This window comes from Lygodium microphyllum, chromosome 22 (assembly GCF_053477565.2).
Source record: "Lygodium microphyllum isolate KBCC chromosome 22, Lygodium_microphyllum_v1.1.10, whole genome shotgun sequence".
Taxonomy (NCBI): domain Eukaryota; kingdom Viridiplantae; phylum Streptophyta; class Polypodiopsida; order Schizaeales; family Lygodiaceae; genus Lygodium; species Lygodium microphyllum.
This window is the reverse complement of record NC_141156.1, coordinates 105743214-105815302: the sequence shown is the minus strand read 5'-3', so window position 1 is coordinate 105815302 and position 72089 is coordinate 105743214. Positions and strand designations below refer to the sequence as shown.

Sequence of the window (72089 nt, the reverse complement as noted above, 5' to 3'; positions counted from 1 at the left end):
TAGCATTAGTACAATCAGAAGTAATAAGGTTTAATCTTATTAAGATTAACCTTATTTTTAAATTCTATCCCCTCAAGGTCAGCTAACAACACTGTAGATTTATTCTTTCCTATCCTAACGATCTTATAGGGCCCATCCCATTTGGGTTCTAGCTTGCCTGGGAATAATTCACGTCGTGCGTCATAATACAGAACAAGCTGTCCTTTCTTGAAGGTGTACTTCTTGGCTTTAAGGTCATGTAGCTTCTTCATTCGGCGCTTCGCCACTTCTTGGTGCAATAAGCTCTGCAACTTAAGCTCATCTAAATGTGCCAGTGTCGTCAAGCGCTCAAAAAGAGCGTCTTCATCGCTCAAAGAATGATTGATGGCAAACTGAATAGTCGGCAGCTCAATTTCTAAAGGCAAGACACACTCCTCCCCATATACTAACTTGAACGGGGTATGGCCAGTGGCTCGTTTGAAGGTCGTATTATAGGCCCACACGGCCACGTATAACTTTTTATCCCAATCCCGTTTCTTTTCCGACACAATTTTGGACAGGATGCCCACAAGCTGCTTGTTGGTGCTTTCGACTTGCCCATTGGCTTGCGGATTATATGGGGTTGTCTTGTTATGCTTGATGTTCCACAACTCTGTCAAACCTTTGATCACCTTATTCAGGAAATGAGTTCCGCGGTCCGACACTAATTCTTTCGGTGGACCAAACCGGCATATTATCTGCTCTAAAAGGAAACTAGCAGTTTCTTTAGCATCATCTTTCCTTGTTGCACGTGCTTCTGACCACTTTGTGAAGTAGTCAGTTGCTACAATGATGTATCGCTTTTGCGTAGTCGACGACGGAGTAATAGGACCCACAAAATCTATTCCCCACTTCTCAAATGGAAGTATCGCCATAATAGGGTTGAGTGGTCGTTTCCTATTCTCTCGACTATCATGTCGTTGGCAAATATCGCATCGCTTAACATACGCAAACGCATCCTGGAAGATGGCAGGCCACCAATAACCTACTCTTAAAGCCTTTTGTGCTGTAAGCCGTCCAGCAAAATGGCCACCGCAAGCAGAATCATGGCACTCTTCCAAAATGAATGGCACCTCGTCAGGCGTCACACATCGGCGATAGATATCATCAACCCCTTGCCGACATAATGTACCTGCGATCAAGGCAAACTTTAACGCTTGCTGCTTAATTTTCCTTTTCTCAGCCTTAGATAGTTCGGATCCCGCCTCTCCCGTTGATAAATAATGCGTTATTGCAGCATACCAGGAGGGAATAGATGCCGTATCTATTTTAAATATCATCTCCATGTCACTACCTTCAGCCACAGATTCTTTCGGCTCCCCAAAGTCCACTAGACATTCCACGATGCCTTGCAACCTTGGTGGCTTACTCTTGATTTCATAATCAAATTCCTGCAAAGTGATCAACCACTTCGCCAGACGATCAGGCGGCTGTAGCTTATTCAGCAACAATCGAAGTCCCTCCGCCTTCGTATAAAGCACGACTTTCTCATAGAGAATATAATGCCTGAATTTCTTGGTCCCAAAGACCATCGCTAGACACAGCTTCTCCATGTAGGTGTAATTGATTTCGGATACCCCCAGCTTCCGACTAGCAAAAGCAATCGGGTGGTACCACTTCTCTTCCCAAATTTGGGCTAAACAGCAGCTGATACTATACATGGTGGCTGCTGAGAATATATAGAACACCTCACCTCTTTTAGGTGCTTTTAAAACGGGCGCTCTTGCTAGCTCTTGTTTCACATCCTCGAATGCTACCTTACAAGGGTCACCCCATACAAACGAACAGCTAAAGGACAATAAATTTGTAAGCGGCAACGTTCTTTCTGCTAAGGCGTTAATGAATCTACGGTAGTAACCAACCGAAGACAGAAAGCTATGAACTTCTTTCGGAGTGCGTGGTGGACCCATGGCAACTATAACTTTGACCTTCTCGGGGTCTGTCGCAATTCCTACCGAACTGACCACATGACCCAGCAATAGCCCATAAGGTACTCCAAAAGCACACTTCCGTGGGTTTAGGGCGATGCAAAATTGTCTACAGCGCTCAAAGCATTTTCTCAGAATGATCAACTGCCTTTCTCTCACGGTGGCGGCCCCTAAGTCATCAATAAACACCCTCAACTCTTCAGGGGATATGTCACCGAATGTCTTATCAGCTGTTCGTTGCCACGAACCAGGCGCATTGCATAAACCAAAAGCCATCACATGGTAAGCAAAAGTACCAAATACAGTGATAAAAGTTGTTTTCAACTTGTCCTCTTCTGCAATTGCCATTTGGTTGTATCCTGCAAAGCAATCCATAAACGAATATATCTCCCTACCCGCTAATTGATCCAAAATCTGGTCAATAAATGGCAACGGGTAGTAGTCCTTAACTGTCTGCTTATTCAGCTCCCTAAAGTCTACACATAAACGGATCTGATTATTCTTCTTCTTTCTAATCACAATTGGCGAACACCATTCCGTGTGTTGTACAGGGAAAATCAAACCCGCTTTTCGAAGCTTCTGTAACTCTTCAAACAACCCGTCCCTCAGTTCGAAAGGCATACGCCTTACTTTCTGCCGTACAGGACGACTGCCCTCTTTCAACGGAATTGTATGAACAGCAAGACTGGGAGGGATGCCTCTCAACTCATCATAACTCCAGGCAAAGATATCACGGAATTCCTGGATCAAGGCCACATAGTCCTCCCTTTCTGCTGAGCTGAGCATAGAGCCTAATTTGATTGGCCGCGAATCATCAAGCGTACCAAGGTCTAGCTCGATAACATCTGCATCTCTTATACGATCTTGGGCCTCTATCGGCTCATTCAAAGTGATCTGATAGATGTCCTCCGTGGTGGATCCCTCTTTGGACTCATCACTCGATGATGCCTCACTAACAGATGAATCTTCTAATGTCTCCAATTCTGTAGAAGATAGAGGAGCCCTCTCACTCTGCGGGGACTCAGGATAAGCATCAACCACCACACGCTGAGCACCTCTGCCGAATAACAATCGACCGGCGGGTATATCCACTTGGCAATCCGCTTGCAAGATCCAAGGTCGTCCAAGTAATACTTGGTAACTTGGCCGCCCTGCAAAACGAATCACCCTAAAGTCCAACATGCATTCTACATTTGCAACAGTGACATGGACCTTAGTAATGCAGCCTTCCGGCTGTCTCAAACTATCATCTGCCATTCTGAGAATTGTGGAAGTATCTTTCTGAATCGCAAGACCTAACCTTTCCATCAGTTCAGAACTCATAATGTTAACAGATGATCCCGTGTCGACAATAGCATAATCTACTAATATCCCATCGACATAGGCTGCAACCCTTGGGCAATGCTTCTCAGCATGCTCGAACCAGTCATCACCAACTCGCGCAATACCCAAAGGTTCTACGATATACCCGGTACGTAGGATCTTTCTAAATTCCTTACGTACTCCTGGGGAAAGCTTAATAAGCTGCAAAAGGTTCACATCCGGCTTGACTTCGCAAAGAGAGCCCGCCAAATCGAATTCATGATAGTTCGATAGAGCTCGCTTTTCACGCCAAATCATCCGCTCTTTAGGTCGCTGAACTGGCTTTATTGCCTCTTTCTTAACTTTCACCTTCTTCTTTGGTGCTTCCTTATCGGCTTTACTCTCTATGGGCTTCAAAGGTCCCCCTTCTAGGGCAGGATCCAAAACTTGCGTTCCTTTGTCGCCTTGTTTAGGGTTTCCGTCGACAGGCTTATCCATGTCGGCTTCTCTACCCTTTTTACCTCTTGTAAGGACAGCTCGTAGATTAGAGGGTTCAGCATCATTAATGCGTATAACCTCAATCAAACTAACCCCACTACCACTTGGTAGCTCTTCCACTGTAGTCTTTGGTCGTTGAAGTATTTGTTTAGGCCCATTTTCTGGCTGGGAATCATTTCCTTGGGCACGATGATTAACAGGCCCTGGTTGCCGACTTCCTCGCTGGAGGGAACTGATCTTACTCCAGCAAGTAGCTGCTAAATGACCAGATTTTCCACAAATATCGCACTTAACATTTGGGCAATTTCTTGGATAGTGCTGCCCGCCACACCATTTGCAACTAAACCTCGACGGTGCACCCTCCTCCGGGTATCTACTTCCTATCAAATTTTGCTGTTTTTTAAGGAAGTTAACATCAACAGCTATTTGTCGATACTGCTCCGTAATCATGTCGGTATAATGCTTCATCATGTCCTTAACCTCGCCAAGAACATTGGAAGAACTCGACTCATAGCCTTGGTCATTACTATGTCGTTCAATCGGCCTAACAATTCGATTAGGCACAGGCTGTTGAGCTGCAGGCATGGTGTTAGAATTGACCGCCTGGCCTCCACCATTTGGAGCCATTTGACTGCCCGTAGGCATCGACATGCTAGGGGGAGCTGGTAATATAGGGACATTCTGTATCATGTTCCCTCTCCCATTAGGGTTAGCCATCGTTATCCCTTGGCCACTACTGCCATTGGCTATTGCCATATTGTTTCCCAATACTAAACCCATGTTCGAATTGCCTCTAGAAGCATAGGCTGCTTGTAGTCGGGATTCCACCTCTTGTGCTCGTGTAATGGCAGTATCTATATCCCCCAAGGGAACACTACTCAACTGCAATTGGATATTAAAGTCCAAACCATGTAGGAAATATTGCAATTGGGCAGCTGCGGGGATAGGAATAGAGGTGTCCAACTTACGGAAGACCTCTTTTATCTTCTTCGCATAAGCACGAATATCCTCGTGTGGATCTTGGCGGGTCACGTTGAGTACACGCAACCAATATTGCCCACCCCTTTCAGGGGCAAACTCCCTTCGAAAAGCTCCATAAAATGCATCAATGTTCAATATGGTTCCGGCTTCTAAACCATGATACCATATAGCAGCTCTTCCTTTGAGAGTCATGTTGAAGAACATCATTAAATGTCCTTCTTCTTGAATGCGACAGTTAAACATCAACTTTTGAAACTCCCTAATGTGGAGTTCCGCATCTTCCTCAACTAGCCCATTAAAAATGGGTAGCGGGTAACCTAGAGCCGGCAAATCCGTCGTTCCTGCTGGAATTGCAATAGGCTGCGCCATGACGTGGATTGGATTTGCACTAGGAATAGAGAACGGTGGGGTTACACCTCCCGCAATTGACGTGGACTGGCTTATGGAAGGAAGGGGAGCACTAGAGCTTCCACCTTCTCCTAACTTACTTCTTGTGGTCCTAAGACCACTAGATCCACTCCCTCGTAAGGGTTCAGCACCGCTACGCTTAGGGGAATATCTCCTAAAGATTTCAGCACGTCGCCTAGCTCTTTCGTCTCTTTCTTGCTTTTGGATTTCTGCTAGACGATGCTTATCAATCAACAACGGATCAAGCTCAGTATCCTCTGGCATAAACTGCTAGTTGGTCCTTAAACAACCAGGATTCGAGAACCGCCACTTTTAAGCAGCTCCCGGTAGACGCACCACTGATGGACCTAAAAACGGGCCGGCACTGGCTCATGCACTAACCGGACCTCGTCACTATGCACAAGACAACCCCTCGGCCTCGCGGCCAGGAGCGTCTATCAAAATCTCTGCCTTCCTAAACATTGCGTTTGTAATACGTTGTAGTCCAACTGATCCTAACCCAATATTGCTCCTCAGAGGGAGTCCCTTTCACATAGCCAAAAGGCTCGAATCACATACACATGGGGTTCCTCCTACGGCTGAATGCCGTCAACCCTCTGCGACTCTCCTACACCTTGGGGATTGGCCCCTCGATGCGTCGCTCAACATTTAAACATTTCGCACAAACGTCGCTCAAGGTACCAAATAAACGTATCCAGGAATGTACCATTCCCTCACTTGACTTCCCCTTTATGATCCCACGACTAGCCTACAGCATAGGAACCTCACGCTCTCAACGGTGGGTCACAGGCCTACTGAAAACAATTGCTATGCATATCCAGGAGCTAACTCTGATACTTTTAATTTCCTCTAAATGATCATGCAAAGAGGTGGATGCCTAGTGCTCAAACATTTTAAAAACCAGCAGCGTGCAAGTGCAAAACATCTCTTTCATGCTTTTCTTTCTAACCGCTTTGTGCTTCGCTGCAACACCTAGCACCGAAGTGATCTTCGTGCTACTAGGTTTTGATTTTTATCATTATTATTCCGTCCTAGATGCAATGCATATAAAATCGGCAAATTATTCCTCATGCTCAGCGGCATTTAACCATTTTTTCCACAACTCTACCCTTCCCCGTTGATAGTGCATCATTATATTCATTTCTTTCAGGGTTTCCTTGTCATTTTATATGGAGAAAGGAAGGAAACACGCACTAAAACATATAAACAAGGCTGAACTGAAGCATAACTTCATGCCCCAGCCTTGCTATACATCAACAAACATAAATCCTATTTTTCTGTATTTTTCGTAGCCCCAAATGTATTTTTCCCCTATTTTTCATGGTGTTTTTATCATTTTTCCCCATTTTTTCCATTTTCTTGTAATTTTTAAATTGCTGAAAATTGAAACCAGTTTGTGGGCTGTGGCCCTTAGTTCATTTGCAACAAAATTGAAAGATTAGTTGATGTGTATCGACGGTTTTTCCCCATTTATACGCCCAAAACCCTTGTTTTTCCCCATTTTTCATGGTTTTCGGGTTTCTTGACATTATTTCGAGCCATGAAATGCATGTTTTTCATAATTTCTGGTTATAAACAGTAAGAACTCAGAAGAATCAGCAGCATAATCAAATCTTAGTCCATATGAACGGCATTCCATCAATCAAAAGCATAAAACACTAAATTTCCTTTGTAATTTTTTAGTTTACCGCTTAAACGCGTGTTTCGGGTTTTGTGTCCATGGCTGTAGATTTGGAAAACAGCAACCCTTCATGTCCAGCAACATCACAAATCACCATTCTCAGCCCGTGTAGCAATCCGGTCCATGCCGGACAAGCCTCCATCATTCTTTCTTCATTGCTCCTTCTTCCCACATGATCTTGCCTTTAGAAGAGAGAGAGGGAGGAGAGAGAAAGACTAGAATCAGAAATTCCAAACCAGGCCACCATTCCACGAGCGAAGGGCGGCGATATGATCAGCATACGGAGTGTAGGCAAGGGCCAATGTCAGATAGGGGGGTTGTTTGCAGCAGCCATGATGCCCTCTCTCCATCCATTCATGGCGAAAAAAATGGCGCCCTCTGTTGATCACGTTTTTTCATGCCTCTTCATTCTCTCTCCACGTTTTTTGCTTCATAAGGTGCATAAAATTTTTGGGGGGGGGTCCAAACTCAAAAGGCATGCTCAAATTTGGCCTCCCAAGTGTCCACCTTTTCATATCTTGACCGTTTCCTTGGCCATTTCCCCGTCCGGACTCCGAATTGAGCTCTGAAAAATCCTGGGCGTCCGGCTTAGCATTCCGCATTGGCCAGTAGCTCGTGTCAACCCGCATGACCGTCTGAAAAATTATGAAAAAAACAACAAGTGTCGCTCGGGCGCCTTTAAAGCACTTTGACGCTTAAAATCGTCCTAGATCGAGCCGCCGCCTTTGACAGTGAATATTTTTCCCTTGATCTTCATAATTTTTAGCTATTTTTAAGCACTTCCCGTCTCCTAAATTCCGCTCTCATATGTACATATGCAGATACATTCCTCTCATTGAATAACTTCACCTCACGCTCAACTTCTTGCAAAGCATTCATCACAACGCTCTATGTTTGAGCAGAAGCTTGCATCACCTATTGTTGTTGTTGTACCTGCATAAGCATATTTATATTTTGTACCAACTATTACAAAACATCACTAGAGATTGTGTTCGAAGGTTCTCCCATATTTTCCTTCTTCTGAGATGACCTTTCACGTCGGGTTCACCAATGTCAGAGGGGTTTTTATCGAAAGGTCGTATCCACCAGGGATCAGAGGTAGAAAGAAGTAGAGATAGGAGATGAAAGAGAATAAAGAGAATAGACAAGATGTAAATATGACAAAGACAAAGCACAATGAATTGAATCAATATGTATTAAAAGAATGTGGAATCCTTGCACTACTTAGAAGCAATCTCCAGGCATTAGATCTCCCGGAGCTTCTTCGTAGAATAAAAGATGCATCAAAATAATAGCTCCTTCTCTGCTGCTCGGAACCCAAATTTGATGGCTCCGTTGAAGGGAGGTAAAACCGCAGAACACGTGCTCAGGGTGTCAAGATTGTGGGAGAGAAGGAAGGAGTCTCACTTGTAGCTTTCTTGCTTGCACAATGGGGGAATACACACAGAGGTGGAGGCTGAAAACAATTTTCCTCTTCTTAGTTGTGTAAGCCAAAAAGAACTCAAGTACATAGAAATAGAAGAACCCTATATATGGGTCTCAAACCAAACTCAACTAACTAAGGTGGCATACTAACTGAGCCACGAACTAGAGTAGATAAGAATAGCTGTCATCTAGCTATTATTCATGGGCGATGTACCAACCGTATCTGCAACTGACAAGTCCGTGACATAAATGCACAACAGTCACCCTGGCATATCACGAGTGGAGCTCGATATCTCAACACTCCCCCTCAAGCTCAATCCCAATTCCTGCACACCAAGCAGGTCTCTGAACTTGCGCAGCTTCTCTGCGCCCAATGCCTTTGTAAATATGTCAACTACCTGATCCTCTGTGCTGACATAAACTAGATCAATAAGACCTAGTAAAACCCTCTCCCGCACATAGTGATAATGCACCTCAATGTGCTTTGTTCTAGCATGATAGACTGGGTTATTTGCCAAGTGTATACTGCTCATGTTGTCACAATAAATGACAACTGGCCCATTTGTAGGCTGATGCATATCATAAAGTAGCTTATGCAACCAAGCTACCTCACATTCAGCCATTGCTGCACCCCTGTACTCAGCCTCTGTGCTCAACAAGGCAACTGTAGGTTGTTTCTTACTACTCCAAGTGACTGCAGCACTCCCAAAAGAGAACACATATCCACTGGTAGATCGTCTATCAGAAATACTACCAGCCCAATCAGCATCAGTGTATCCATGCAACTGTATCTGAACCCCAATCTCATAAAGTAGTCCATACTGCAATGTGGACTTCACATACCTGAGTATGCATCTAGCCGCATCCAAATGCGGTTTCCTTGGAGCCTGCATAAACTGACTTACCAATCCAACAGCATAGCTCAAATCGGGCCTGGTAATAGTCATATAAATCAAACTTCCTACTATGCGTCTGTACATAGTAGGGTCTTCCAGAAGCTCACCTGCATCTGTGCTCAGCTTCACATTCTGCTCCAAAGGATCTGAAATAGGCTTACAGCCTGTCATCCCATATTTGGATAGCATGTCCAATCCATACTGCCTCTGCAAGAGCTGTATCCCACTTGGTGATCTAATCACCTCAATGCCCAAGAAATAACGCAGCTCTCCCAAATCCTTCATCTCAAACTTCTGCTTCAATAGCATTTTCACATGAAGGATATCTTCATCACTGTCACCTGTCATAATCAAATCATCAACATAAATAACAAGTAGCATAATAAGTTTCTCTGTTTTTCTCACATAAAGTGAGAAATCTGCCTTGAAAATCTGAAAGCCAATAGTGACAAGATACTGTTTTATCTTGTCAGACCATACTCTAGGTGCTTGCTTCAAGCCATACAATGCTTTCTTCAACCTGCAAACAAAATCAGGATGAACAGCATGCACATAACGTAGTGGCTGCTCCATATATACCTCTTCTTGCAAATCACCATGCAAGAAGGCATTCTTTACATCCATCTGATGTAAAGACCATTCCTTTGATGCAGCCATAGCAATGACTGCTCTTACGGTTGCCATCCTTGCAACCGGACTGAATGTTTCTTCATAATCGATGCCATATGTTTGTGCATACCCCTTGACTACTAATCTTGCCTTGTATCTATTCACAGAACCATCTGCATTGTGTTTCACCTTATAAACCCACTTACAGCCAATTGCATTCTTACCTTTAGGCAAAGGTACCAATTCCCATGTAGCATTTGCTTCAAAGGCATCCATTTCTTCATCCATGCATTTCTCCCATTTTTATTTTCCCATGGCTTGCTCAAAAGAAGTGGGTTCTGGTTCCTGTATCACTTTGACCATATATGCATAGTGAATGGCTGTAAATCCATCATATTTCAGCCTATCCACAGGATACCTAGCTCTGGTATACCTACGCAAAGTAGGCTCACTTCCAGGTGCTCTCAAAACATCCCTGGTCTTCCTTACTCCAGGTGTAACAATAGAAGGGATACCCAACTCATCATCAATGCTCTGTTCTGAGCCACTGGATTCACCATCCACATAAGAGTGACCTGCATTCACATCAAACATGGGCTGATCTACCTTCTCTTTTCCTTTTTGTGATACCTGCATACCACTATCTGCATTGCTTTGAGAAGATTCTCCTGATCTCAATCTGCCTATCCATGGCGAAGAATGTGAACCACTGCTAGAGGACGCTCCAGGTCCACTAATATCTTGTGACTGCTGCTGTGAATTCTGTGCAGCATTACCATTTTGTGCATCTACATTATCAATCACATTTACTGGTTTATACCAGCTACTCATCTCATCAAAAACAACATCTCTGCTCACTGTAAACTTACGAGTAGAAGGGTTATAGCATCTATACCCTTTCTGCTGCAAAGAGTAACCAATAAAGATGCACTTCTCAGCTTTTGGATCCAACTTGGATCTCAACTCATCTGGCACATGAACATAGGCAATGCAACCAAAAATCTTCAAATGAGAAATATCTGGTTTCCTACCAATATACCTCTCCTTTGGAGTCATCCCATGTATTGCTGTAGTGGGAGTCCTGTTTATTATGTAGACTGCTGTAGCAACTGCCTCAGCCCAATAAAAATCTGGCATGTCTTTTTTATTGAGCATGGCACGAGATACCTCTCCAATATGCCTGTTTTTCCTTTCTGCAATTCCATTTTGTTGTGGGGTATGACTGCATGAATATTGCTGCTTTATGCCATGCTCGTGCAGGAACCTTGCAAACTCATTTGAGAGGTACTCTCCCCCTCCATCTGACCTTAGGCATTTTATTTGCAGGCCTGTTTCTTTTTCAACCATAGCTTTAAGAGTTTTGAAATGCCCAAAAACTTCACTTTTCTTTTTCATAAAATACACCCAAACTTTTCTACTATAGTCATCAATAAAAGTGACAAAATAATGACAACCTCCAAGAGATGCAGCTTTAGTAGTCCACACATCAGAGTGGATTAATTCCAATGGCTTCTGACTCTCTTGAACATGTCTAGGAAATGGTTTCCTTACCTGTTTTCCAAACTGACAAGCTTCACATACCTTATGCATTTCTGCAACCTTGAATTTAGGCAATCCTGCAACAATATTTTGGGCCTGCATTGATTTAAGTCATTGTACATTAATATGACCAATGCGTTTATGCCAGATATCAATATATGCACAACTACATCGGTCCCATGTGCAGACATTGCTGCACTCAATTCAGGCATGTCTACATCCAACGTAAACATTCTGCCCTTCTTTTTTCCTTTTGCTATCAAGCGACCTTTATTTTTCATATCCTCAACAAAGCATCCATGAGGATTAAATCTGACCTGCAAGCCCTGCTCAACCATTTGACCAACAGAAACCAGATTCTTGGTGATATTCGGGACATGAAATACATCGGACATGTATTTCTTTTTCCCATCCTGCATAGACAAAGGAATTTTTCCAATCTGCACAATAGGATGTGCAGTATCATCACCAGTCTCCACAAATCCTGGTTTTTCCATTTTCCTTGCATCCTCCATCCATTCTGCATGACCTATCATGTGGTTTGATGCACTTGAGTCAACATACCATACATCATTGCTTTCTTCTGCACTTGTCATAGAATTGTTCATGTGCTGCACCATAAACAAATGCTCATTTCTGTCATCACCCTGTCTACTAGAAGATGCATAATTTCCTTGTTGCAGTTTTCCATTCATGATGTCATTCTGCTTTTTATAGCAATCTTTAGCCATATGACCCATTTTACTACAATAGTAGCATTCAACATTACTGTTTGCATTTTGGCCTCTTTGCCATCCACCACGACCTCTTTGGCTCCCCCTGCCTCTAGAGTTACCACATCCTCCTCCATAGGACTCGTTTTCTTGAGTTTGCTGCATATTCTGATTTCTACCACTGCCTCCAGATCGGCCTCCTCTACCTCTGCCTCTACCTCTTCCAGCATTTGAGTAGAAGACAACTTCTTTTGAAGTTCCTCCTGAAGAAGATTCACCACCATTTCTCTGCTCCTCAGAAATTAGAAGAGCAATCAACTCCTCAAAATCAGGAAATCTTTCACGAACGGAAATGGATGTTTGAAACTGTGCATAATCCTTTCCTAGACCATTCAAGGTCACAGAAACTAAATCATCAACTTCCATTGGCGACCCAATGGAAGCAAGTGCATCTGCAATCTTCTTCACCTTCATGTGGTAGTCATTGATGCTCATATTTTCTCTTTGCACATTATGCAACTCTTGCTTGAGCTGCATTTTCCTGGCTTGCATATTTGTGCTATACATTTTTGACAAAGTATCCCATGTCTCCTTTGGCGTACTTGCATCCTGAATATGCACAATCATAGAGTCTGAAATACTGATAGACAGCCAGTACATAACTTTTCTGGCTCTCTCATGCCATGCTTTAAATGCCTGCATTTGCTGTTGATTGGGAACATCAAGAAGAACTGGTTCTTCTTCATTTCCTGCAACAAATTCCCAATATCCTTTTCCCATAAGGAAATTCGTCGTTCTAAACTTCCATGCTTGGAAGTTGTTCTTGTCAAGCTTTTCAGTGAATCTGTGAAAGAGAATCAGACGCCATTACAGAACACTGCAAAAAATTCTGTCACTGCAAAGAACACAACTTCAGCCTCACAAGGGCTAATCTGCAAAACTGATGAAAGTGGTATTTGACCACACAGTCACTTCCTAGTGACGATTTTGCATCAACAGGCAACAGGGATGATTCTGTAACTTCCAATGTCTCTGCGCACAGGCATACGATGCAATTTCTACAGTGACTTTTCACCGACCTGTAGAACAGTGGTCGCACAGCATAAAACTGGGTCTTTTCCTGAGTGCATGCAGAAAACTTCCGCCTCCAAAACAGGCCCCGAAATGGCCTCAAATCAAAAAAACAGGGTCACCAAGGGCTAAAGCCCTTACTCGCAGCATATACTTCCCTCTTGCTTCACCGCGAAGGGCGTCTCAACCTGAGACAATGCACTCTTGCAATTTCCAGCTGTGCTACCTGCAGAGATCTGCTCCCAAAACAGAAAATGAAAGCAACACTGCTCCTCTTACCAGAACACCGCGAGCTTGGCTTGCTTTCTTGAGCTCCTTACCACGAACAAGGCTCTGATACCATGTCAAGATTGTGGGAGAGAAGGAAGGAGTCTCACTTGTAGCTTTCTTGCTTGCACAATGGGGGAATACACACAAAGGTGGAGGCTGAAAACAGTTTTCCTCTTCTTAGTTGTATAAGCCAAAAAGAACTCAAGTACATAGAAATAGAAGAACCCTATATATGGGTCTCAAACCAAACTCAACTAACTAAGGTGGCATACTAACTGAGCTACGAACTAGAGTAGATAAGGATAGCTGTCATCTAGCTATTATTCGTGGGCGGTGTACCAACCGTATCTGCAAATTGACAAGTCGGTGACATAAATGCACAATGGTCACCCTGGCATATCACGAGTGGAGCTCGATATCTCAACACAGGGATCTCCCAGATCACTCCTTCTTCTTCTTCTAGTTCAAAGTGCAGTTTTCAGCCTGTCAAGAGCAATCGTGACGCGCGCGATTTTGTCAATCTTTTTTTTTGGTGAAAAATCTCATAACTGGCTAAAAAAGCAAATTGCTTTTTTCATGTTATCCTAATCTAGGAGTTTTTCTAACTTTTTCAAATTTTTACAATAAATTATATCAAAACTAGGCTAAATTTATCTAAAAATCTAGTATTTTTGGATAATCCATGCAACAGACACTAGCACTAATGTCTCATATCACATTGACTCTCTACATTAATAAGAAAATTGAATGATGGTGCACTCTAGAGTTTTTCACACCGTGTCCGCGTAATGGTACGACATCGTAGAATAGATCCACAAATGGAGTCCAACGAATTTCAATGGATTCACACGCATGGAGCCACATTCACTCTACCTTTCCAGGCTTTGCACGAGAGCCAAGGAATCTTCAACTCAGTCTTGCTATGGATTGCGTGAACCCATTCGGTCTCCACTCAACATCTTACAATGTGTGGCATGTAGTCCTTGTTAACATCATATTGGGGAATATGGAAATTCTATCACTGCAAAGAATACAACTTCAGCTTTCTATGAAGAAAGAACATCATATTGGGGAATATGGAAATTTCCCATAAGTTTGGGACACGTGGTCAAATCTTTGGATTTGTCATAACTTGAACACTATAACTCCAAATCAAGCACTCTATATCTCAATAGATTCTATTTTTCAAGCACTTTCCAATGATAGGTAAAATCTTATGGTTTTGAAAAAATTATGGGCATGTTATCCGGGTGCCATCTTTTTAGTATTCAAAAAATGGGAATTGGGAGATTCCCAAACTCACTAATATTGTGTTAAAGGACACTTGATCCTTAGCTTGCTCATTCCTGGCTGCTACAAAGTCAAGAATATGGACGTCTATCTCTGTCCATTAGTCGATGAGCTTAAGATTTTATGGGAGGAGGGGGTCACCGTGGAAGATATGAGCAAGCACGATGGTTGATGGTCCACCAATATACGAGCCATTCTCATGTGGACCATGCATGAATTTCTGGGATTCGAGGAGTGCTCATGTAAGTAGGCTTCCGTTCTCGTTGGTCATATCTATGATAGCTTGTTCAAGATTATATTCATAGAATAGAGGTGTTGGGACAGGTCTGTGTAGGCTACAGTTAGACTCCTGAAGGTCATGAATCATGAAGAATATGATATATCAAGGGCATGCCGCTTTCTTGCTGGAGTGTCATGAACTAAGGAAAGGTTTTCTTAGATGACCTCCAGCACAAATGAATGCCCAAAGTTGGTATGAGTTGAAAATGGTCCACATGGAGTCGCATCCAAACGGAATGCGACGGTTTTCGATTTTCTACGAGTTACCGTATTGGTGCTAGATCCAATGCATATTTTCAAGAATGTGAGCAGCTTACTATGGGACCACATCATAGAAAATAGAGACACTGCAGGGGCACAAATGGATTTAAAGGAGATAGGCAAGATGGAAACTCTTTGGTCGTATTCGAGTGCTAATGGTCACTTGTAACTACCTTGCACTCCTTGGCTGTTCTCCACTAAAGAATAACACATTGTGAAGCAAATTATCAGGTCGAGTGCTAATGGTCACTTATAACTACCTTGCACTCCTTGGCTTTTCTCCATGATTGGCATAAGATATGTCAAGTTTGTACCATGAATGGATTGTAAGTGACCTCCATATTTTGCTATTTGGCGTGAAGTCGTTGTTCGTAATGCTTCTTCATTTGTGACAATTTGTACTATTGATCGCAATTGCAGGATGCCTTACTCCAGAAATACGCTGAGCGATTTACAAGTTGTTAAATTTAGTGCGATGGATTTCACAGAAGGAGATCAAGACATCATCTATTGAATCTACAAGGCGGGGAGTAGTGGAGACGATATGTCTCTTTGAGAAGTACCTGTCCACCAGTATGCTCATGATACAAACTCACCTCTTGGTGCATCTTGTAGATGAAGTGGAGATTGATGGATCTGTCCATACGCGATGGATGTTCTTCTTGGAGCACTTCATGAAAACCATGAAAGGCTTTGTGCGACAACGAGCTCGGTCAGAAGGTAGCATGGCTAAAGGTTGGTTGGTGTTTGAGGCGTTAGTGCATATTTCACAGTGGCTACCAACAGTGGATTCAGATAACAGTATGCTATGGTCGCTGAAGGACGATGATAGACTGATTGGAGATGTGGTGGTTGGAAATGGGGTAGAAAAAGGATGGATGCTGCAATGGAGGGCAAAGTGAATCGTTTTTTTATGTTACACAATGCCTCTATGGAGATGTGGCTCACTAGGTACGAGTAAGCCACGAAAGATCGAAAAGAAGTGCGATCCAAATTTCGACGTAGTATGCGCCACCGACCGATTCAATATCCCGAGGGCATGGAGGAGATGCCACGGTTTATGTCTATGTGATGATTGCATTGTCGCAGCCTCTCGTGATGGGGTGGAGGTCTCTACTGTGAGGAGTGAAAATTCTCGAGGGGGTGTTGTTCAAAGGTAACTACATGTTTTATAAGCTATCGTATCTAGATTTTATATATGACAACTAATTAATTATTTCAATGTACAATATAAAATACACAGTGCGACATGGTCATGTGGACGACATTTTCGCATGGAGCATATCAATAAAATGCCCTCCACAATGGATTGTGGTGTCATGGCAAAGTTCGAGCAAGAGAGCTGAAGGCGAGCCACAGGATCTAAACATTGTTATACAAGAGATGGAGTATTTTGAAAACTTGCATAATATTATCATGGTGAATTATTGTAGCTTCTCCATGATCCTATTCAATGTGCAACGGTTCAAAGTGGTACCAAAAGGAGTCGGGGAAACTGTTCGACGAGGTCCATCTGGATTTCTCGAAATAGATTCCGAAAAAAGATGGACCGATTTGTGCAACACGTTTGTATTATTAGCCCATTGTGAACAAATGTATAAACTCATATTTCTTAAAATTTTATTACGACATGGTATATGTCACAAATGTTAAATCTCTCTTATATGTGATTTTGAATATGTAATTTTCTATCCAAACCCCCGAAATCCTCGATGGTGGTATGTTGTACCTTCAGCTCCCCAAAGTGTGAGAGTATATGATGAAAGTAATGTTCCCATCGTAGAATAGAGGGGTCGATATTACAAGGGGTGGAGGCTGCCCAAAGCTTTGAGCATGTAGAGGAGGCAGAATCAGGTAATAATGATAGAAAGACAGGAGGCCAAGACAACGAGATGGACTCATCCTTTTGTGGTGACCTTTCTATCGACCTTCCAGTGTATGCAGAGTTGTGTCAGGAGATTGACATGGGACCATAGGCTACATCATACTTGAAGCATTCATCTACTCAATTTGTTAATGAATCGCTTATAAGGGTACTCTATAATATATGTTTTAAGTAAGATCATTTTTTTTAGAGTTGTATTACCATGCTTTGCTTAAATCTTTATATTGATTATGCTAGCATCAATTTTTGTATGTGCTGGTGACCTTTGTGGATATTTGGACAGTACAATGAGTCAAGGGATGAGTGACGAGGAGCCACAGGAGATCTTCACACGTATGTCTCCAAATCAGATGGCTCGATTCAAAGATATGGCAGACCACGAGCTATCTCCGACACCATCAGGCCATTCCGCTTAATCTACTTTGGCACGCTCTAATGCTTTGGTTTCAAGTAGACGAGGTCGATGCTCCAGACTTGGGCTACTCCTCACTTTGGGGGATGCTACGGAGACGTGGATACATTGAGCCCGCGGTCGACTCGAGATACAAGTGCTACTCCTCGCTCTTGTGCAGGTTTGAGAAAAGGTGGCTCAGGTGGTTAATGTGGAGTTACCGACGCAGTGTCTTCTTCTCGTCGTTCTGTTAGATTTGTGTTAACTGTAGGATTTTTCATACCTGTGGAGACGTCTACTCTAGTCACTCCAGCTTTTGCTCAGCCATCTGCAGGTGGCACCCCTATGGGTGCTACTCCAAGAGATACCACCCCCGTGGGTATACCAAATGTACATGGGTCTCCTGGATATGCCCAAGAGCGCGGTTGCAAGTGGACAAGGATACATCTTAGACATACCCCAGAGGGATATAAATACCTTGTAGATGATAAGACAGAAGCCGTCATCATGAATGATGAGGGAAGGAGGGTAATGGCTCATATTAGAGAGTTTACCAACAAGTTTTTCGACACAATGTCTTGGATCATTGGAAGAACATACCAGAGGGGAGCAAGGATTGCATAGTGGCATCCTTGCATGAGGTGTTTCCGATACCCACCACAACAGATAGGTTCTTCACAGGTTGGATGATGGAGTGCATGTGTGTGTACATGTCACACAAAATATTGGATGCACTCAAGGCACTTAAGAGTGGGGCCTCAAAGCCTGAGTGGCTAGACACAGATGGTTGGCGCTAACTCAAGAAGAAGGCTACAGATTCTCCAGGACGTTGGAGACAGCAGCACGAGGCAGCGAGTGCACGAATGGAGGCATGAGTGGTCCATCATCTTGGAAGTGGCGGCTACAGGACTTATTTGGAGGACTTTGTAAGTTTTTTTTTCTCTTCTCACTTATTTATTTGCAATATCGCTTGTACTTACAATCGTATTTCTAACCGTTGTATTTTGTTTTCTTTGCAACACTCCATTACAAACCGCGATCCCACCGGCCTAGAGTCTTGATATGCAGAGAGACACGGTCTCACTGCATTGATCGATAGATTGTATGCACACGGCGGCCCAATAAGTCACTCATCTTTCTTGTCCGTAGTTACTAATTGTAATTAAAATGCATTATTGTATAGTGGATTCATGTGTAGTTGTTTCTTTTTTTGCAGAGTCCGTTTTATGCTCCTTTGCGGTGAGATGAGCTTTCGGATGGTGAGGATCTATAGCTCATGCTTGGATCCATGGAGCACAAATCCTCTTCTTTTTGGTCCTGTGATTTATATAGGCATTTTCTATACACTATGTTATTATCATCCTTTGTATCTTACCATGATTCCATGAGCACTTTCATTAAGCGATCTTGTATTTATTTTATGTATCAGTCTAGTTGTGGATTCAAGTACACTTTGCCTTCATTTTGACAACCATTGTACACCTTAATATAACCCTTTTGTATAGCCCAAATACAGCACATAGTGCTACATGTGGTAAGACAGCTTGTTGTCCTTGCTGCCCTGCCACCAAAAAAAAAAAATTGTAATTGTCGTTATTAGCATCGTAAATTTATTACACACGTCGCTATTAGCGTCATAGTTTGCATCAAAACGTCGACGCAAATAGCGACATGGATAGCGACGGTTCTATGGTGTTGCTAATACCGACGTGTTTTGTGACAACAGGGGCAATTTTTTTTGTGAACATTTTCGTCGCTTTGAACGTCGGTATGAGACTTATATCTTGTAGTGCATCCTTCTTTATTTCTCTTCCCACCTTTCAAATTCTCTCTCTTTCTGTTTTTTTATTTGCCTCCCTTCATCCTTCTTTGTTTCTTTCTCTCCCCCATCTTCCCTCCCCACTCTCACTTATTCTCTCTTTTCATTTCTCTCCCTTTTTTTCTCTATGTATTTCTCTCTTTTCCTCTCCACTCACACTTGATGTACCTCATTACAATCAAAATCAAAGATAGAAAATAAAAAACTTATCAAACAAGACATTGAAAGATCCTCTCTTCCCACCCCTCTTTGTGTCTCTCTTCCCCCTCTCCCTCTATTTTTCTATCATTTCATTCTCTCTAATTCTCTCATTGTTTCTGTTTTTCTCCCTCATTCTCTCTCGCTCTCTATTTGTTGTTCTTTCTATCTCTCTTTTTCTCCCTCTCTCTTTCTAGATCTCTCTTTTTTTTTCACTATCCTTCCTCTCTTTATCTCACCCTTTTATCTACCTCTTCCTTCACTCTCTGTTTCTTTTTCTCTCCCCCCTCTCTTTCTTTCTCTTTCTCTTTCTTTGTTGCCTCTCTCTTTGTTTCTCTCCTCCCCTCGTTGTTTCTCTCACTCGTTCTCCTCTCTCCCTCCATTTCTCTCTCTCTTCCTCTCTTTCTTTGTTACCTTTCCTCTTTTTCTCTCCCTCGCTCTCTCTTCCTCTTCCTTCCTTTTTCTCCCTCTCTCATTTCCTCTCTCTCTCTCTCTCTCTCTCTCTCTCTCTCTCTCTCTCTCTCTCTCAATGCATCTCATTACAAAGAAAAACAAACAAAAAATAATAAGAAAACACAATAACAAAGCAAGAAGAGGCAATGTGCCTACCACAAAGACCCGAGGATGGATTCTTCGTGACGTCCCTTATTTCTCCCTTGCGCACTTCTCCCTCTTCTTTATGTACGACGGAAGAAGAAGCAACGGTGGTGAGAAGCTCTCCTTCTCTCTCTTTTCTTCTTCCTCTCCCTCCCCCTCGCAAGGTGAGGATCTCTCTCGCTCTCTCTTGAAAATGTTTGCGGCAAATGTCATGCTCAAGTTTTCAACACTTTTTTTTTCTCAGATCGGTATCACTATTTGCATCGTAAATAGCCGTCACTATTTGCCCATTCCCTTGTAGTGATTAATATTTATTTCATTATCAAATCATTACTTGACTTTGTTGTTTTATTGTATCAGGTTGGTAAAAGTGTTACCTACATTATTAAAACATTGGAAATGCAAGTATCCGGCAATGTATAAAAAAAGCAACAAATTTTCAGTTGTTATATAAATGTATACATTTCATGACCAATCTACTCGAGGAGACTAACATATTAAGTCAGAAGTTTCAAGAAAATGATTGTGACATAACAATGATTGAACGAGAGATAGATGTGCTTATTAATCTTTTGAAGGATTTGTACATAATTGGTATATTTGGAAATGGTTCCAAGCACTTAAGTAGCTTCATGAAGGCCATGAACAATGGAGTGTGTTCGTGTAAGGATAAAGAATGTGTTGTACATCAACATGTCTTGTAGTTTACTTCTTTAGTGGGTAAAGAATATGTGATTACGATTGAGGAATGCAAATGGTTAGAAAAGGCATTCGTTCAAAGATTGATCTCTAACTTTGGTGAGAGGTTTCAAGATCATCACTTGTGTAATGCAACAAAGTTATTTTCCCCTAGAAACTATTCTAGGGATCCACAAGTTCGAGGTCAAGTAGTTCAACAATCTCTCTCTCAGCTTTGTGAAAATTTTGGCAAAGGAGTGAGACCTTTGATTCACTTTAAACAATGTGAAGGTGAGTTGTAAATATTTGTTTTATATCTCTTTGAGTCTTGTCCTTCAACATGACTCCCTAAAGATTGGGGACAATGTGGTGTTGAAATAGAATGGATGCAGATGTTTCCAGCTTTATATAAGTTGTGGCAGATTGTGGTGGTGGTCCCTGCAAGTTTAGCAGCTCTTGTGAAAGAGGTTTACAAAATCGAGTTAAAAGTAATGAGAGATCATGTTTGTCTCTCTATACTTTAGATATGCTCATGTTCATGTCGCTTTTTGCTCCAAAGAATATGGAAGAAGTAGATTGGAATTTAATTTTTGAGGTTTTGAAAAATATGAAGATAAGACACACCCAAGCTTTGGAGCATTCATAGGAAGTATACCAACAACACTAACTTTTTGTAATTGGAAAGAACTTGTAATCAGACTTTAACATTTTGGTGGCAGTTGCCTTATTATATCAAATCAAGTGTATCTATCCTCTTTTTTTTTGTCCTACTTGTAAAAAACTTCAAGAAGATTTTGGTCTCAATACTTGCTCTCCTCTCCTTTTGTAAGCTGATGTAGCATTGTCATTTGTGCCATAATGCTAAGGATAATAGTTGCTCTCTTTTCTAGATGCTTCAACTTTTGATTGCATAGTGTGTGATGTTTCTATTTGGCATTTATTTTTCATTGTATAAGACATTAAAAACTATTTTTGCTTCAATGTAATCTTTGATAGTTATTTCACTTTTTGTAATGTTTAATTGCATAGATGATCCAATTGTAAACCTAGTTTGCCGATGGGCCAGACTTGGTGATCTCCTTTCGGCGGCTTGCCCATGGGCCATGCCGGTTGGTCGAATGTACACCCAAGTCCTCGGGACGCGTGTGAATCGAGACACCCTTGCCTTCTCACATCTCACTCAGGAATGACTGGCCGGGATCTGCAAAATGACTAGTATTCAGCTTTATCGACGGCTTGAAGGTTACACTGGATATTACTCATCGACCTTCCACGCCAATTTTGGGAGGTTAATATCAACTAAAGCTACTAGATCATCAGATTGATTTTTGCTGTTTCATCGCAGGAATAAAGTTATTGAATACAGTAATTTAAAATCAAAAAACATAAACGGTTTGCAAGCCGGTTCTATGGTCTAGTGGTTAGGACACTGGACTCTGAATCCAGTAGCCCGAGTTCAAATCTCGGTAGAACCTTTTGTATAGATAGCTCCATAAATTCTGCGACTTTCCAATTTTTACGAATCTAGATTGTCGTACAAATACGTGCAGAGCGCAGAGCCTTTTCCTAGCTCTCTCTTGAATGTTGAATGTGTACATTAAAGCTTGAATAGAGAGTTGTGTTTTCTTTAGGTTTATCGCGCATCAAACTTTCATGCCTTCTCCCAAAAGAAATGTGAGCCATGTCCATCCTATAAATTAACTTTTTTGGCATGTTGTAGTTATAAAATTAATCAAAAGCAAAATCATAACCCTCCTTTGCTGTCACACACATAAAAACCAAAGTTATGTTGACCCCCTATTAAGGTTTCTCAAAAAGAAGTATCTCATACATTATGTAGAGAAAACTCTTTCTTCAAGGACAACCAATTCTTACCTATAAAAATATGTTTTTCATTTACATCTAGTAATATATTCTTACTCCCTTTAAGATATTACTAGTAATTAACTAAGGGAAGAGTTTGCTTGTGAAAAAACAAGATAAATGCTCTAAAACACTAAGCAATACCCTAATCCTAGTGTAAAAGAAAAAAATTCTTGCCAAAGATGATTCAATCAAACATAACATATATGTGTCCAGTTCCCTTTATTTGTTGTTGGCCTTTGGACTTTCCTAGCAACTCCCCTCTCTCTCTTGTGCAAATAGATATCACTTAACAAGGAGTGTTGGGCTTTGGACTTTCCTATCAACTCCCCTATCTCTCTCGTGTAAATAGAGATCACTTAACATTTCCTATTTCTCTTTTGCAAAAAGAGAGAATTTAACATTTGAGATAATGTACATGACATATGTTTGGTTCCCTTTCTTTTCTTTTTGGGTTTGGTTTGGGGGCCCCAAATAATGTGCATTGGGAAAGCTTGCATGTAAGTCTACCCTCTCAAGAAAAGAATGACAAGTACACAAAAGCAACATCCTTTAGATATACATGATGATATCCCTCACAATAGTTAACTACAATTACAACTTAATAAAACTCAAAAGTATCACCATTTATAAAGCACTACCCTATGGCATTGGTAAAAACAACGAAGAGTTTTAAAAGCAACAATATGCTTGGAGAAGGATTATGAAGAACAAAGATTTACTTGCAAAAGAATTTTACGTTTGGGATTTGCAACCTATAAGGCTTATGCAACTCTGCCATAGAGGGGCCTCTCATTAAGATCAAACAAGGTAGGACTACCAAAATGAGATTGATTTAGTTTGCCAAGATAAATCTGATAGACAAAACTGGAACCAAAAGTACAAGAGAATGACAAAGATCCTTAATAGGCTGACTCTAAAATTGTGCTATGGTGCCTCTTTCTTCTTATAAAAGAGAGACAATCTTCAACCGGTCAAGCTTACATGCCAATCAACCTAAAAGCCATTTAACTAGAGCATGTTCTAGCAGGGTGGATGACTGGATAGCACCCCATCATTGTTTAATACATGCCTAAACATTCTTCAATTGAATGGCATTTGTGGTATCACATGTGCATCGAGTATAAGAGGTAGTAAAGGGCAGGCGTTGCTTAACAATAAAAGACATCTGACAAATTTAATAACAGTAATGGAGAGGGTCATTCATTTACAGCAGTAAAAATATTGCTTGTGTGATGCACCAATTGCACCAGGAAACCTCTCCATATAAAGGATTTTGATACAATAAATCTCATGTCCAATTTGGTACTAGTTTCTGATGGATATGGAATAGGGGTAAATAAACATACGGTACTAATTCATGATGGACTGAACGTTTAACCTGAGAACTGCAGTCCAGTAGTCCAAGTCTATGACAACAGTCCCGCAGTTGAAGGTGATGATAAGCAAAACTGAAAAGAATGCTTGGCTCCCATCTTCCGATTCACAAGACCAAGGCCTCTCAGGGCTTTCCCATCATCCTTTCTACCCTGATTCTGAGGGTAGGCTTTTATCCATCTGAAGCTTATCCATCCTTGTAAAGAAGTTTAGCTGCTCCTAAGCCCACCATATCCTGACCGGTGAACTGGAATAACACCAATGCACCACAGACTCCATAAAATCAGCAGCTTAGAAAGTATCAACCAGAAGTTAGGTACACATCCGCTCTCACACAAGGAGAAGACTAACACTGATGGACATTTATCCAGCACAGTTGTATGAAATCTCACTGCTCGTTTTTATCAATGCCCTAGCCAGTGAGCTAGAGAGTAATATATTTCAGCACTGCACCACGAATTTTCTCCATAAACATCACAGCTTGGGCCTGCAGTGTTCCATTTACCAAACTCTCAGACCAGAAGCTGGTTTAAACCTTCAGCCACAACTTAAGCAGTTCAGAATTTCAAGATTCAATCACCTTTTGGTATGGCAGGTTATGCATCAAAAACAGATGTAAAAATTTGTCATGAAATAACCCCTTAATGCATGTGAAATCCCCCAGTCATACTCAGATTGTTACCTATACAATGCAATGTACATGTAAAATTCCCTTATTCCCCCCATAGTGTACATGTAAAATTCCCCAGAGTCACCAGATTGTTACTTTTACTATGCACAGTGAGCATGCAAAAATCTTACACCCACTATCCATCTGTCAAGAACATGGCATTACAGAATTTTGGTTTAACTTGTACATAACAATTTATGCTATAAAAATAATACAAATACATCAAAAGCTTCTGATGTACCACAACATGTAAGGAGCAAATACTAAACCCAAGAATACCTGCCCCTGTGAATTTGCTGCAGCTATGTTTTCATCCAACAGTGCTAGAAGCGAACGATCTACCTCATTCTTCTCTAGCATCTCCAGCAACTGAAAGATGCAATAATGGTCAAACTACTTGAAACTGATCAAACTGAGTAAAAAATTAACCACGTGACCTACTGTTGCTTTCTTATCGTTTGAGGCCAGAAGTCTTGCGAGCCTCTCTTTAGCTCCCAACATATCCTTTGACATTTTGTCATAAGCTTCTGCTCCATAATCAAATCAAGATCTTAGAACTCCATTCTTTCTGAATGAGGAGGTTTTGCACAGAGTTACATACGTCTAAGAGTGCCCCTCTTTAGCAATGTATAGGTTTCTGTACTCAAACAAAATTTGATCTAAGTAACAACAAAGTCCAGAAAGTGAGCCTACACCACTGTCAAATGAAAGAAGGAAAAAGATAGGTAATCCAAACAAAAATAGATATAAGTAACAACAAAGTGGAGAAGGAGAACCTAAACCACTGTCAAATGGAAGAAGTGAAAAAAACAATTTGCAGGCACACAAAAATAACCTCATTGTTGTGGCATGCCTGCAACCAGCAAATAAACTCTCTTTTTAATTTCCCCCCATAATCGGTGGCAAGCTTTAAGCACTGATGGAATGAAAACACAGATACACCAATCATTGATCTTGACTACAAACTTGAAAAACAAGGTTCAAAGCTGGAGAACCAAAGCAAAGAGCAGGCAAAGGACTCATAAATGGACAAATGGACATGAAAACAGAACCCAAGAAGCATCAAACAGGTATGTCACATCTTCAAGGGGCTGTAAATTTAACAATTTAACACATGATATCTTTATTCCTGGCTTCAGACTGCGAGTATGAAAATTCAAAGAGTGTATTATCAGAATGGCTGAGATAGTTTCATGCTGCGGCGTATCATACCATATGCACCCCTTTTCCATCAGTAGCCTGCAATCTCCCTCTTTCCAGAATGCGAATGCAGCATTGCTTTGGTGCAAAGTCTGTCCTTGGCCGCTCACAAGGTTTAGATTATTCCTAGTAAGTGGCTGCCTCAATTCCCTGCCTGAATGTCTCCATCACAAATCATCTAGGTCTAAGGAACTGTTCCCATTCTCAAATTCCCTTCAGGACCTCCATCCCATCATGCCCCTATAATTGTGTTACTAGTCACCTGGTCATTGTCTACATCAGGCATAACTCCAATCACCATGCAATCGCCACTTCCAACCCTTGCACTTCACCTGAATAACAGTGTGCTTGATGGCGCAACTGATTCAGAACTAATTTTAGTTGTAAATAAAGGGTTCTTACTATGACATGAGGATGTTGCCTATATGTAGATCATCCACATAAATTTCAGATAAAGGAGACAGATTACACTTAAACTAAGGATTTGTAGACACAAGACACTAAGTCATCCCTCGTTATAAAGGTAGTAAATGCTACTGTACGACAACATGCATACTTCTTTGATGCATTGAAAAATCTATTATCTAGCTCTCAAACACACTCTTTGGTGGCTGGCCTCCTGTAAAGTAAAACACATACATACAAAAATAGCAAGATATACTAAACAATACACCACTTTCAAACTTAGACATTTCACAGCAGTGAACTCTAGACTAATCTGGAGTATGAGAGCTTTCCAGTGAAAACTCTGGCATAACAAGTCAATGCTTCTAGCTTAAAAACCCGCCCAGGCTAACCCCATCTGGAGTACATGATAGCTATTTTAAATAAAAGCTATGACCTGATAAGAAAATTATTGAGTAGCTAAAAACCAACCCGTTTGTTCAGGACTGCAACACCACAATATTTTTTCAAGTACAATTTGTTTAATAAGCCGAATAACTTCTGAGACCTACTTTCAGACACATCAAAAGCATTTCTTACTTCAATGAACAATGCTCTTTACTATATGCTTAAGCCTTCTAGTGTGTGAAGAGTGTCATACCCATGCCTTCTTGTAACACTTTACCAAGTGCCTCAAGCTCTATCAACCGATCCTCCATCTCCTGTATAAGACTACAAACTCAGTGGTCCACACACCAAGGAAAACTTCTAACTTAAGTACTCACAGTGATGTGTGATTATTTTACCTTTGTACGATTCACAGCAAAACGAAGAGAACTGATTTCTGATTGAAGAAAGGAGAGGAAATCAGAATCCAACCTGCAATGCATGAAACGAAATAAGCAAAACAAGCGGCAAGAAGGTTTCCCAACAACTTTGGTTTCCTTCTGTTAATGCAACTTAGTCAGACTACAGGATGCTTTAGTGGGAACAACTTTAGCACGCTTCCTCCTTTGTTTATGATAGAGCATGAAATAAAATGTTTCTACTGCATGCCCCAGTTACTATGTACATATCTCCCAACTACCGCTTGATAATGCTAAAATAGAGAGAATGCAGTATGAAAAGCTGCCACTCTTTTATTTATATATGAAATTTTTACCGAGGCCGGCAACGGGCTATCTCATATTCAATATCTTGGGCTTCAGTATCCAGCAAGAAATTAACCAGGTCTGAGTTACTTTCTGGGACAGTTCGAGCCTGCCAACACACCCACAATGCCATCCAGACAAATCATAAAAAGAGGAAAAACTTACAGCTAGTTAATCAATAAGAATTATTTCCTCCAATGTAATAAAGCATCAGCAGATCTCAAGAGAAGAAACAAAATATTTAAACATGGAACCAAAAAATCCACTTCCTAGAAAGATCAATTATTGTTCAGCGTTTCTAGCTAAAGGTTTTATGTGCATATTGAGCATTTAATAAGACTCTCATAACCATTCCCATCATGCAGCTAAGGCTGCAATGACCCATGAATATGTTTTCTAGACCTGATCATCCTCATTCCCAAGGTCATGAGGAGCTCTTTTAGGGTTCACCTTGCAGCAGCTCCTTTCCCTCTTCTCCAAGCCAGCCTTCTTCACTGCTAGCATGCCGATCTCATGCTTTTTCGTCCCTAATGTTCATCCTTGGCAGGAGTGCTCTGTGGCACCTTCAATAGAATTGGGCCCATGATTTGACTCATCCATTTCCGACTAGATAGCACCCATTTGAGGCCTCTGCACTCCCATTGGCATGTTCAAGCTTCTTGCTGCTTCTAGTTTTCACCGAGAGAGGGGATCATAACTTGACTGGATCTTTTTCACGACAAATGGCATCAACATCAATCTTCAAGCAGTTCTACTACTACCCTTGAATCCATTGCAAAACCTTGGAGCTTTCTTCAAAGATCGGTCAGTGTTCAAGTTTCCTCTTCAACGAGTTGTTCCTGTTAGCAGTCATGTTTGTCATGCACTATCATCTCCTCCCTGTGAGCCTCAATCTGAGTCAGACACGACATTAGGAGCTCTGGCATGTCTGTCATGTGTTTTGACAGAGGAGGCAGCTCATTCTAGAGCATGCATTTCTTCTTCCGATCGAGTTTTGCGTGCATTTCTTGCATTTCCCAGCCATATTCCAGCTTGTGTTGCCCTATCAATTAGTGCCCAACCTCCCTAGCAATTTGCACCTCCTCAGATGCCACATAACCATTTTCACTGCTGCTGACAGCATTTATTGCAGTCAAACTGATGCAGTCGGCCATTTTTGGTCCTATATTGGCAGGTCGCCAGTTTAGCTGATTTTATTCATTGTTGAGGGGTGGGCTGCATAGATTTATTCTTTCTTTCAGCAAGTACGCACACATTCAGATTGCTGCATTATTCTCCGTCTCCGGCAAAGACTGCTGGCTGCACACTCCTCCATCACTGTTTCCATCACCATCGGTGCTATTGCCATCATTTCACCCTCATTTGGTGCCCTCGCTAATACCTCGGGCTGTGTGCGAAGGACTGATCAGTCCACTCCTTGGTATTCAGCATCACTCCTTGGCATTCAAAATTCTTTTTTCAGAGATCTCTCTCTCTCTCTCTCTCTCTCTCTCTCTCTCTCTCTCTGTTTGTGATTCTCTTCCATTGCACACTTTCACACGGTATCAAAGGTGCCCTCACTATGCCTCAAGCTGCATGCAGGGACTAATCAGTCCATTCCTTTGTATTCAGCATTCTTCTTCAGTTAGTGCAGATCTCTCTCTCTCTCTCTCTCTCTCTCTCTCTCCGCGTGTTTGTGATTCTCTTCCATTGCACACTTTCACATGGTATCAAAGGTGCCCTCACTACGCCTCAGGCTGCATGCAGGGACTAATCAGTCCATTCCTTTGTATTCAGCATTCTTCTTCAGTTAGTGCAGAGATCTCTCTCTCTCTCTCTCTCTCTCTCTCTCTCCACACCGCACTGGGAGTACCTCTAGATTGTATCTAGTCTAGATATCATTTTGTACCTACTCAATTTAGTTCAACACAGCATAAATGTTAGCTTCACTGGGACTTTTGAAATCTCCCAGACATTTTGTATGCAACATTTTGGTCTCATAGGCCAACTTGGCCTATTGTAGACGTTAATATAACTTTCTTTCTTTCTTTCTTCTTTCTCTCTCGTTCGTGATTCTCTTCCATTGTGCACTCTCACATGATATCAAAGCCAAAGTGAGTACATGGAGTTTCCCCACCAAGAGGAGACCCCTCTGACTAAAAACGCAAACAGGACAATGCAGTTATCTTTTGAGCTTCGGCTTTGCTGCATCAATTTTTCTTCTCATAGCATGATTCAATGTATCATCAGCGTGTTCATCTTGTGTTTCCAAGTTTCTCTTCTCTCTTAGTGTTTGCCGTACACACTTTGTGTGTTTCTCCCTACAAACCCTATTTTCTCTCTGGTCTCTTTGTCATATTTTGACAAGGTATTAAAGCCTTCTTTTGTTAGTCGTTTTCTTGACATGGTATCAAAGCCAGAGGTGCTCAACTAGCCACAAAGATCCTCTACATTAGAGAAGGCAAAGACAAGTTGCAAATTCGGCATCATCTACTGATTTCCCTCCTTCATTTCTGTTGCATCACCAAGAGACAAAGATACCTTTCTCTTCCTCTTCCACCCACCCTCCTTTTTAACAAGTTGATACTCCAATGCTATGACTTCTCCACAAGCAAATGGACAGACCATTGGATGCTCCTCCTCTGGCATCATCGAAACCCCCACCGATGCTTGCTACTATGGACCTTTGCTCCCTACACCGCCAAAGTATATGCATCTTCCCCTAGGCACTCATGCCACCTCTCCCTTCTAGGCCACAAAGTATATTCTACACCAGCTTTCAAATTTTTATGCTCAAGTCAATAAGACGCATTTGCTACACACAAAGCCTTTTCGAGCCACCCCAATCTAATGGTCAAAGATGGCACAGAGACACTCAGGAATGGAAGTTGCCTTGCCAACTTAATGATTGGCCAATCAGATTATTTTTCTGGCACCGACATAATTATTAGATTAATTTTTAATATTTAAAGGCTGAAAATTAATATTTAATTATGGATAATGTTGGAAAAACCATTTGGAAAGATTGCCAATTGTCAAAAATGCCCACGTAAGACTCAAAAACGTCTTTAGAGATTGGAGAGAGGCAATTTAGAGCATTTAGCCTACAAGAGGGAGGAAGAAGATGCTACTAGTTTGATTTGCAGCCATTGGAGGCTCTTTTGAGGTAGCCAGGGGCAGGAGAAGACCAATCAACAGCACGTACGTGACAGCATCTACAAGCTATTGAGAGAGAGCAGCAGCAGTAAATGGCTTATTTTCTTTAGTTCTTCACGAAGAAAGTCTAAATTTTCTCTCCTCAATATTCTCTCTCATCTCCCAGCCTTTCCATACCCTTGGTCTGAAGATTATAGCATTGAGATCACTGGAGGCTCAAAAATTCCAAATTTCTCTGCTATAAATCCTAACCTGCAGTAAAAATTAGGGTTTACCAATAGCCTCGGGAAGCATGCCAAAAATTGAAAGCTCCAAGACTTGGATTCAACAAGGCTAAAGCTATTTTCAATCAAATTCAAGTGGAGAGACCAGTAACTCAATGAATTTGGGGCATTTTCCATCTCCATCAAAGAGGGTAAAGGCCAATTGATTGCCCGAATCAAGGGGCAAATCAATTGAAGACTTACTGGTCTTTTTGGACAACTAGGGGAGTTGGAATACCGAAAGGGATTGGGAGAATCCCATTATACATCAACTTCTTCAATTAAGCTAAAGAAATACCAAAAGGGACACCAGTTTTGGGGCCAACAAGAAATCCGTTGTCCAAGATTATAAGTTATTTTGCATTTCTTAGTTCTGTAATAAATGTCACTGTTGTAACTAAGTTATAATCAAGAAATTACCACCCATCCACGGAACGAAGGTTGGTTTCATGGTTCCATTGCCAAGTTACCACTTGCTCCCTTGATTTAGTAGGTCCAAGGCACCTGATTGCAAGCCAAAGCTTTGTGCTAGCGCTAATTTTTACTCTCAGCTCAGAAATTACTACAGTGAGATAGACTCAAGCATGGATAATACCTCTTAGTATGATCATTCACATGGGAATGAAGAAAATGCAATGCTTAACCTTGAATAAGACTTAAAGACCATGGACAGCAAGCTGAAAATGTTGTTATTGGGCAAGATGCACGGCCTTTAGTGCATAAGGAGGCTGATGACCAGTAAAGTGAAGAGGAATTTAATGACCAATTCAAGAATGGGATAAGGACAGCAGCAAATCTCTTTGTTGAATTGGCAAAGGATCCTCAATTTACCTCATTTTTTAATGCTTCGAAGAAGAACAGCGAAGGTATAAAGAAGAATATATCTTCTACACCTTTAAGATAGCAAAATGCACCAAAGATAATGTTAAGCCCTATGGAGCGAGGATCGAGACATTGCTTGCGCATAAGAGACAGAGAGAGAGAGTACAGAGTAGAGAAGAGAGTGAGCACGACTTGTGGGTGCAATAACGAGTGTACCTCTTTAGGTTTTTAGATAGATATATATATATATGAAAGTACAAATGTGCTGAGGGTGTGTTCACATCCGTGCACATATAAAAGGCACGATGGCCCTTTATTCCCAACAACCTTCCACCTAAAGGCAATGTGCCTTAAGAGAAGAAAAGAATTAGCTAAGTCTAGGTATATACAAAGCTGAAAATACATATATCTATCCAACTCCCATCATCTAGCAACAATGAGCAAACCGCTCTGCTGGAAAACCTTTAGTAAGAAGATCTACAGGATTATCATCTATATGCAATTTGACAAGCTCAATGCTCTTGCTGTCAAGTACATCAGTAAAGAAGTGGTACTTCACCTATATGTGCTTTATCTTTGCATGAAAGACGGAATTCTGTGCTAGCATGATAGCACTCTGACTATCACAATGGAGAACAAGTAACTCTGTAATGCCAAGCTCTCCCACCAGATATGAAATCCATAAAGCCTCCTTGCATGTCTCAATGGCAGCCACATGCTCTGCCTCTGTAGTAGACAATGCAACACACTTTTGTAGCTTGGAGATCCAAGAGATTGCTCCTAATGTGAAGGTAAACGCATACCCAAAAGGACTTTCTACAGTCCGCATGACCAACATAGTCTACATCCGTAAAGCCAATGACAGTTGCCTTCTACTTTCCAAAGTAGATGCACAAATCCTTTGTGCCTTTGAGGTATCTCATAATACCTTTCACTGCTTCCCAATGCTTTTTACCAGGATTTGCCATGTATCTGCTAACCACTCCCACTGCAAAGGCAATGTCATGACATGTAGCAACCATAGCATACATCAAACTGCCAACAGCTGAAGCATATGGTATCTTGGCCATTTCAACCTTCTCATCATCAAATGTAGGGCTGTCCTCTGCACTAAGTTTCACATATGGAGGTAATGGAACCCCAATTGTTTTCCCCCCCTCCATATTGAAATGTTGCAAAACCTTGGAGATATACTCTTGCTGAGATAGATAGAGTAATTCTTTTGACCTATCTCTGAGTATTCGCATGCCAAGAATGTGATTTGCGTCACCAAGATCCTTCGTGTCAAAGCTGCCATCCATGAAGACTTTGCTTCAATGAGTCCAAGGAATGAGTATCCCTGCCAGTAATCAGCATGTCATCAACATACATAACCAAAATAATCAAGCTGCTATATGCTGCCTTCTTGGTGTACAAGCAGTGATCCACTTGACTTCTATAAAAACCTTGAGATTGCATAAATGTATCAAACTTATGATACCATTCTCTTGATGCTTGTTTCAGCCCATATAAACTCCTTTTGAGTTTACATACCATCTTCTCTTTCCCTTGTGCCATAAATCCTTCAGGCTGCTGCATATATATGTCTTCATGCAGATCACCACGTAAGAATGCAGTCTTTACATCCATCTGTATAAGCTCCATATCTTCAGTTGCAACCAAGCCCAAAATGGTTCTCAATGTAGTCATCTTGACTACAGGAAAGAAGATCATCAAAGTCAACTCCATGTTCCTCCTTGTACCCCTTCGCAACCAATCTTGCTTTGTACTTTGGCGAGGAACCAGAAGTGACCTTCATCTTGTAAACCCATTTGCATGGAAGGCTTTTCTGCCCTTTAGGCAACTGCACCAAGTCCCAAGTGTCATTTTTCTCAAGAGATTCCATCTCTGACCTCATGGCTTTATACCATTTCTTGTTGTCATGTCTGTTCATTGCTTCCTTGAAGCAAGACGGCTCACCACAATCTGTTAACATGACATAATCAGCCACATTGTTTGCACCAAGAATAAATCTATCACGTTGTCTAGTAGCCCTAGACAATCTCCTAACCCAATGATCATTGTTTGCTAGCTGTTCCTGAAATTTTTCATTTTCACCTTGCTGTCCTGGCATTTCATCCTGCAAATTAGCATTAACAACTTGCTGTCCTGGTTGTTCCTGCACATCCAGTGGCTCATTGTTATGGGCAATAGTTGGCTGATCATTTCCAGCATTACTTTCTGCATTTGCAAGTTCATTTACAGCAAGTATTTGCTACTGTACAGCGGGCATATTTTGCTGTCCAAAAGGTATTTCTTCCCGGAATATAACCCTACGGACCTCCTCGGTCTTTTCAAATTGTTTATGCATGCGATCTTCCCGGAAGATAACATCATTGCTTCGTACTACTTTGCTTTTCTCGGGATCCCATAATATATACCCCATTTCACATTCATCACCATATCCTAGGAAAATATATTTACAAGACTTTGGCTCAAGTTTGCTACATTTTTCTTTACAATGTACACAAATGCTTCGCAACCAAACACTTTCAAGTGTACATACGAAGGTGGCTTGCCCGACCACGCTACTTGGGGAACTCCCCTCCCCAAAGATCTGTTTGGTGACCGATTAATCAAGTGCACAACTGTCATAACAGCCTCTGCCCAAAAACCATGGGGTAATGCAACATGAGACAGCATTGTACGGACTTTATCCTGTATGGTCCGATTCATACACTCTGTAACTCCACTTTGGGATGGATTATGAGGAGCAATGAGCTCCCTCTTTATCCCTTTGCTATCACAAAATGCCTGAAAGGCCTTGGACACATATTCCCCACCATTGTCAAAGCAAAGGCACTTAAGTGTCTTATCAATCTTATTTTCAACCAATACCAAGAATTTTTTAAACTTGTCAAGCACTTCATCTTTGCTACGAATAGGGTAAACCCATACCTTCCGTGTAGCATCATCAACAAAGGTAACAAAATATTTCTTTCCCCCTAAAGATAACCCTGGCATCTGACATACATCAAAATGTACTAACTCTAGAGGAGAAGATTTCAACAAAAGACACTTCTTATGAGACGTTTGTGCATGTTTACCATAAACACAGTGATCACAATGCTCAAAATCAGCATAACGAAGACAAGGCAAGTAACCCAAACGAGAAAGCACTTTCATTCTAGTTTAACTCATGTGTCCCAACCAACCATGCCACAAAGAAACACTTGGCTACTCAGTCACGGCAACAGCATGATCACTCACACTAGATACATGGAGAGGATACAAGGTATCGCTTTTACAAGCTCTGGTAATTACTCTAGATCCCTTACAGATCTTCCATTTCCCATCACCAAAGGTGATATAAAATCCATTGTCATCTAGCTACCTTGTGCTAATCAAGCTCTTCTTGAGTTGAGGTACATGCCGCACATACTGAAGTGTGAAGACAGAACCATGCTGAAACTCCATCAAGAAAGAGGGATAGAAACTAATTTTTTTGAGGAAAAAAAAGAAAAAAAACATGACAAGGGGGGATTTCGTTGACCCACCGTGCAGTCGCCACACGCCCGTCGACAAGTCATCGCCTCCGCCACTACCCCATTACCCGACTATTATCCCGCTGAAGCCTCACGTGGCACTTGTCGATTGTCCGCGATGCCTGCATCTTGGTTGCGTGTCAATTGGGCATGGTCCTCGCCTATAGCGTGTCATCTAGGCCTAGTCGCCTGCAACAAGGTCGCCAACTATCCCATTGTCCAACCCACCTGAACAGTTGGCAATCTTCGTCTGGCGCCACACGTTGCCTTGTCACGCCCAGCTGCTGCCATCGCCTACTTGTGTGACATCTGCAGTCCCCAACCTGCAACTCCGTCTCTACCGTCCGACTCCAGCACAATTGCTGGAGCATTCAGCACCTATGCTCTGATACTAGTTTATTAAGCCCTGTGGCACAAGGATCGAGACAGACACTGCATGCGCACAGCAAAGAGACAGAGAGAGAGAGAGCAGAGTAGAGAAGAGAGTAAGTACGACTTGTGGATACAATAATGAGTTTATCTCTTTAGATTTTTAGATAGATGTATATATATGAAAGTACAAATGTGTTAAGGGAGTATTCACACACGTGCACATATAAAAGGCACGATACCCCTTTATTCCCAACAGATAATGCCAAACCCTTCATTTGAAGCTCCCAAAGATATTAATGAAACAAAACACTTGATACCTACAAGGCCAAATATGCAAATGCAAGGCCATCATAGAAGTGCCAATCCAATGGATTTTGAACAGCCAGGCATGCATGCTATGATGGAGCAGTCAGGATATTTTGGTGGAAGCACAATTTTTCATGCTCTGGTTGAACAAGGACCGCATATAGGAATGTATGGCACAAATTCCTATGGTATGCAACAACCAATGCATGGTATGCAAGGCCCAATGTATTGGGATATGGCTAGAAATATGCAAAACCCCTATGTATGGCAGCATTGGCTTCATGCCTAGGGCACAAAATAGCATGTTTAGTACTATATTTGCAACCCCAAATGTTTATGGGGCTCGAGGAATGAATGTTGGTCATGCAAATGCTCTACTTGGTGCTGATTTTGATGTAAATTCAGCAAATGCACCCTTTTTGCAGCAGCCAATGTATGACAACTTGACACCCAAAGGGGCAGCAAAAGACTATGATGAGGGTGGAAAAGCAGTAAAGTTTGAGTCCTTCAGTGGTGCACAAGATAGGCTGAAAGCTTTGACTTTCATTTGAGGTTTGAGAGGGGAAAAGAAGAAGAAAGGGATGTCATAAGCTAAGCAACAAGAGAGTTCTTTAGGCTCTGACTCAGAGCTAGAGAAGCCTAAATGTCCATATTGTGGGGAGGGAACATATCCAGAGGAGAAACATTGAAAGAAGTACCCTCACCTTCGTTCGAGAGCAAAGGATGAAGCTAAAACATTCGAGCCTTCTGCCTTCCTTTATATTGTTGAGTTGGAGGAGCCTTCTTCAATGGTTGAGTAGTCTTCTAAAAGGCCTTGGCTGGTTGATAGTGGAGCCTTCTGAGGGTTTCATCACTCAGTGACATTGTTTCGTGCCTATTAGTGGTGTTGGCACTTTGCCTTTGTTTCCCAACCATGCTTCGAGCCAATCTTTCATTGGCCTTTTATGTTCCGGACTTAGGCTTTCCAGTCCTCTCAGTTTATGGCCTTACTAGGCTTGGTACATGGGTTGTCTTCACCGAGCAAGCCATTTGTATTAAAGATTCTTGAAGCCAACCTTCCTTCTTGGAGAGGGTGGCAATTTCCTGATGAAGTACTTAATTACAATAATCAACAAATAAACATAAATTGAAATGTATAATTTATCTCAATAATCTTGGACAATAGACACCCAGTTGGCCCCAAAACCGGTGTCCCTTTCGGGATTTCTTTAACTTTAATTACCAATGGATTGAGTTCAAGTGAGATTCTTTGATCTCCTCCACTGATCCAAGTGCCTCTTGCTATCAAAACTTGCCAGTAAACCTCCAAGCCAATTCACCCCTTGGTTTGCTTGGGGATTGGCCTTCATCCTACTCCATGAAAGACAAATTCAGCCCCAAATCTAATATTGGCTAGATATGCCTCTTGAATCTCCTTGAAATTCCTTAATTTTAGCTACTAGAATTCAAGTCTTAAGTCCTCAATTTTGAGCACATATCCCGAGGTGGCTGTCAAACCCTAATTTCTGATGTAAATTAGCATTAACAGCAAAGATTGAGTAAAATCTCTTCCTCTAATGGCTCAACAATCTGATATTAGCTAGCTGTGCCTCTTAAATCTCCCTAAAATTCCTCAATTTTAGCTACTGGAATTCAAGTCCTAGGCCCTCAATTTTGAGCACATATCCCGAGGCCACTATCAAACCCTATTTCTACTGTAAATTAGCATTTACAGCAAAGATTGACTGAAATCTCTCTCTAATTGCTCAAACTGCTAGAAAATATTGAGATAACTTCAGAGATGGCTAGGGGATAAGAGAAAATGTTGTAGAGAGTGAAATTTCAAAGTTTCATCGCAAGAAATGCCGAAAAGCTACTACTGCCCTGCTAAAATAGCCATGGAAGCTGTCACCTACAACTTAGGACCACCAAAAAGACTACTGCCCCCTCTTGTATGCTGTCATCTAAACCAAAAGAACCTTGGGTTGTTGTTGCCTCCTCCTAGAGAGCTCCAAACTGATGTCGCTTGCTGTAGGCCTGATCCTTGGTGGTTACAAATCACATCCACAACCTCTCCTTACTCTCTAACAACCTTTTTCTCTCACACTGTGGTTGAAATAGACTTCCACTAGCCCCTAAAAACGTTTTTCCCACTTACATAAGTAAGTTTTGCCAAGTAGCAACCTTCTAATTTCATTTTCTAGCATTATCCAACTTATTAAATTAATTTACAAAATATTAATTCTGAAAATTAATTTAATAAACATTAGTGGCCAATAAATTGGTCTAGGCCAAAATTACAACTTTTGCCTCTGACACCCACTACATCCTTAAGATCATTGGCTTGTTACCATGAAATAACTACCATGTGCATCACATATGGTAAACAACCTTGCACATTTGATCAAATGTCATCGATAAGATTATAGCATATCAAATTATCACTTCCCTGTGACAACTCTTCTATAGGGCCTGTTATTGCAACAAGTTGGCAAGAGAGCAGACTTTACAAGCTTTGTTCCCTTTCTTTCATACAAGGTCCTTCGAGGCAGTTGTCTATTGCTATGCCTGTTCCCGCTTGTACACCATCTATTCCACAAGTTCCTTCCCACCCTCCACTCTCTCCTTCGGTGGTTCCCTCATATCCCCCATCTCTTTCAAAGGGAAACGATCTCCATGATACAACTGTAAATTTCCTAGTCCCTAGTGCTTCAGAGGGGGTTTCCCAAGATCATAAGGAGCTTCTTCATCTGTAGTCTTCTTCATTGGTATTTCTCTTGCCATCCTAAAATCCGTTTCTTCCTTGGCCTTCCATCGCATCTAGGATCTAAGAGGAGGTATTCTCTTAAACCCGAGTGGCAAAATGTATCTAAAAGAAATAGATATTGTTAGCATTATCAAAAGGTTGGCTAGTTTGACGACGAGTGTCAATTAAAGGCAAGAGGCATAATACCTAAATCCAAGACTCAAACCCTTGCCCTTAGTCAAGCAACCCCCAGCAAGGGAGATAGGGTGGTGGCAACTATTAAAAAACCACTTCTTCAGTTCACACACTTCATTTAGGGTTTTATACTAATAGCTCTAAAAAGCGTTGGTGTCTATATTTTGGCCACTTTTCAGTAGGCACCCACATAGTGGTACGCCACTCTAGACAACTTACGCCTATAAATAAGCAGTCACTTCATTCATTGTCACATCTCTCTTCAATCATTCTTCACCACCTTCTTCAATCACTACCACTTGCCTTCTCTCACCAACCCCTTTCACTACCCTCACACCCCTTTGAGAGAACATTGCGGCTCATGGCTCGTGGCTGCCTTCATCCTTCCTCTTCCACTACAAGTGTCCTATTCTATCATCAAGCCTTATGTTTGGAGCATCTTCCAGCTGGCGTCACCATCATTTGCTTGGCATCAGCACCCCTTTCCATCAGGCTCCACCTTCACCTGCATTTTTTAGTGTGGAGATCTTCTTCTTGCTTGGTGTCATCATCTCCAGCTTGGCGTCAACATCCTAGCTTTGGCGACAGTCTCCATCATCGAGCATTGGTGATTTTATCACTCATCTATCACAGGGGCTGGTAGGACCTACATTTTTGCAACATGGCTTCTCCTCTATCACCTTGCGTCACTCGTCTATCACAAGGACTACCGGGACTTGTGTTTTGTTCAGTGTGGTAAAGTCCATTCAAGTGTAAAGTCCTATTAATCTCCATACATATAAACTTACGAGTGTAAACACACCCCTATTTGTACCCTAACATATAAATATATTTTTATTCTTTGTGTACCGTAACACTTACTTGTACACTCGTCTTAGGATTTTCTCACTCTCACTCTTAGCTTTGCTCCTACTCAATTCTTGTCTTACACCTCCATTGCACTCTGACACAACAAACAGGTATCAGAGCTACAGTAATAGTGTTCGAGCTTCCCAAGAGTGCGAGTCAGTTCTGTGCGCGACAAGAAGCTATTCACCTTTCCTGTTAGTCACTGAGAGCAGGCCAGTTGTCATTCATGTTAAATTGATCAAGCGCAGGTCATCCATTGGTTGTTCGTCACGATTTTAGCAGACGACCAGCATGGCAACAATCGGTTCGTTGTTCAAATCTGACGGTCATCATGGACTAGGTGTAGCGGGTCAACAGACCAAGTGTAGCAGGTCGACAAGTGATGGGGCAGTCCTAGCATGAGGCGACTTCAACATCGCACGACATGGGGGTAAAGGTAGAGACGGTAGCATCCCAAGACCAAGCGACAAGTCCAATAGACACCACGCATCAACAAGCGTGGACAGGCGGGCGACCAATCAACAGCTTGCATGGGTAGATGAGCGACTGGTGCAAGTCTAGCGATTGACGGCAGAGCCTGGTCAAACACCTTGACAGGCCCGATTTTCTACCATTTTTTATATTTTGCAATTTTTCTTCTCCTTCTTCACCGCGTGTTCGCGTGCACAAGCACAATGTGCCATCTTGGCCAAAATTTTGGGGCTTTTCCTAAGTTTGGAAACTATGATACAAAACAAGACAAGCTGACCCAAAAATTGCAAAAATTGTGCACATTGGCCTTGAAAATTTTAGGGGTTTTCATATATCAGTGAAGTTTTGCTCAGCTAAGCTAAATCTATTGAGATTGGTACACTTTTGAACCTGAGAAATTTGGGGCTTTTGCAAAATTCTGCAAAATTTTGCTAAATTTGTCTATTTTATGCTCTCAAAACACATATTAATGCAATTGGGGCAGATTAATCAATAAAATTTTAGGGCTTTTGCTGAAATTTGAGACTTTTGGCAAAATTGATGTCTAAAATGTACATTGAGGACATTGTTGAAGCAATCTTGGTGTTGTACATAGTGAAATTCGAGCTTATTATCTCTCACTTGTGAGATTTTGAAGAAATTGCGAAGAATTTTGGTGTTTTTGTGTATCAAAAGTCCTTTTGGGCACATATGTATGCAATACACATGTTTGGCAGCTCCCATTGAGTTGATATATTGCTGAATATTCATGTTGCAACAGTCTTGGTGATTAGCTGAATATTCAGCTCATTGTTTGTTATCGTAAATTGCAGCATTGATTTTTGGGTACATTGCCGAAAAATGGCTGCAAATGCTTCTAGCAGCGATGACACTAAATCCCTTCTTGAAATCAAGAGCTTTGATGGCACTAGCTTTGACTTGTGGAAGGACAGGATGCAAGGCATTTTATTTCTCAAGGACTATGGTGATGCTCTCTTGGAAATCAAGCCTGCAACTATGACAGATGAGGATTAGACTAGACTCAACAAGAAGGCCATTGCATACATTAAAATGGTTGTATCAGATGATGTACTTACAAACATTAAGCGTCTTGATATAGCTTATGCCATATGGAAAAAGTTAATGGACACTTATAAAAATACAAATCCAGTAAATCAAGTACATCTCATGCACAAGCTTGTAAACATGGAGTTGGATGATTCTAAGCCAACATTGAAGCATTTGAGTGCTTTCACAGGGATTTTAAGTTAGTTGCAAGACTCTCGTTTGCAACCCTTCAATGATAAATTGAAGGCTATTTTCTTGTTGATGACTTTGCCTAATAGCTAGGAGTCTTTGGTTGTTTCACTAAGCAACAACCCTGCTTTAACCTTTGATAATGTTAGGGGCTCTATTCTCAATGAAGAGATTAGAAGACAGTCCAGTGGAGAAAGCAATGGTTCAACCTATTATCTTAGAGGCAGGTCAGAAAAAAGAGGTAATGTAAGATATAAGGGCAAAAGCAAGAGTAAAAGCAAGGGCAAATAGCAAGATGTTACTTGCTATCAATGTGGGCGAAAAGGGTATAAAAAGCCCAATTATCGGTACTACAAGAAAGAGCAAGAAAGAAAGAAACAGCAAGGAAAGAAAAAGAAGGATGACAAGAAAGATAATGACAGCTCTCCCTCAAAAGAAGTTGCAAAGGCAAATGTTGCATCTAGTGTGATCATTAAAGAGCTCTCTAACACTGGAGAGATACTTGTTGCAGCCTCATGTAATGATATAGATGTTATAGCAGCAGCAAGTGATATGCACATTACTAAAAAGGAGGTAATTGATGTCTTGCTTTCAGCTCATGAGAGGTTGCCCCAATCATGGATAGTGAACAGCGATGCCTCTTTTCATGTTACTCCCTCTTTGGAGTCATTTTCTGAATACATAGCAGGTTGCCTAGGCAAGGTTTACTTGGGCAACAATTATGCATGTGAAATAGAGGGTGTAGGTACCTTTCACTTGGCCCTTGAAAATGGCCAAAAGCTGATTTTGCAAGATGTCAAATATGTACCTGGCATAAAAAAAAGATTATTATCTGTCGAGCACCTTGATGCAAGAGAATATTTTACTACCTTTGGTGGTGGATCTTGGAACGTCCACAAGGGCTCTATGCTGATTGTTAAAGGCAACAAAAAGGGGACTTTGTATTATTTACATTGTAAAGCATTACCTGACAAGTTTTTGGTTGTAGTTGAAGTTCATTCACAAATGCAACTTTGGCACAAAAGACTTGGCCATATGAGCCAGAAAGGCCTTCAAGTTCTCTCCTCTTTAGGGAGATTTGATGTAAAAGGCTGTAGTTTCAACTTTTGTAATGATTGCATATATGGAAAACATGTAAAGTCTCCTTATTACTCTGGTATCATTAAGAATTCCAATGGTCTTAAAAAGTTTGATACTTTTATGCTTGGCCATGGATTCAAACGCAATCATGCAGATCACTGCTTATACACTAAAAAGGCTGATGATGGAAGCCTTATTGTGCTAATTTTATATGTGGATGACATGCTGATTGCAAAAATGCATAAGAGTACTCTACATACTCTTAAAAGGCAGCTGAGTTCAGCCTTCTTAATGAAAGATTTGGAAGCAACTAAACACATTTTGGGCATGCGCATTAAAAGAGAGAGGGCAGCACTTATTGTTTCTCTCCCAAAATAAATACATCAGCAAAGTACTTCACAAATTTTATATGGCTGACACTAAGCCTCTTGGTGTGCCTTTACCACCATATACAAAGCTTACCAAAGCTGATTGCCCAAAAGATAATGCAATTGTTACTGCTATGAAGAGCATACCTTATGTATCAGCTTGTGGTTCTTTGATGTACACCATGGTTGCAACTAGTCCTGACATTGCTCATGCAGCGGGGGGAGTTAGTAGATTCGTGTCTAAACCCTGGCAAATCACATTGGAAAGCAGTGAAATGTATCTTTAGATACTTAAAAGGTACACAAGACAAGTGTATATGCTATGGAAAGGGTACACTAGAGTTGCAAGGATTCTATGATTCGAACATGGTAGGAGATCTTGACACTAGAAAATCTACCAGTGGGTATGTCTTTACTTTGGCTAGTGGGGCTATTTCTTGGTGTTCAAGGTTGCAAAAAATTGTAGTACTACAAAGGCTGAATATATTTCAGCCATAGAAGCTTCTAAGAAAGCTATTTGGCTTGGTCATTTGGTCAAGGATTTTGATCTTTCTTCACATACTCCAATGCTTGTTGTGATAGCCAGAGTGCAGTATGTCTGGCTAAGAATGCCATGTTCCATGCACGTACCAAACACATAGATGTTCCGTATCACTTCATTCGATAGGTCTATGATGGTCTTGTCACACTGACTAAGGTCAAAATCCAAGAAAACCTTGCAAATGTTCTCACTAAAAGTCTTGCAAAGGCTCACCATGAGCATTGCATTCAATGAGTGAAAGTTGGCTAGCTTAGAGGTACCACTTTGGGCCTTTTAGTGGGAGGTTGTTAGGTGTAAAGTCCTATTAATCTCCGTGCGTATAAACTTACAGGTGTGAACACACCCCTATTTGTACCCTAACATATAAATCGTTTTTGAGCCACAGGAGGATCAACTGGTGCCACGGCCTCCTCATAACCGCCGCAATGCGCTATGGAGGTTGCTTCTATCAAAACTGATGCAGCAATGGAAACATAGACAGGTACAGAAATAAGCTACTGAACACACGACAAAAGAACAAAAGAACGTTGCAAAGGAAGAGAACTCACAGATATACTCAGGAAATGGAATCCATATACCAAACACGAGAATGATGCGTACAACAGTGAGTCACTAGCTCCTCTCTCCAACAGGAAGACCACCTGAAGAATGATGACTTAATAAGAGGAGGAGCCACTAAATAAATAGACCCAAAGTATGCCAAATATGGCAGCTGATCGGCCAGCATTTAATGCTGGTCGGCCCGCAAAAAATGCCTAAATAATCACTAAAATGACCACTATAAAATGCCTAAATTACTCGGTAATATCAAGCATAGCCCAGACACACATGAGCTGACTAGTTTGCTAACAGCTTCTACTTCTTCTAGGGTTTCAGGAATGCCACCTCGACAACTTGTGGTTCTGCAATCCACTCCCCCAAGAGACCGTGATTATTGGATATTATCCACTTGGCAATCCCCTCCTTCGAAAGAGTGATTGTTCCACCCCTTCTATTACTTCGGCTCCACAGTCTACTCCACTAAGAAACAATGATTGTTGACAACCCTAAGCTCAACCTGAGCCTCCCTTTCCCCCTCCCTCGACTACTCAAGTTTGAGAGGCCACCTCTGAGAGTTCTTCAATATCTTCGATACCTCAAATACATTCATTGGCACGACCGGTGGCACTTCCTTCATCATCAAATGATTTATAGTCCATGATCCCTGAGTTTTTAGATTCCCTCTCTCTCAAAGAGGGGGATGTACTCTTTTTGCCCTCCGAGGAGACTCCTACTTCTTCTGCGGCTTCAAAGGGGACCCGTGCACCTCTAGCCTCAAGGGGGCACCTACTCATCATGAAGTTTGTCATCCACCGTTTACTCTTTTGGGATAGCTATCTTCGAGCAATCATTTCTCATTTTGTACCCACGATCTTCAGAGATTGCTTAGATCAAGGCCTTGAGCTTCAACCGCGACTTGGTGACAAGACCTTCGAATTCCTTCCAACATGGAGTTATGGAGCTAGTGGCTTCTCTTCAGAGGTGGAGTCAGGTTTTCTACACTTCATCCCATCTACTGTTCCTTACTTCAGGCTACCTTTCACATGGATCCTATATATCTTCTTCATCTCTCTCTTCGCTCCTCTTTCTTCATCCCTTTTTGGGCCTGAGAGGGGGTGTTGAGAAACCCCTTCTTCAATTCACACACTTCATTTAGGGTTTCACACTGACAATCCCAAAAAGGACCAGTGTCCATATTTTGACCACAATTTCAATGGGCGCCCATATAGTGGTGCGCAACCCTAGACAACTTATGTCTATAAATAAGCAGTCGCTTCATTCATTCTCACACCTCTCTTCAGTCATTCTTCACCACCTTCTTCAGTCACCACCCTCTTCTTTCCCTCACCAACCCCTTTCGTTGCCCTCACACTGCTCATCTTCCACATCTCCGACAGCATTAGAGAACTACGGTCCGCTCCCTCGAAGCTGTCTTTCACCTTCTAGAGATTACTTGATAGCCCACTGTCTGGAGGACTATGTTTTGCTCCCTTCACTATGCAGATTCCCACACGTGCTACCGTCCGATTCAAACAAGATAGTGCAATTCTCTTTTGAGCATCGGCTTCGATGTATCAGCTTTTCTTCTCATAGCATGATTCAATGCATCATCATCGTGTTTTTGTGTTTCTGAGTTTCTCCTCTCTCAATGTTTGCCATACACACTATGTTACTCCCCGCAAATCCTATTGTCTCTCTACACAATCACTTATTTTGACATGGTATCAAAGAATACCTTTTATTTTTTACAGCAACCCTTAGCAAGGGTAGTGGCAAAGCCAGACCCACGCTATTCGTCGTCTCGGACATTTTCATCTCCAAATCCCTTGTAGTCGAGATAGTCTGTATTGGGAATAACTCCTCGGTCAAGATTCATGCTCATGGTTGCATCAGTTTTGCCACTAACTAGGGCCCGAATCGTGCAACATTAAATGATATATACCGTCCCCCAGCTTGGGCTGAACTTATAGTCTGTTCAATAATTTTGACAATTGGAACAAGCAATCTTCTTCACAACAACCAAATCAAGGTCATTAACTCTCATACTAGTTAAGTAATTACTCGTGGTGAGACACGGCCTAGTGCCTGTACCACATGACTCGATTTCTTTCCAAGAGGACTGCCAAGGACTCTTGACTTCCAATGCTTCCAGGGCTTAGCCACTACATGGGATCCTAGGAACATTAAATCTCTATAGCATTTTCACTTAGGACATCTCAAATATAACTCTTTATGAGTTGTCGCATCGTCAGATGGTTGAGCACCTTCCACACCTAAAGCTATCTCGAGATATCTATAAAGCATGTCAACTCCAGAAGCAAGACCATACCCCCTTCCCTCTAACAGACCACACATAGAGTTGAGGTGCCGCTTGAATTGATTCATGTTGGATCTTTGTGGGCCGACATCCACTACTGCCTTAAATAGCACATTGTACTTCTTAAAGGTGGATAATCATCCTAGATACATGCGACACATTTACCTATTTCTCTGCTTGCATGCTCTTAGTTCATAACCAAACTGGTCTTCATATAGAATACATGAGAAGTGATAATGGTGGTGAGTTTATCTCCCACAAGTTTTTAAAGCTTCTACAGGAGCATGGCATCTCTTGCCAACTTACATCTACCAATCCTCCCCTCTCCAATAGAATCGTAGAGCATAAGAATTGGACTATCATAAATATGGCACACTCTATGATGTTCATGGCAAAGCTTCTTGAGTGCCTTTGGGTTGAGACTATTAACACTTTAGTATACATCCTCAACTAATGCCTAACTATAGGTGTTCCTCATAGGACTCTATATGAGGCATTTTTTGACTCTCGGCCTGTGATTTCCAACTTCAGAGTCTCTGGGAGTCATGTATATACAGTCTTGATGATAAGATAGAAAAGCTCATTCCCCAAGGTGATCTCCTGATTTTTGTAGGTTACCCCTCCAAAGCCAAGGCCTATCATTTATTCAATCCTCAAATAAACAAATGATCATTAGAAGAGATGTAACTTTTAATGAGAGGGATATTACACTATCTTCTACACCAAACTCTGCACTGTCTCCTAAGATTAGTTCCATCGAAGATAGTGCCTTCTAAGCCAAGTCTACTACCCACTCCTAATTTTCCCACAAATTTTTCAACTCCCAAACCCCCTCCGCAAGACCAGTTACCTCACTTGTACTAGCAGACCATGCGGGATTCGAATATCCTTTCACCAAATTCCACTCTGAAGGATCCTAGATAATCTGCCCAGCTTGTACCTCAAGCTTCATTTGCATCATTATTCACAACTGATTACATAGCACATTCTGAGTCGGATAGTTGGCAAAAGGCTCTTCAACACCCCCAATAGGGAGAGACCATGGAGGAGCCATAGAGTATTGACCGCAATGAGACTTGGACCCTAGTGGACCATTCAGTCACACAAAAAAGTCATCAAGACGAAGTGGATCTTTAGGACTAAGCCAAAAGCTTATGAAACTACAAGCAAACATAAGGCTCGCCTTGTAGTGCAAGGGTTTCAACAAAAGCAAGGCATTTACTATGAAGTAACCTTTGCTCCTACTGCATAGTTGATATCATTCGTGCTAGCCACTCATCACGGTTGGACAATCTATCAAATGGACGTCAAAAATATTTTTCCAAACGGTTATTTAAAGGAGGAAGTCTACATGGAGCAACCACCTGGATTTTCTTCTATTGACCGGAAAGATAAGGTCTTTCGCTTGCAGAAATCACTATATGGGCTAAAGCAAGGACCACGGTCTTGGTTCCAACGGATAGATGAGTTCCTTTGAACTCACAGATCCCATTCTACCCCTTATGATCGGAACTTCTATCCCCTATGACCAAAACTTCTATGTCCCTAACACTTTAGAGGGGATCAACTATATCCTATTGTATATAGTTGACTTACTTATCACTGCCTTAGATTCTACTGCCATTGCAAAATTACGGCCCAGCTTTGTGCTACTTTTGAAATGACCAACCTTGGTTTGCTATCTTACTTTTGGGAAACTAAGATAGTTCGATCTGGGGGGATGTATTTTTGTGTCACAACAGAAGTACACTCTTCAGTTGGTGAGACAATATTACCAGGATCAAACACGACCTACGGCCATGCCTCTCAATCCCACTATCCACTTGGTCTAAGGATACCCTGGGTCAGAACTTCGATGAGCACACCTGCAGATTTTTAGTAGGGAAATTGCTTTGATTAATTCATACTAGGTATCCTCAATGGATTCATTGTCTCTATGTTACCCTAACCCTAACTGTGTTGTGTTCAGCTTATGCTTTGTCGTACACTTGTATTTGTTATTCTCCATTAGGGTATTTCTTTACAAATGGCCTGCGACTAAAGGTAGCAGTCAAAACCCTGTAAGGGAGCCATACAGGCAGAGGCAGTGATGTAACATCACTTGGGCTAAAGGTAAATACATATGGGTCTTCAAGCTAAAAGCTAAATGTACAATTCTCATGTTAAAAAATTATGACGCCAGAGTTGAGAATGATGGATATGGGGAAACCACTAAACCTCAAAGCACAAAGAAGACGTGAATACTTGGGAAATTCTTTTGAGTATTTTGAAAGGAAAAGGGCACCAAGCACCAATGCACTATCCCTCATACCTCTCAGCAAAATGGCCGCAACCATGGAAATAGCTGTATCCATAACTTTATAGATTTTTGTAAATACTCGCAGGGGATTCCTGTTCCGCCTTGTTCTAACATATCAAAGCCACGTTTTGAACTCTAATGTACACAAAATAGCCAAACTTTTTTTTTAAAGTCTGACGTGCAACAAAACGGGCAATTCAAAGCATTTTCTTAAGGACTCTCCCAAGACATGAGCAATTTGTATAGATGATCGTTTGAGTCTGAGTACCTCACGGGCAGCTCTGCGGGCTTCTCTCTCTTGTATGAGCTGCTTCTCAAAGGCCTCGCGGGCTGCCTGGTCTTTTTCAAGAGTCTTCTGGAAGGCTCGCCGGGTGATGTGGCCGCCTTGAGGAGGACCGAGAATTCCTTCGGGATCCTGTGCCAGTGGTATTTTGTCTCTGAGCTGAAATAGAAGAAAAAGGACGAGGAGTAGGACAAGAAAGAATGGATGCCCTGCTTCTTACCCATCCCACGCAGCGTACACGGAGCCCCCTCCTCGTCGTCGATGCTGTCTTTGTGCGGCAGCACCATAGCTTCGACGCCTCAACATGCAGGCTGGACGGAACAAATGCTCTGACCGCATCCATAGCGCGCACTCTTATCTCTCCGGCTTGAATTACCCCCCAGACACTAATAACCCAAGGCCATTTGGGTGGTAAGGATGAGAGAGAGAGAGAGAGAGAGAGAGAGAGAGCTACTTAGAGCATAGTGGTGTACCTCTTGTCAACTTGAACGCGTGGTGACCAAAAGGTCTTGGGTTCAACTCCTGTTCTCTCGATGGTCATTTAATATAGGTATGGATAAAGGGGGATGTAAACTTGACCAATGGGTTAATAAAAGGAAGTGGCTTATCATTACGATAGCCACCACTTGATGTTTTAAAAAAAAGAAAAAGATGTAATTAATGTTAATTCGAGTTTTTTACCAATTGAATATTTATTATGAAATTTTAGGTATGTTACATGGCTTCTCGATTATGATAATTCTAACAAGTGAGGAAACAAGTTCTTAGAAGGGATGTCGATGTAAAGGGTAAAAGGGATGGGTTATCTTAGTGAAGGTGGAAATGGATTACACCTAGGGATTGAGTGAGTACATAGATTTTTTTCAAAGGATTAGCCTCCGACTACACGTAGGTTCCACCGGCATCACCAAGATTTGGGATCTATCACCATCGTTAGAGGACACCTCACCCTTGTACATAAGTCAATGTCCATATCATGGTGTCATATAGATCTTACAAAAAGCTTACAAGCATGGATCCCCTCTGTCACATGCTTATATGTATTTATATATGTATATAAGGAACTTAAGTCAAAGCAGCTTTTAGAAGTCGTTTTTTATAATTTCAATAAATCCCAAGGAAAATCAAATTTCAAGAAAATTCTCGTGCTGCCCGACCGGTCCTGTTTCGACCTGCTCTACAAAGTTGCAGAAGAAACTTTTTTCAGATTCTTCACCGATTTGAAGTTACAAAGGCGCAGACTGCTGGATGTACGTAATTTTCTTCTCTCTTTTACCATTATCACATCAACTTTCCATTTTATCCTTCTTGTAAATATATTATAATAATGTGCTTTGGACACCCACCTCTTGTAATCTAGTTCACTTTCTGTAGCTTGTCTACCATACCACCCTTGGCTTCTTGCATGATGACCAAGGTGGGGACTTGTCCCATCCACTATTCTTCATATTTTCAAAGATGTCATACGTAATTTAGGATTATGTTAATCAAGAAAATTAGCTTAATCTAATCCCTCATGGAGGCTATATAAGGTACCCATGGAGATGTAAAGAAATACATAATCACAAGCACATGAGAGCACTCTAGATCACCAAGTCCAAAGGGGAGATACTAAGAACACATTATGCAACACCCTCATGCTAGTCCATCTCTTTGAGATAAGCTATGAGTGAGTCTCTTTTTTATGTAGCATTCCATAAATACATAATGACAAACTTCATCTATCTCTTCTCCTCTTGTCCCCCTTTCTTCTCGTCTCTCTCCCTCTCTCTCATGTTCTAATATGGTGCCTAGATCATATGTACTCTCTTCTAATTCTCCCTTTACAGTTATACTTAAACTTATTAAGTAAGACTTGCTATATGCTCTATTGATAGGGAATCATTATTTCCTCATGTTATGTATATATTCATGGAAGAAATTAAGAGCCATCACCTCTCTTAACCTTCCATCATCTTCATTTCCCTTAAGATGGGCTACAAATTCTCTTGTGAAGTTGTGTTTTAGTTTTTTCAATTCATTGAGGAAAGGGATGTCCTAAACTGAAGGTATTGAGTTCAATTCTCAATGGGGGCACAAAAAATGAGAGTTGAAAAGATGAGTGGGTTGTCATTTACCCACCCATCATTTGGAAAGATGACACATTTGAGAAAGGGGAAAGGCAGGCTAAGGTCTCCATTAACCACCACTCTTGAGGATGAATCCCCAAATAGAGCCATGACACATTTGATAAATCTCTTGTTAAATTCCATTAACCACCACTCTTGAGGAAGGGGAAAGGCGGGCTGAGGGTTCTCTCTCTCTCTCTCTCTCTCTCTCTCTCTCTCTCTCTCTCTCTCTCTCTCTCTCTCTCTCTCTCTCTCTCTCTCATAGATCCATATAGCCATTATATTTTGTGTGTGTGCACACACATACAAATAAATATATACACATACATATGTGTATACATGCATGCACGATCACACTTGCATACACACATGCTTAAAGGGGTTATTCATCAAAGTAATAAAGTCAAGAGTAGGTGCACTTTTCGTGGCTTCACATGCATGTGCGTGTGTGTGTGTGTGTGTGTGTGTGTGTGTGTGTGTGTGTAATATGATTAAAATAAAATAAATTTTTGAACGAAGGTCAAGTTGTTTCAAGAAAAGAAAAAAATGCATGGTTAGATTAAAAATCTCCTTCTGATTTAGTAGAGTCAAATATTGGGGATTTTTTTGCATGGTCTGATAAACATAAAGGGAATGCCCTTAAGAAAGCTAGGATGGACACAACTTATGTTTCAACAAGCATCGTGTCCTAGGTAGCTCTTTTAAGCTCCATAGAGACATAAGCATGTAAGATCAATTTCCCATCCAACTAATCCTATCAACAATGAGCACATCATAAGGGTTGGTTGGTTCTATTGTAACCTTGGATTATTTAAATTGGATTGTGTCAAGAATAACATTGAAGGCATCTATGGCTTGGCCTTTTTTAACTTCCCCAAATAGAGTTTGGCAAGGACTCTCATAAGCTAAAATGGAACTTCATCTTCCAATCCCTGCACGACATGGAATTTAATAAGAGATTTATCAAATGTGTCATGGCTCTATTTGGGGATGCATCATCCTCAAGAGTGGTGGTTAATGGCGACCACAACCCGCCTTTTCCCTTTCTCAAACGTGTCATCTTTCCAAATGGTGGGTGGGTAAAGCAACCCATTCATCTTTTTAACTCTCATTTTTTGTGCCCCCACTGAGGATCGAACTCAATACCTTCAATTTAGGACATCCCTTTCCTCAATGAATGGAAAAAACCAAAACACAACTTCACAAGAGAGAATTTGTAGCCCATCTTAAGGGAAATGAAGATGATGGAAGATCAAGAGAGGTGATGGCTCCTAATTTCTCCCATGAATATATATATAACATGAGGAAATAATGATTCCCCACCAATAGAGTATATAGCAAGTCTTACTTAATAAGTTTAAGTATAAATGTAAAGGGAGAATTAGAAGAGAGTACATATGATCTAGGCACCATATTAGAACATGAGAGAGAGGGAGAGAGATGAGAAAAAAGGGGGACAAGAGGAGAAGAGGTAGAGAAAGCTTGCCATTATGTATTCATGGAATGCTACATAAAAAAAAGACTCACTCATAGCTTATCTCAAAGAGATGGACTAGCATGAGGGTGTTGCATAATGTGTTCTTAGCATCTCCCCTTTGGACTTGGTGATCTAGAGTTCTCTTATGTGCTTGTGATTATGTATTTCTTTACATCTCCATGGATACCTTATATAGCCTCCATGAGAGATTAGATTAAGCTAATTTTCTTGATTAACATAATCCTAAATTACGTATGACATCTTTGAAAATATGAAGAATAGTGGATGGGACAAGTCCCCACCTTGGTCATCATGCAATAAGCCAAGGGTGGTATGGTAGACAAGCTACAGGAAGGGAGCTAGATTACAAGAGGTGGGTGTCCAAAGCACATTATTATAATATATTTACAAGAAGGATAAAATGGAAAGTTGATGTGATAAGAGTGAAAGAGTGAAGAAAATTGTGTGCAGCTAGCAGTTTGCACCTTCATAACTTCAAATCGGTGAAGAATCTGAAAAAAGTTTCTTCTGCAAGTTTGTAGACCAGGTTAAAACCAGACCGGTTGGGCAGTGCATGAATTTTCTTGACATTCGATTTTCCTTGGGATTTATTGAAATTATAAAAAACGGCTTCCAAAAGCTGCTTTGACTTTAGTTTCTTTTATGTGTGTGTGTGTGTGTGTGTGTGTGTGTGTGTGTGTGTGTGTGTACATACACATACACATATACATATACATACATACATATATATATATATATACATATATATATATATATATACATATATATATATATATATACATATATATATATATATATACATGTATATATATATATATATATGTATATATATATATATATATGTATATATATATATATATACATATATATATATATATACATATATATATATATATATACATATATATATATATAAGCATGTGACAGAGGGGGTCCATGCTTGTAAGCTTTTATGTAAGATCTAAATGACACCATGATGTGGACATTGACTTGTGTACAAGGGTGAGGTGTCCTTCAATGATGGTGATAGATTCCAAATCTTGGTGATGCAAGTGAAACCCACGTGTAGTTGGAGGCTAGTCCTTTGAAAAAATCTATGTACTCACTCAACCCTTAGGTGTAATCCATTTTCACCTTCACTAAGATAACCCATCCCTTTTACCCTTTATATTGACATCCCTCCTAAGAACTTGTTTCCCCACTTACTAGAGTTATCATAACAGAGAAGCAATGTAGCATACCTACTGCTTGAAGAGTAAACCCAAAGTGATAAGATATAGGGTTTAAGCTATGGGTAAGTCTCTTGATAGGGGTTTTGGCCAAATTTTGTGGTAGAAATCCAGTTTGTAAAAAACCCGGATCAATGTCTCAAGAAAACCACGATGGCCTATGAGGCAAAGAAATGAGTACATTTGGCTATGTCATCTCAACTCGTGAACAACAATGAAAATGAAAAACAACTAACTATATTAATGCTTACAATCTTAAGGAAAGTGCAATTGTATGCTACCAACATGTACAAAATGATCTCTCCGTGATCCTTTTGTTAACTTGTAAGATCTCACCCTAATCAATAGAACTCTCTAAAAGCATTATACTCTCCTTGAACACACAAGGCTAGGATAACCAATGTACTAAACAACCACAATTTACTCTAGGGTTCTTAGAATCAAGCATGTGTACATTTTTCCTCAAGTGTTCAAAGTGTCTCATAACCTCTATTCAACCTAGTAGTTGTTGCATCTCACAATGAAAATTTGTAGGTCCTATAAATGTGACCACATACACACAAGATCTAGCGTACTCAACCATACACCCTCCAAGAGTAGACTTATGCCCTACTTAGATCACCTGAGCTTATGTGGTATTAAGCACAATCACCTTGGTCTTACCAAGGTTCATTGTTAATTCTCTATAGATACAAAATGTTTGCAATGCATCCGTATATCTCTCCAAGCCCTTAGGAGAGTCTACAATCCATAGCATATCATCCGTATACAAAATGATGGGTATCAATATTCTAGCCAAATTTGCACCTAGTTCTCCTAATCAATCCATGTAATATGAGAGCTCATTGGCATAAATACCCATTAAAGTAGATGAAATCAAGAACTCGTGTCTCCTCTTGATGGTATTGTCCATCATATCAGTTGAATACCCTCCCCATCACTAACTCATATAATGCATAAATCATCCAATGTAGATCCTACTAAGCACCAATATCCTATAGTCATGTTAATAGAGAAACATACCATAAGATGGATTAGTTTGGACAGTTAATCAATAATTAAAGTCAAGTATCATGATTACATTAATCTTAACCTTAATACTATTTTCTATTACATGCATGCTTCAAAATTCAACTATCATGCAACTAGAATGATCTGTATTCAATCATAAGTATGTTAATTTGGCTTGCATATAAAATCATTATCTATATTCAATTCTAGGCTTGAAACTATTGTTTTGTATGGCTTGATCAAAGGAATTGTATCTCCTTCTCCTCTCCCCTTCAAGAGCCTATCTAAAAGTACAAAGGTGGGTGAGATAGTTTTGTAGTCATGAAAGTACATGTCCCTATTTCACCCCCTTTTTATTGTTATGAAGATGTTGTTTAGACCTTTGCATGAAGGAAGGGACTTCTATGTCTACACACTTGAATGCGTTTTAATCCATCATTAGCCATTTAGCTTCACAAGAGATTGAGTTTAAGGATACTTTTTATCTTTTAGTTCTACTTGGTACTCGACTTGAGTCGTGGAACACTTTGCGTATGGCTCTCTGTGCTAAGGATGGGATGAAATTACAAGATGTTGAGAGTGCTCTTTTGATGACATAAGAGGTGAACAGAAAGAATGTGGATGCTTTTTGTACATCATATGCATTAACTATGAGAGGCTGATAGGATGGAAATGGCAGTGGTAGAGACTCTAACAGGTCTTAGTCTAGGACACTTGGATATCTCGTAGTAAGTCCTGTGGCCATAAGTCTGGTCTTACTTGTTATTATTGTGGAAAAGTAGGTCATAATTGGCCACAGTGCCATAATATGAATGAAGACAAGTGCAAGGAAAATGGAAAGGGTAAAGTGGAGGATAAGAATAACGATTGGAGCATTGTGCCTAACAAGTCTAGTGTTAAGATTGAGGAGATTAATATAGTGCAGCTTGATATATATGATGATCTTATCTTGGCGGCTTCTTCTTTAGATGCTTCACATCTAATTGATGCTTTGTTAGGATACACTCAGTGTTGGTTGATAGATTCAGAGGCTTCCTTTCATGTGACCCCTCATAGAGAGTGGTTTCACTCCTATCACAGTATGACTAGATCTGTCTATTTGGGCAATGACCTTGCATTGAATATAGTTGATATTAGTGATGTCTAGTTGTGTTTTGGTTCATGCAGCATATTCACTCTTCATGATATACATCATATACTAGCTCTCACAAAGAGCCTTATCTTTGCTAGCACCTTGGATGATGTAGGTTATGTTGACTCATTGCTTCCTCGTGGAAGATTACTCGTGGGAATCTTGTTATTGCACATGATGCTAAATCTTGTACTCTTTATCTTTTGCTTATATTTGGGTCAGTTGACTATGTTTTGACTCTGGATGCAATTCCACATGTATCTCTTTGGCATTGTCACCTTGGGCATATGTCTTTGAAAGGAATCAGTCATGGATGAGCCTTTGGCTCTTCTTCATTTGGATGTATGTGGTCCTATGCCTATCAGTCATGATTATGTGGTGCAAAGTACTCTGTCACATTCATTGGTGATTACTTTCATAAGGTGTGGGCTTAGCCTATTAAGCAAAAATGGGATATATTATCTATCTTTCAGTGTTGGCCTACTCTTGTTGAGAACCATTATGAGTAAAAGCTAAAATACCTTAGGTCAGATAATGGGGTGAGTATGTCTCAAAAGATTTTGAGCAGTTTTGCAATAAGTGAGTATTAAGCATCTGTTGACCACCTCCTACATCCCTCCTTAGAATGGTATTGTCCAAACGCATGAATATGATAATTCAAGAGAGAATCCATAATATGCTTAGCCAAATAGGCTTACCATAGTACTTTTGGACTAAGGCCATTGCTACTACCCTACACTTGATCAACCAGTCCCTTTGCACTACTATTGATTGGGGAAAGGGCAAGAAGTGAGCTTTTTTGGGCAACCTCCATTTCTTGTTTCACATATTCCACTTATTCCTCCTATTCTCTTGTGCACTCACAACCCTCTTATTATTACAAGGGTCAAGGTTTTACATGAGGTAAATTATCTTAAACACTTTTAGCTATTAATGTTGCGAGCTACATATGCATGGTTTGCGCGTAGCGAATGGAAGAAGCTCCCTCTTTCTCTCTTTTACTCATAAAATTGCATACAACTCATGAGAAATTAAAAATAGACTAAAAGAAAAGGTAAAGTAAGATGAAACGACACAAGATTGGGTACAATCTCCCTGCGACATGAAGTGGGCAGCTCTCTTCATGCCGTATTTATAATAATATTATGAAATCTTCTTTGCCCAAGATTTAGGCCCTTTACAATCACTCTTTGCATAAAGAGTTTGAGTGTACTGGAAAAGAGATAGAGTAATCTGAATTAATTGATACTAGCAGTTGTGCATTCCACAACTCTCTAGAACCATTAATATTTTATTGGACATATCTTCTAAAAAACTATTTTGCTAATAAATATTTACATAGAGGATATGCGCACGCTTTATAAGAAATAGTGGTGCATCTAATACAATAATCCAATAATTACCAAATAAATTTTTGAGAAAATAATCCTTAAAATGCTTGCGTGTGGTGCCATTTCCAATTCACCTTACTCTACACATTAGCTGCCAAAAATTCAAAAAATCATGTTAGAATAATAACCAACTGAATAATTGCAACTAGCCACATAAATCAATTAATTTGGAATTTCATACAATAATTAATTCACGAAGATGTTAATACTCGTGTGGATAAAATGGTATCACCCACCTTCACACTTGCATCGACGCCCGGAAAGGATAGGCGTCCCCATTGACCTTTTGCCTAAGACAATTCTTAGGAATGTGCCCCGCATTGATGGAGAACCATTTAAGGCGCTCATCCCGCCAACGTACACACAAAGGAGAACCATTTAAGGCACTCATCCCTTTGCGTAGGTGCCACCTGGCAATAGTAATATCATGATGAAAAGAATATCACATTGTTATCCCACATGCATATACACATTCATGTATCTCTCGCTTTTATGTGCATGATTTGATATTATATCCAGATAGATCACTTCCATTGTGCACACATAGGTAAAAATGCATTGCACATGTTTTCGCTACTTTCAATCGAGCATTATAGTGTGGACTTACTACAAGAGGATAGGGTATCAAATAGTTTGTTACACTCATTGCAATAGCATGCAATATCTATTTTTTTTCACTTTGTTCGAATAGTTAATATTGAGACAATAATATTACCTCATTGTTACTCAATCCATTGTGCACCTATACATTCACATGCATGCATGTTTCTACACCACCCTTCCCTAGATATTTTGCACATGCTCTATTTACACATCTTGTAGTATTGCAATTGAGAAAATGCATATACAGAATCTCCTTCACTTGCACATTCCTCTCTCTTTCTCCTCTTCCCTGTCATCCTCATTTTATTACACTTGTAAATAAAAAGAATCTAATAATTTTGAAAGTACATATTTATCATGCACATCAAATATCAATCAAGCTCCATTGCTGGGGGGTGGAATTGGTGATCTCTAACAAAGTCTAGGACTAAACCACGGAATCACGCTAGCTCGGTCAAGTAGGGAAGCATGTGCTCTAGAAGGATTGTGTCCATGGGGTTTCCCTCGAACGAGAGTGGGCATATAAAGGTGTTGGGTGGGTTCATCTGCATCTTCTCCATGCTATCATCCACAAATAGTGTTGCTGTTGGGTTGAAGTGCGGTCAATCAAACTCGTCAAAACACTTCATGAAAATGGACTTTATGTAACTCCTTATGGCACAAGTTGTTGTGGGAGTTGCTTTGCACTTTCCTTGTCCATATTGGAATACAAAGATTGGTGCTTGCTTTGACAACTTCACACATTCACTTCTAACCAATTGGAGCAGCTCACTTAAGTTGTCTTCCTTCATGGAGCTCCAGATGGCAGTGCCAAACAATGTAGATATTTCCTTCAAAAACCTGGCGAGCCCTGGCTTCAAAATCACCCAGTACTTGCCCATTTTTAGTGGCTTCACTGGTAATGATCCCTTTTTCTTTGGCTGTCTATGTAGAAGCATCCCATTCATATCGAACACGATTAATTTTTGGGTTTTGGGAGATAGCTGTACATGCTCACATGGAAGGTTTAGCACCCATGTATTGGTATGACGAAAAAGAACACTATCTTTGCTCTTAGATATCTTCCATCTTCAGTGAAGCGATATAGACATGCAATTAGTCTATTGGAATTTAGCGCTATCGATGCAAAGTCACCACATCGTGCCTTGCAATCTAAAATGGTGTCCCCTTCTTTTGTGTACGTTTGCAAGAAGGAGCTCCAAAAAGCCCCTACCACATTGCATGCCACCTAAAGTATTTGGTAGTCATATAATGTATTAGGAATCTACTAAATGTTTACAAAACATATCTACAATAGTTTAACAACATTGGATCTCATATTGACCTCTCATTGGAGATCCTGATGTATCTCTCACCCACTCATTCGTAGTAATGTCGTCTTTTGTGAACTTCGGAGGGATGATTCCATTGTAAGCGATATCTAAATGCATGTACGCTAGAATATATAGCACATGTACCTACATTTAAAGATTGAAATACTAACTTTAGTAATTATACTCACTAAATGGAGCCAACAAGTGTGATACATAAACAATATCTAGCATGAGCATATCATGACTTTAAAATTCTCACCTCTCTACCTCTAATGACACATACAGGTGTCTCGCAATGAATAACCTGTGCCATGCATAAGGCTCAATACTTCTGCCATGACTCCATCCGTTGGTGTCCATCCTCCACAACTTGCTCAACAAGCTCTATCATGGAGCGTGTTGTAGCAAGGAAAAGTAAAATCCACGCGTCCTTGAGAACACAATCAACCACATACATAGCATCGACTAACTCTGCCTCAGTATGGGAGTTCCATGACGGAATTCCATCCCCCAATCCATGCACGGCACTATCTTTAGGGAGACGAACCACCATGATATCACATGCTGTGTTTGTGGTCTCTTCATCAACCTCGACCATCTTGTTTTGGTTGACCTCCTCCAATGCATCTACCAATTGAGAGAATACCTCAATTGGCTGATCATTTCGCAATGCATGTCTGATCTCGAATGGGTTGTAGAGAACAGTACACCACTCCACCTTCGCCATCATAGCGGCATGGGAGACAATAACTTGCAAGGGGTCTTCCATAGGGCTTTCAATGTTGTGGACCTCTGCACATTGACTCCTTGATTAGTAACTTATTCTTCTAATTGAATGTTAACGATAGATAATATTCTTCTTACATGTTTGTTACCTGCATGTGTGGTTGGAATATCTTACGCCATTGTAGCTTTGTGGGAGACGATGTCTTGCAAGTGGAATTCTACGTGACTTTCAGTATGGCCCTTTGTATGATAAATTCATAATTAGCAACATATTTTTCATTCAAAATGTTATTGTAGATAGTATTATTGAGACACGTTAGTTCACTAGTATTTGTAGGCTAGCACATCCTCCAGCATTATAGGTTGAAAATCACAAACTATATCCCCCTCTGCAAAAATACAAACTATTCTTATTGGCATTGTATTGTGGGGAAAAAAAACCATGAGTCATGCTTGTTTACGGGTAGTTGCCACGTCCCCTAGCATGGCTAGTCCGTGTTCTTGCATTCTTCCCTTCCCTACACAAGGACACACATCACTATTAACATCATATAATGATAGAATATTTTAAAGCTCTAACATCATCCAATCATGACATGTGTGGAGTTCACGAGCATTGTTTCTTTACCTCTCTACGCACGAGCCACGTGCGATGTGACCTCAAATCCAAGGCACTCAATTCTTCTACCCTCTGCATGTTAAAAAATATTGTTGATGTTACTTTGGTGATGAACAAGAATTACATGCCTTCACATCATGAGTTTTGTATAAAAGCAAGCTTACCATCTTGGAGCTTTATAATACTATGTCAATTCCATGTGATGCCTCACTATTTCTCGTCATTGTCGTGCATCTCTCTATAGTGGTGTGTAAGGTAACACTCTCCACTGCAAGATCTGGAAAAACTTGTTGTACCCTTCTATCCATGCCAATGTCACGGACCTCCTTGGTAATGCCTTCCATTGCGATTTGCTCCTCAGTGGTATCAATGAAGGGGCCTACATGGCTTGGTGGTTATGATTCATATTCAAAAAAATATTTTTTACTAAAGGGATATAAGAGATGTCTTGGCTATAGTACTTCAAAACATCAAACCTTTTAGGTGTGGAGAAACCAAATTAATTGGTGATGAGGGCCAATCTTTGCTTGGCCTCTCTTCAATGATATTAGATGTGCGCTTGCTCTTGTGTTTTCTTTTTATAGTAACCACACTATTAGTATCAATTTCATGTGAACCCATCATATTCTCTTCATTAGGAGACAACAAAGTGCAATATACTCCTAAGAATGCAACTCATTTCACTTACCATGCCTCTGGATCCTTGTGTCTCTTGTGTTTGTTTTTTCCTTGAGTATTTTTTGTACAAACTTTTCTCATTGGAGGGGTATTAACTTCTAGCTAGTTGAGGAAAATAGAGCATCTTCGATATACCTCCTCGTCCCATTGTTGCTCTATGTGATAATCCTCATACACACACTGATCCTCCTGCACGGTTGCCCAATCCTCACACTCTCTTGGCACAGTTTGTATAACCTCCTCTCTATCTGCCCGTACATGAACTTGACTTGCAAAGTCACCATTACAAATCTTGAATGGATTGGCAAGATAGCACTGCAAACATGCTACTAAAGAAGGATATTGTGAACTACCTGTACTTAAGCCTCCATGCTGCCAAATTCATTGACTTTTGTGACTCTATATCTTCGTTTGGCTTGAAATCATGGAAGACAATGCAAAAAATTTGCTCTCTATGCTTTCTTTTTATCTCCTGGGTGTATTGGAGGAACAAATCATGTTCCACTTGAATGTTATAGTAGTCCTCCCCACTCAAAAGCAATCTCTTTTCGCGTCTTGTAACATGGCCCAAAAGGTCTCTTGTCTTACCCAACTTTGAAATGGTGCATTTCCATCTGCTCGAATAAAAGATATGTTGTTTAATACCAATTCATCAAACTTATGATGCACATAATTTAGATGAACAAGAATAACCTACGTTTAGGCATGCCCTCTCCATGGCCTTCAATATCCTTACGCGATCTGCCTTGTTTAGCTTTGAGGATGCCAATGTATCTACTCTCTCCTTGTTCAATACACCCCCTATCTTGGAGCCCCACCACAAGCATGAGACAGTTCTGCACTGACAAAAACATTGTTACTTTGGACAAATGTAGTATAAGTACATATAGATGGTAGGTACAAAGAGGTAGCAACTTACTAACACCACTTCTCTCCAAGAATGGGGTCTGTAACTCTTAGCAAATCTCGAGTTTTCTTGACAAGCGTTTCATTGACACTATAGTACGTCTCACCCCACTTGGTTCTAAACTCAAAGTCGGAGAGTTGTGTCCATTTCTATTTGATCGGTTGCACTGCCATATCATACTCATCCTGCACTTGGGAATTAGGGACAACACCATTGCATTAGGAAAAAATGCATGAGGAAAAACATTGTTAAGATAGCTTGAAGAACTACCTACCTTCCACATAACATGGGCCAGTGCAATCAATGGTGCCCTGTACCGTGTGGGAATGGGCACTGGCTTTCTGTGCGCTTGCATCCATGCCTTTGCCTCATCAGTTAGCTTGTCAAAAATAATTGCGTGGTCAGCCTCCCCTAGCATCCTTGCTTCACAAACAAGGTCTGGATACGAGATATGGAAAACCCTCTTTTGTGCAAAGTGTGTACATTCTATATTAGGATCTCATGAATATGGTCCATTGCATACCTGTTTGTATAAGAAATAGCTGACAAAATCTCCTCCTCTGCCACACTTGTCACTTTCACAAGGCAACAGTCAACGTGCACATGTTGCCTCACATTATCTAGAAAGGCTATTGCAAACAATCAATTATGTTAAGGATGATCTAAGAAACAAGCACATTCTAAGAAACAAACACATTATAGAATGCTAAGGTCCTACGATTTAGGGCCACTCACATATGCGTATCTGATTCATCCATGTTGTGAGCCGATGGTTACTAACATAAAACATGCAATTTGACAAAAAGGCCCAATCGTTGCCGCTGATTTCTACCTTGAAGTCCTCATGCTTCTTTAGCCAATGGTGATCCCACTTAGTTCTAATCATATCATCAACCTCCTTGCACTAGTGTCTTGGAGTCTCTAATGACACTATGAATATACCCATCCCTCTAACGTACCTGTTGCTAAAAAAGGTTTTCGAGAGTTGCTTGTACCTTGATGTGACTTGTCTAATTGTAGGCATGGAAATCAAATGACATAATGGGATGGGTGGCAAAGGGGTGGATGTCCGCATCTGAATGAGATGATGAAGTAATTAATGTCCAATCAACTTAAATAAATAAAAACCATAATCTAAATCATGTTGCCATCTCTTACAAGCACTCACCATCAACATTTCCAACTTTTCTTCTATGCATGCTTGCACAATATGTTTATTGCAAGTGATTGTGAGAGTAGTCTCGCTAGTCATTTCATTGGCATCAGTCATGTGCTTCTTTTTGGTTCTTTATATTTGATTCTTCTTGGGTTGCATATGGCCATGTCCTTGTTGTGCACTAAAGGACTCGATGATTTGATGGTCATTGCTTTCCTTGTTAGTATCACTCTCCAATAGTACGAGCTTTCTCTTGCCCTTCCTCGCCTGCATCGTTGAAGCGTGTCCACCTTCTCCTGATGTCACTCCTTCCCCACATGTAATTGCAACAGTTGCTTGTAGCTCAACTGAAGTCAATGATCGTGTTTGTGTTACTATTCCTCTCGCTCTTGGAGGGCGACTCCCCCCTTGTGATTGCATGTTGCCGGTGACAATAGCCCGTTGTCTTACTGTAAATCATGGAGGCAAGTCAAAGTCCTCGGGAGACTCGTCCAGTTGTTGCTCTCTTTCCTGCAAACAATGATCCAAAATAAGATAAGAGGGGGAGATAGAGCAATCGTAACAAAAATCAAGAGAGGATTTGCTTATCGTTTGTTCAATTGGCCATTGCATAATTGTATTTTCCTCAATATCAATCTCAATATTGCCTTTGCCACGGGCCTTCACACCTCTCTGATGCATGATGGTGATAATAACTCCCACTCGTCCAGGAAGCAAGCTCAATGAGGGGAACGTTTGTTGGACTAAACCTTCTGCAATCCTTTCATCGCCCTCGTAAAGGGTGATATGATCTTGTCTTTTGAAATCAGATTTGGCCATGATAGAGGGGCTTAGGGTTACTTCTTACAGATATATTGCTTCCTCAATTTCCTACCAATGAAATACCAACTCTGTGTGTGTGTGTGTGTGTGGGGGGGGGGGGGAGGAAGAGATGACATTGGGATAAGAGAGTGAGAGGCAGATATAGGGAGAGAGAGCGAGAGTGAGAGTGAGGGAGAGGGAGAGAGACAAAGAGAGGGGGGAGGAAGGAGGAGGTAGAGAGAGGGAGGAAGGTGGGGATAGAGTGAGTGAGTGAGTGAGTGAGTGAGTGGGAGGGGGAGAGAGAGGAAAAAATCCTGGGATAGAATGGTGAGATAGAGTATGTGTGACTGTGTCAGAGAGAGAGAGAGAGGGGAAAAGCCTGGGATAGAATGGGAGAGAGAGAGAGGGGAAAAGCCTAGGATAGAATGGTGAGATAGAGTATGTGTGACTGTGTTAGAGAGAGAGGTATGAAGAGAGAGAGAGGGGGAGAGAGAGATGGAACCGTACTGAGGGTGGGGGACAGAAAACAAGAAGTTGAATTGTAAGGGGAGCGGGATCCTTTTAAAGACAAAGGAGAGAGAGCAAGGGAGGGATAGAGAGAGAGAGAGAGAGTCACATACTGAGAGTGGAATGATTTGCAATGTGAAAAAGGGGGGGTGGGTCGTTTTATAGGTGAAGGAGAAAATGGGGGAAGGGGGGAGAGAAAGAGAGATGAAAGAAAAGGGAAAAGAGGGAGAGCATGTGATGTGTGTAAATTTTTCTCACCGGAAAGGGGTTCTCGGCAATCCCTTGTCAGACGATTTATTTTTTTGATGACCCATTCTTGGATAGTAAATTTTGGCCCAACAAGATTTGTGGCTTTTTTTCACCCATTAAGGGGCTGTTGGTGATCCCTTTTTGGCGAAAAAACAAACCACAGATCCGAGGATTATAGCAGAAAAACCAAGATCTGCTGCTGTTGTAGCAGCCCCTACCTGCGTGTTTGCGCCTGCTGTCAATGCACGCTGTTGTGGCTGGGCAGAACACAATGAAGGCCTATTGAAGCTCTCTAATGCTTGGAAAACCACCTTAGAAGGTCATTGATGGGATCTAGACACAAATGCTTGCCTATTGAGCTCTCCATTGAGCTGTAACAGTGAATTGCAGACCTGGAAATAGTCTTGAACTGCTGTATACAGGGTACCACACACTCTGACGTTGTCGCCCTGTGGCTTGGCACTGTCGCATGCTCCCGTCCGCGATGCCCTAAGGACTTCTACCACCTGTCACCCTGCTCACGGTGCTGCCTGTGGACACCACCACCCTATGTTGCACGCTGTCGTGACGTTGCACGTCCACCACTCGTGTAAGGATAAAGAATGTGTTGTACATCAACATGTCTTGCAGTTTACTTCTTTAGTGGGTAAAGAATATGCCTGTTTTTCCTTTCTGCAATTCCATTTTGTTGTGGGGTATGACTGCATGAATATTGCTGCTTTATGCCATGCTCTTGCAGGAACCTTGCAAACTCATTTGAGAGGTACTCTCCCCCTCCATCTGACCTTAGGCATTTTATCTGCATGCTTGTTTCTTTTTCAACCATCGCTTTAAGAGTTTTGAAATGCCCAAAAACTTCACTTTTCTTTTTCATAAAATACACCCAAACTTTTCTGCTATAGTCATCAATAAAACTGACAAAATAATGACAGCCTCCAAGAGATGCAGCTTTAGTTGTCCACACATCAGAGTGGATTAATTCCAATGGCTTCTTACTCTCTTGAACATGTCTAGGAAATGATTTCCTTGCCTGTTTTCCAAACTGACAGGCTTCACATACCTTATGCATTTCTGCAACCTTGAATTTTGGCAAACCTGCAACAATATTTTGGGCTTGCATTGATTTAAGTCGCTGTACATTAACATGACCAATGCGTTTATGCCAGATATCAATATCTGCAACTACACCGGTCCCATGTGCAAACATTGCTGCACTCAATTCAGACATGTCTGCATCCAATGTAAACATTTTGCCCTTCTTCTTTCCTTCTGCTATCAAGCAACCTTTATTTTTCATATCCTCAACAAAGCATCCATGAGGATTAAATCTGACCTGCAAGCCCTGCTCAACCATTTGACCAACAGAAACCAGATTCTTGGTGATATTGGGAACATGAAATACATCGGACATGTATTTCTTTTTCCCATCCTGCATAGACAAAGGAATTTTTCCAATCTGCACAATAGGATGTGCAATATCATCACCAGTCTCCACAAATCCTGGTTTTTCCATTTTCCTTGCATCCTCCATCCATTCTGCATGACCTGTCATGTGGTTTGATGCACCTGAGTCAACATACCATACATCATTGCTTTCTTCTGCACTTGTCACAGAATTGTTCATGTGCTGCACCATAAACAAGTGCTCATTTCTGTCATCACCCTGTCTACTAGAAGATGCATAATTCCCTTGTTGCAGTTTTCCATTCATGATGTCATTCTGCTTTTTATAGCAGTCTTTAGCCATATGATCCATTTTACCACAGTAGTAGCATTCAACATTACTGTTTGCATTTTATCCTCTTTGCCATCCACCACGACCTCTTTGGCTCCCCCTGCCTCTAGAGTTACCACGTCCTCCTCCATAGGACTGGTTTTCTTGAGTTTGCTGCATATTCTGATTTCTACCACGGCCTCCAAATCGGCCTCCTCTACCTCTGCCTCTACCTCTTCCAGCATTTGAGTAGAAGACAGCTTCTTTTGAAGTTCCTCCTGAAGAAGATGCACCACCATTTCTTTGCTCCTCAGAAATTAGAGGAGCAATCAGCTCCTCAAAATCAGGAAATCTTTCACGAACTGAAATGGATGTCCGAAACTGTGCATAATCCTTTTCTAGACCATTCAAGGTCACAGAAACCAAATCATCATCTTCCACTGGCGACCCAATGGAAGCAAGTGCATCCGCAATCTTCTTCACCTTCATGTGGTAGTCATTGATGCTCATATTTTCTCTTTGCACATTATGCAACTCTTGCTTGAGCTGCATTTTCCTGGCTTGCGTATTTGTGCTATACATTTTTGACAAAGTATCCCATGCCTCCTTTGGCGTACTTGCATCCTGAATATGCACAATCATAGAGTCTGAAATGCTGATAGACAGCCAATACATAACTTTCGTGGCTCTCTCATGCCATGCTTTAAATACCTGCATTTGCTATTGATTGGGAACATCAGGAAGAACTGGTTCTTCTTCATTTCCTGCAACAAATTCCCAATATCCTTTTCCCATGAGGAAATTCGTCATTCTAAACTTCCATGCTTGGAAGTTGTTCTTGTCAAGCTTTTCAGTTACAATCTGTGAAAGAGAATCAGACGCCATTACAGAATCCTGCAAAAAATTCTGTCAGTGCAGAGAACACAGCTTCAGCCTCACAAGGACAAATCTGCAAAGCTGACGAAAGTGGTATTTGACCACACAGTCACTTCCTAGTGACGATTTTGCATCAACAGGCAACAAAGATGATTCTGTAACTCCCAATGTCTCTGCGCACAAGCATACGATGCAATTTCTACAGTAACTTTTCACCGACCTGTAGAACAGTGGCTGCACAGTATAAAACTGAGCCTTTTCTTGAGTGCGTGCAAAAAACTTTCGCCTCCAAAACAGGCCCCGAAATGGCCTCAAATAAAAAAAACAAGGTCGTCGAGGGCTAAAGCCCTCACCCGCAGCATATACTGCCCTCTTGCTTCACCGCGAAGGGCGTCTCAACCTGAGACAATGCACTCCTGCGCTTTCCGGCTGTGCTACCTGCAGAGATCTGCTCCCAAAACAGAAAATGAAAGTAACACTGCTCCTCTTACCCGAACACCGTGAGCTTGGCTTGCTTTCTTGAGCTCCTTACCACGAACAAGGCTCTGATACCATGTCAAGATTGTGGGAGAAAAGGAAGGAGTCTCACTTGTAGCTTTCTTGCTTGCACAATGGGGGAATACACACAAGGGTGGAGGCTGAAAACAGTTTTCCTCTTCTTAGTTGTGGAAGCCAAAAGAACTCTAGTACAAAGAAATAGAAGAACCCTATATATGGGTCTCAAACCAAACTCAACTAACTAAGGTGGCATACTAACTGAGCCACGAACTAGAGTAGATAAGGATAGCTATCATGTAGCTATTATTCATGGGCGGTCTACCAACCGCGTCTGCAACTGACACGTCGGTGACATAAATACACAACGGTCACCCTGGCGTATCACGAGTGGAGCTCGATATCTCAACAATTTATTTAGTAATATTTATTGATTTATATTTATAATATGAGTTTTTAATAACAATAAATATATATATAAGTTTATTCAAGTAAAAGGGGTCATTTTATGGCCTTATGGCATGTAAAAAAAAGGGTATTTCTTAATACCCTTTGAACACACGTTATATAGATGATTACTTACAGATGCACCTTGGAGAGTGAAACTTTCTATTATAGTATGAATTATGGAGAATCCACTAGGAAAAATGACTAAAATAGGCATGATATACTTTTTTATGTTGCATGTGATGGACGGTTGTTAGATATTGATGATGATCCAATGCATGGGACATTGTGGGTCTATCAACAAATACTATAGATAGTATCATGTGGAAGAGTAGCTAGAGTGCTAAGAAGACCTATGTTTGGAACTGTATGGTGGGGTAATCCTAAGAGCCTATGATTGAAGTAATGAGGCCGATAAGCCTTGAAGATACCCTCATGCAAGCAAAGACTATAGCCAAAGAGATTCCTCGATATGATGAAAGGAACCATCTTGTGAATAATAAATATAGAAAAAATTATCCAAACCATGAGGCTAACATCTCCTTGAAGAAAATGGACGAGCTAATGCCATTACTCCAATGGGCTAGGCAATAGGTGCTGCTACCAACGAGGAAGGATTGGACACATGGGAATTGACAACCCAAATCATCCTCAAAACCCTAATCTAACCCTTATCTAAACCAACCATCTAGAAAAGACCATGGGAATGGTAATAATGGCTAAAGTTGTGGATGAGGAAGAGTGGGTGGTACTATGATAAGCAAACTTGAACTATACACATTGGGTAAGGTGATTGGAAGATGATCCATATATGTAGCTATTAAGAATAAAGAACCAAACTGCTAATACTCTGTCATTCAGACTCTAGTGACTTATATGGTAAAATCATTCAAAATTCTAGTTGATTGCAGAAGTACTCATTGTTTTCTTGCATTAAAGATAGTTAGAAGATTACATTTAGAATCAAAGAAAACAAAGAAAATGATATTAGAATTGACTAATGGGAAGGAAATTACCTCTATTGAAATTATATGAAAAGTTCAATTCAAACTAGATAGCCAAGTAACTGAAAGTTGAATTTTGAATTTTTCCATTAGGATGCTCCAATTGCATCTTGGGTATGGATTTGTTCAAGAAGAATAAAGTCTAAATTTTTTGTATCGAAGAGGAAGTGATCTTCTAGGGCTTGAAAGGAAACATTGTAAAGACATATGGAAGCCAAAGTAAGTTAACTCTGAAAGGGGTTGAAAATGAGACAACCATTCTATATGATATGACTAAGGAAAGTTGAAAATACCAAAGATGGAATGTTACCTTCATGGATCAATGATCTCAAAGACGACTTTCTAGAAGAGTTGTCTCAATTATCCCCAAATCAAAAAGTTAACTATGAAATAGAACTAACTCATGGAGTTGAACCGATATCCAAATGATCATAGAAGATACATGCACTTGAAGCCATCAAGCTTAATAAACAATTGAGACAACTAATCGAGCAAGGATTCATCCATCCAATTTATTCTTGGGACATACCTATTCTTTTGTAGAAGAAGAAAGATGGATCCCTTTGAGGCTTTAACGAACTAAACTAAGTAATGTCAAGAACAAGCATCCCATATCTAGAATTGATGAGCTTTGAGACCGACTACACAGAGCTAATATATTTTCAAAGACATACTTGAGATCTAGATATTATTAAATTTGAATTAGGGAATGGAATATCCCAAAGTTCACCTTCAATAGCAGATATAGGCATGGTGAATTCTTGGTCATGCCATTTAGATTGACTAATGCCCAACAATGTTGATGCAATATAACTTTTGGCCATACCTACATGATTTTGTACTATTATTCTTCAACTTAGGGGGTCCACTAGGGTTTACCATATGGTACCACGTGAGTGTAAGGGAGGGGGGTTATTTAAGAGAAGGAAGGTACATTTTATAAGGTAAGGTCCCATAAATAGGGGGTAGATAAGGGGTATTTTCATATATTTCTTGCATGCAGGTGACGTCTCCTTATTACTACTAGTGAATCCCCCATGTTCTTCAATCAGATACTTGCATATTCCAAATCATTGAAGGATCACAAAGTTCACATGTGAGGATTGCACTCAAAAGCATCCATGAAAACCAACTCAACACCAAGAAGAGCAAGTGCATATTCTTCTCAAACAAAGTTGAATACCTAGGATGATAGAATCTCGACAGCCTAGATTGGCTAGTACCTAAGACCTTCAAGGAAATTTGAGGATATTTGGGGTTAAGAAATATTCCCTCACAATAATACTTTTGACCAATCTCTTGAAGAAAAACACCCTAATCATATGGGTGATTGACCACCAAGAGAGCTTTGATAAACTTAAGAAATCTGTAACTATTGTCCTAGTATTGAAACTCATTGACTTCACCCAACCATCACAAATGAAAGTGGACTTGCGATCAGTGGAGTATTGGTACATGAAGAAAGACCTGTGGCTTACATCTCAAGGAAACTTATGCCACATATGATCTTGAGTTACTTGCAGTGATTCATGTGTTGAAGTTGTGGAGATGTATCTATTGGGAAAGAGGTTCACTCTAATACTAGATCACAAGAGTCTTAAGTGGATTTTTACCCAAGCTATCTTAAACATGAGGTAGAGAAGGTGGATAGAAACATTGTAAGAGTTTGATTTTGAGATTAAGTATTGCCTAGAAAGGATAATGTAGTTGCTGATACCTTAAGCCAAAAAGTTTTCATTAACAATATCATTGAAATTCAAAGTATGAGAACTATATCAATACACAATAGCCCTATCCTAGACCTTGTATGCTTAGCCATTCTTCAAGAAAAGGAGTATGAGTTGTTCGTGGCCAAAGGATTCCAAGTCAAAAGTTCTAATGAAGAATGAATTGAGATAAGGACTACCATACAAGTAGTGGGTGTCTTTACTACTAGGATAAGAAGTTAATGCCAATATCTTATAGGAGGCACATGATAGTCCAAATTTTGGATATCCAAGTTATACCAAGACTCTTAACATGATACAAAAAAGCTCATAGTATTGCTAGGGTTGAAAGGGTGACGTATTATGATATGTAATCTAATGCCTACTAACTTGCCAGCAAGCCAAGGCAGAAAAAATCAAGATACCTAGAGAACTACAATCCTTGGACATTCCATAGATGAACTAGGAATAGATAAGCATGGATTTTGTGGGTGGATTACCTATTGCTATCGAAGGATATGATTCTACTAGGGTAGAGGTGGACAAACTAACCAAAGTCACTCACTTGATTCCAATCAAGGCCACTTATAAATCATTTGATATTGCTCGAGTCTTTATCAAGGAGATATTCAAACTTCATAGACTACCAAAGGAATAAATTCAATGCTAGGGACTCTAAATTCACTTGAAAATGTTGAATTTATTTCTCCAAAGCCATTAGAACTTAGCTTTGTTTTAGTAGTGCTAATCATATGCAAAGTGACGGCTAGATTGAAAGGGTGAATTAAACTGTTGAAGAAATCCTAAGACCTTACTTAGTAGAGTGATAAGTGCTCCTATTATGTTGAAAAACTTTGAAGTTTTAGGAAAGCTTAGCAAAACTTTAAGCCAATAAATTCACTATGCCCGCAAAAGGAGCATGATCACATACAACCCAACCATGAGAGGTTGGAAGATTCCATCCTAGGCTGGGATGGTTGTCTTCTCTTGTAGGAGAGATGGATTTTGTGATTCTTGTGGGAGTGAAGGTTGTGTATATATTTAGTGAATAAATATAAAGTATTATTTTTTGAAGTGTTTGTCATGTGCAAAAGGTTGTGCTAACAAACCCTATGTAACATATTAATAAAAGTAAGCTACTTTTATGTGGTAGCATGCCTTGCTTAATTAAATAACTAAAAAAAACCCTTTGAGGAAAGTGGGACTCCTTG

At 40.8% G+C, this 72089-nt stretch overlaps 1 protein-coding gene and 1 non-coding gene across 4 annotated transcripts; one reads left to right on the top strand and one right to left on the bottom strand.

The window, feature by feature from the left end:
* Nucleotides 1-22140: 22140 nt before the first annotated feature.
* Nucleotides 22141-22212, top strand: TRNAQ-CUG (transfer RNA glutamine (anticodon CUG)). Its single transcript has one exon. It is a non-coding gene; the product is annotated as a tRNA-Gln (tRNA).
* Nucleotides 22213-23751: 1539 nt separating this feature from the next.
* Nucleotides 23752-49186, bottom strand: LOC148017468 (uncharacterized). 3 transcript variants are annotated; one of them, XR_015687885.1, is made up of 9 exons: nucleotides 48929-49185; nucleotides 48694-48840; nucleotides 27394-27491; nucleotides 27038-27110; nucleotides 26893-26953; nucleotides 25089-25174; nucleotides 24927-25016; nucleotides 24329-24464; nucleotides 23752-24224 (listed from the first exon to the last, which is right to left on the bottom strand). XR_015687885.1 is itself a non-coding variant. In XM_087663056.1 (9 exons), exons 1-8 carry the CDS (start codon nucleotides 49049-49051, stop codon nucleotides 24402-24404), a joined length of 741 nt encoding a protein of 246 aa, XP_087519182.1. In that variant the 5' UTR covers nucleotides 49052-49186; the 3' UTR covers nucleotides 23752-24224; nucleotides 24370-24401. The 3 variants fall into 3 exon arrangements, 2 of the variants coding, with proteins under 2 accessions (XP_087519182.1, XP_087519181.1); XM_087663056.1 differs by having other exon boundaries at nucleotides 24370-24464; nucleotides 48929-49186; XM_087663055.1 differs by having other exon boundaries at nucleotides 23752-24464; nucleotides 48929-49184.
* Nucleotides 49187-72089: the final 22903 nt, after the last annotated feature.

Bases quoted from the DNA above. Each gene is read 5' to 3' on its own strand.
- LOC148017468 (XM_087663056.1), bottom strand. From the start codon at position 49,051: ATGGATGCGGTCAGAGCATTTGTTCCGTCCAGCCTGCATGTTGAGGCG. The intron at 27,492-48,693 runs GTACTCAGACTC...GTGTGTTGGCAG, and splicing joins CCCGCAGAGCTGCCCGTGAG to GCTCGAACTGTCCCAGAAAG. The intron at 25,175-26,892 runs GTATGACACTCT...ATTATGGAGCAG, and splicing joins AGTGTTACAAGAAGGCATGG to AAGCTTATGACAAAATGTCA.